Source organism: Anastrepha obliqua, chromosome 6 (assembly GCF_027943255.1).
Source record: "Anastrepha obliqua isolate idAnaObli1 chromosome 6, idAnaObli1_1.0, whole genome shotgun sequence".
Taxonomy (NCBI): Eukaryota; Metazoa; Arthropoda; class Insecta; order Diptera; family Tephritidae; genus Anastrepha; species Anastrepha obliqua.
In genome coordinates this window covers 26,110,417-26,182,505 of record NC_072897.1, presented here as the reverse complement: position 1 = coordinate 26,182,505, position 72,089 = coordinate 26,110,417, and the positions used below count along the sequence as shown (strand labels likewise).

The 72,089-nt window shown below is 38.4% G+C and overlaps 4 protein-coding genes across 4 annotated transcripts; 1 reads left to right on the top strand and 3 right to left on the bottom strand.

Moving 5' to 3' along the window:
• Positions 1-1,424: 1,424 nt before the first annotated feature.
• On the bottom strand, positions 1,425-2,651 carry LOC129250250 (uncharacterized). The gene has a single exon (XM_054889888.1). It carries the CDS (start codon positions 2,649-2,651, stop codon positions 1,425-1,427), a length of 1,227 nt encoding a protein of 408 aa, XP_054745863.1.
• Positions 2,652-29,386: 26,735 nt separating this feature from the next.
• Positions 29,387-44,720, bottom strand: LOC129250249 (uncharacterized). The gene is made up of 5 exons (XM_054889887.1): positions 43,663-44,720; positions 43,347-43,596; positions 42,364-43,169; positions 41,081-42,302; positions 29,387-29,554 (listed from the first exon to the last, which is right to left on the bottom strand). The coding sequence occupies exons 1-5, from the start codon at positions 44,718-44,720 to the stop codon at positions 29,387-29,389; spliced, it is 3,504 nt and encodes a 1,167-aa protein (XP_054745862.1).
• A 4,787-nt stretch (positions 44,721-49,507) lies between these two features.
• On the top strand, positions 49,508-50,356 carry LOC129250248 (uncharacterized). The gene is made up of 2 exons (XM_054889886.1): positions 49,508-49,697; positions 49,755-50,356. The coding sequence occupies exons 1-2, from the start codon at positions 49,508-49,510 to the stop codon at positions 50,354-50,356; spliced, it is 792 nt and encodes a 263-aa protein (XP_054745861.1).
• Positions 50,357-53,470: 3,114 nt separating this feature from the next.
• On the bottom strand, positions 53,471-58,663 carry LOC129250247 (uncharacterized). Its single transcript, XM_054889884.1, has 2 exons — positions 54,816-58,663; positions 53,471-54,770 (listed from the first exon to the last, which is right to left on the bottom strand). Exons 1-2 carry the CDS (start codon positions 58,661-58,663, stop codon positions 53,471-53,473), a joined length of 5,148 nt encoding a protein of 1,715 aa, XP_054745859.1.
• Positions 58,664-72,089: the final 13,426 nt, after the last annotated feature.

Here is a 72,089-nt window from a genome sequence, read left to right as displayed (position 1 = left end):
TTTAAACACGCTTTAAAAACCTCCTCTAGCCATGGTAGGGTACAGTCCAAGGTTTCCTGTAACATCTTTGGAATGATCCCATCTGGCCCCGGAGATTTAAAGGGTGAGAAAGATTTGATTACCCATGCAACTTTTTCTTTGGTAATAATTTCATTTGCAAGATGCTGTGGATTATATTGGCTCCGTCTAATGTTTCCCCTCTCACTTTCGTAAGCGCTGCATCCCGGAAAATGCGTGTTTAGCAGAAGCTCCAGCGATTCTTCTGCTGTAGCAGTCCAAGTTCCATCCGGTTTCTTGACCCAAGAAGCCATTGAGTGGTCTTTGGAAAGAACACGGCTGAGCCTAGCAGAATCCCTGGTGGATTCGATTGACGAACAAAATTCCCTCCAACTCTCTTTTTTGGCGGCCCTGATTGCCTTCTTGTACTGTCTCCGACTTTCTCTGTACAATTCCCAATTTCCCGTCGAGTAGCTGAGGTTAAACGTTGATCTGGATTTTTCCCTTAGTTTTAAGAGCTCACTGCTCCACCAAGGAGGGTGAGTTTTTTTGCTAAATTTTATGGGGCAGGACGTTTTGTAGGCCCTACTAAATGCCTTTTCCAGTGTTATGACCCTACTCTCAAGGTTTTCCGTGAGAGTGATTTGAGGGATAGGAATCTCTCCTATCCTCTTGTTAACTGCATTTTTGAACCTCTTCCAGTTGGTTCTTAAAGGATTTCGATACGGTAGGGGTGGATCAACCTTAAGATCTAAATCGTAGAGGATCCAGCTATGATCAGAAAAGGACCTTTTATTGGATACCCTCCAATTATCTACCCTTACTGAGCTATTTTCAGACAGTAGAGTAACATCAATCACTTCCTCCCATCCTCTGAAGTACTCCGTACTAGGAAAGGTGAAAGTGGGAGTGTTACCCCTGTTACATACCGATAAATTAGTATTAATAACAAAATTATATAAAGACTCACCTCGGTCGTTTGTCTCAGAGCTTCCCCACAACGCATGCCTCGCGTTGGCGTCGCATCCGAGTAGCAGGATTTTGTTCCTGGCTCCTTCAAGCACAAGCCCACAAGCCTCCTCGGGCGGTGCTGGCCGATCATGTGCCATATAGATGGATGCAAGTGTAATGCTGACACCGTCAGCAGCTTCAACCTCAACGGCCTTCACATCCTGTGAACTGTATGATGGGATTAAAAATATGTTTAAGTGTTTTTTGGCTACAATACATGATCTAGGATTACCTTGAGTACGCTTATAGTACAGATTGTAGTTTCTTCCCGGGAACCCCTTCACCTCGTTGCTCCGCACCCAGGGTTCCTGGATTAAGGCTATGTCAACGTTCTCCTCCCCTAGGAGAACGGTTAGGTTGTCCGTTGCAGTTTGTGAGTGCTGCAGGTTAATTTGGACAACCTTTAAAACCATTTTTTATTGGTTTGCTTCCGCAGGTTCGGCATCATTTAACTGCATGCCAATCAGCAGTTCGCTGGTGCCGTCGACCTCATCCTGCTCCTCCTCCGGATTCGCAGAACGGAATATCTTCAGCTGGGCCTTCCGTATGCCAAACCGAAGTTTATTTTCCACTTTTTGCAGTGGTTCAAGGCTCTCTTCTGTGATTTGAAGGAGGAATGACACGCTGTGCTTTTGCGGAGCCTCCGCTTTGATGATCGACCAATCGGCCATCGGCACTGAGCGGTTGTGAGCCTGGAGATAGGGAATTAACTGATTGGCTTCAAACTCCATGTTTGGTATCCAGATGCGAGCCCTCGGCCTTCGTGGTATCTCGCTAGCTGGAATGAGCTTGAGCCTCAAGCCATCCCAGCTGTTCTGAATTTCGCCAATCGCGTTTGTAAGGAAATGCAATGAGTATTGGTCATCACATTTGATTACCCGGCAACCGCGAACCACTTCCACCGAGTCGAAACCTGGGGATTGACCCTCCGGGTTCGCCATGACATGGTCGACGATTATGCGAGACAACCGTGCCTCAATCTCCGACCATTTGTCAAGCACAGGTTTGCCGCGGTTAGAAGTTTCGTCCACCAGTGCCATTTGAAGATGGTCCCGTGCCACCTCACTGAATTGTTTGGTAAGTTTGGGGACAACCACACCCTGATCTGAGATCTTGTGCTTCTTTGTTGCCCTCTTGTTTTCGTCTTGCGAACGGTTACGTTTTTTGGCCTCTGTCTTTCGGGCGGTTTGGAATGCCAGGTATTCGTCCACCACCTTTTGACACCTTGCCTTGTCAGCCTCATCTTTGGGATGAGCTTTACCTTCGGTCTCGTTCTTACGAATCCTGCCAAGGATAGCGAGAGACCTCTGGTAGAGCTTATACCTTGATGGGCCTGTATTAGTGCGCTTTTGCCCCATGGCTTTAGCGGATGTTGTTGGTTCATTTATGGTTGTTGGCGTACTGTGGCCCACAGCTTTGCCCTCAACTGTTTCTTGGCTGGAGGCCAAGAGCTCATCCTCTGAGGGTGACCCCGTCATCCTCAGTTCGTCCTTGCTTGTACGTCTTGTCCAATTGTCTGACTGTTTTTTAAGTGCGTCCGTCACTTCCTCCTGTCTGTCTGTTTGCTTGTCTTGTAGTTCTGTCCGCGTGTTTGGTTTTTTATCAGTCCGTGCTGTCGATGCGTCGGTATGTTTTCCCGTCATTTTGTCCGTTTGTTCCGTGTTTGTTTTCCCGTCATCCGAATTTTTAAGTTTTTGTGGTTTCATTTCATCTGGTTCGTACGGTCACCTGCCCCGCCAAGGGAGCTGCGCATGTCGCCATGCGCGGTGACCAAAGAGGATAAAGGGGAAATATCCGGTCGACCATGGCAGCGCCCCATACCATGGCAAGGCCACCGTTACAACCTGAGGCGGCCTGATATCAGGAGGGCTCCGTACGAAGACAGCCTTATTTAGTCCCCCGGCTGCCAAACCCACCCAATAGGCACGGGTCGCATCACACCTTGGGTTGAGGGAGTTTTTTTAACGAAGTTTACGTCTTCGACCTGTGTGGTTCGCGGGAGACCTGCTCTCCTACCTTCCATATCTGGGAGGCGTTCCCCTATCCACCACCTGGGGACGCGCCCTATAGGGATAACAGGTTCCCCCAAGGGATTGGCCCTTGTTCATTATAAATAAATGGTATGCTAGAACGACGCGAGCTGCCTATCAGAATTCTAATATCTGACCATACTTGTTTAGAGCTTGAAGAGGGATTTATATATGCTGCGAGTTTTTCCAAGGTTCGCCTTTTAGCTGATTTATAATTTATAATTAACGAGGTTGGTATCGTTCATGTGGTACTTGTATTTGGACCACCTTTTTTGTTTGCTATTTCTTAAGATGGTAAATAGGTTAGACCAGTATGGTAGTTTGGCGGAAAACTTTCTTGTGTTTGTTTGTGGTATTGAGAGGGGGGCTGCCGAACGAATTATTGTTTTAATATTAGCAGCTTCTGTGTTGATGTTTTTTGAAACGGCTTTATTGTTGGTTAGAGTTATGGATAAGGAATGAAATTTTTTCCAGTCAGCTTTTCCCGTTAAACATTTTGATATCGGCTTGACTTCGTACCAATCGTGGATGGAAAAGGATGTTATAAGCGGTAAATGGTCGCTGTTGTGGAGTTCGTCCAATATACGAGAAGAAAGGCTGAGAGCTATTGAACTGGATGCAAGGATAATATCAGGATGGGTGAAGGCTTGGTGTGTGGGTAGGCCATCGTTCAACACAATGAGATTATGGGTCAAAATTAAATCTTCAATAGTATTTCCTCTTCTATTGGAAGGCTCCAGGCATTGAAATCGCCTAGGACTATAATTGGGGTGGAAAATTTGTTAATTATATAGGTAAGCTCTTTGTAAGTAAAATTTTGGCTAGGAGGAATATAACAATTAATTAAAGTGATTTTTTTTCCAATATCAATCTCAATAGCTAGGCAGGATATATTAGATGAAATAGGAATTATTTTATGATTTAAGGATTTTTTTATAAAGAAAGCGATTCTTTGCTTACACAAGGTATTTTGAGGCAAATTGTGGAAATAGCTATTATATTTGTTAGGTGTGTATGCTGTTTTATTGGATGGAATATGTGTTTCTTGCAGTGCGGCAATTGCCGGGTTGAATTCATTGATTAGTGTATTTAAATCTATGTAGTTATTAAGTTGTCCATTAATATTCCATTGTATTATTTGTATCATCTATTCATCTTTTTGGGGTGGGCTTTCTGTAATAACAGGTGGAAAAGGGTGGGTGGGAAGTTGGGTAGAAGTAGAGAAAGGAAGGAGAAAATAGTGGGGCTTGTGGTGTAGTAATCGACTGAATTATTATAAGTGTAGTCAACAGTGACATTGATACTCGCGTTATATTCATTTGCGTTTATGTTTGCTGTGTTAGCATTGTTGCTAATAGAAAATATTTGCTTAGTTTGTGGGTTACTATTGTTATTATTGCTGGTGGAGGGTAGAAGAGTGTCAACAGTGGGAGTAGGTGATGCTGGCTTGATGTATTTGTTGTATTTTTGTGGTATTATTTGTTTTGATGATATTTAAATTGTTGGGGTTTCTGGAGGTTTATTCTGCTTGGTGATTAGTTATAACGGGTGATTTTTAGCTATTATCTTTTTAAACAGTTGGTTTAAACAGCTGACGCACGTTTCGTGTTTTTTTTTCACTCTCAAACATCTTCAGTTTGGTCTATAAATTAATCATCAATCGTTTTACAAACGAACAACACTTGCAAATCATTGAGTTTTATTATAAAAATGCGTGTTCTGTTAAGAAAGTTTATAGCGCGCTTCTTCCATTTTATGGTCAGTTTAATCGACCCACTTAAGCGGCTATTCGAGCTATTGTGTCTAAATTTAGAACCAAATTTACATTATTGGACATTAAACCACCAACACGCATACGTAGAGTGCGAACTGAAGAAAATATCACAGCTGTATCGGTCAGTGTTAAAGATGACCATCAATTATCGATTCATCGCCGTTCGCAGCAATTGGGCCTCTGTTACTCAACAACGTGGAAAATTTTGTGAAAGGATTTAGGTGTGAAGTCTTTCAAGAAACAGCTGGTGCAAGAATTGAAGCCGAACGACCTGCCGCAACGCAGAATTTTTGGTGAATGGGCTCCTGGAAAGTTGTCCGAAGATCCACTTTTTATCGAAAAATTGTGTTCAGCGACGAAGCTCATTTTTGGATCAATGGGTACGTAATTGAGCAGAATTGTCGATTTTGGGGTGAATATCAGCCAGAAGAATTGCAAGAGCTACCAATGTATCCAGAAACGGTCTCAGTTTGGTGCGGTTTATGGGCTGGAGGTATCATTGGACCGTATTTCTTCAAAGATACTGCGAATCGTAACGTAATTGTGAATGGTGAGCACTACCGTGAAATGATGTCCAACTTTTGTTTGCCCAAAATGCAAGAGCTTGACTTGCATGACATGTGCTTTCAGCAAGACGGTGCCACATGCCACACAGGACGCGTAATAATGGACTTGTTGAAAGGTGAGTTCGGTGAACATTTTATTTCTCGTACGGGACTTGTCAATTGGCCACCCAGATCGTGCGATATAACGCCTTTAGATTATTTTTTGTGGGGCTATGTTAAAGCTCATGTCTATTCAGACAAGCCTGCTTCAATAAACGCATTGGAAGACAATATTAAAGCATTTATATGTGAGATACCGGCCGAAACATTGAAAAGAGTATGCCAAAATTGGACTAAGCGGATGTACCATTTAAAGCGCAGTCGCGGTCAACATTTGCATGAAATAATCTTCAAACATTAAATTATATGGACTGTACTATCGATTTAAATAAACATTTCATGCATTTTTCTGAATTTTACGTGGTGGGGGGTATTTGCATTTTATGTATTCTAATAACCTCGCGCATGCTGCATTTCTTTTCTGTTTTTATTGTAATTATTTGCTTCATTTGAATGAATTTTGGGCATGATTTACTGGAGGCAGCATGATCGCCTGAGCAATTTGCGCAAAAAGTACGTGAGCATGGAGTTGGCGTGTGAGGTGGAAGTGCACATGAGTCGCATACTGGCGTTTTGTTGCAACCTTTAGATGTGCGTCCAAGGATTTGACAACTTTTACACCTCATCGGGTTCGGGAAGTAAGGTCTGACTTTGGTAGTGTACCATGAGACTTCTAGTTTTTCTAGAAGCTGATACAAGTCGAATGTGAGCAACACGACTCCACTAGCAACAGCTTGGCCATCATAACGTTTAAGGAATTTGTATGCTGAGACAACACCTTGATCACTTAAATTCTCCACTATTTCTGTTTCCGGTACATCATTTAGACAAGGCGCATAAATAGTGCCCTTAGATGGGTTAAGATTGTTGTGCATTTCGATTTTCACATCGCAAACTCCAATTATTGCGAGAAATTTTTTTGCAACTAAAAAAAACACTCACTTATATAACGGAAAAGAAAAAAGACCGATACCATTGCTGAGCACAACCGTACGCTTTAAGTGTCAGCCGATGACTGCTTAAAATTATTATTACTTAAAACTCGCTTAATTTTGTTCTTTTCTTTTTTTTCATTGTTTATTATTATATTATTGATCACTAAGTACTTACATGCACAAGTGGTTCATCATATTAATCGGCTGGTTGAAGCTGTTTTTTTTCACGTTGGTTTAAATTGTTTCTTCCACGTTGGTTGAAGTTGTTTCTTTCACGTTGGTTGAAATTTTTTCCTTCACGTTGGTTGAAGTTGTTTCATTCACCTTGATTGAACTTGTTTTAACGATGGTTGAAATTGTTTTTTCCACGTTGATTGAAGTTTCTTTCACCTTGGTTGAAGTTGTTTTAACGTTGGTTGAAATTGTTTCTTTCACATTGGTTGAAGTTGTTTTAACGTTGGTTGAGATTGTTTCTCTCACGATGGTTGAAGTTTCTTTCACGTTGGTTGATGTTTTTTTAACGTTGGGCGCCAGTTATTGCTTGTGGTTGTTGAGCACTATGTGCTCATTGAAAACACTACGTTATTTTTTCAAGCGCTATGCGCTGTTGCTTTATTAAAGAGCTAATTACAACTGAACTTAAAAATAATTTCACCTACTTATATCCCTATTCTTGGCACAATTCGGCGACGGTGTTGCTGTTGGTGCAGAGTTAAAGATTCTATATTTAAAAAAAAATATATGTCTTTATTTAGAACAACTTAACAACGACTTTACACGAACACCGTAAAAAGAATCAGAATAGAATAGAATTAAGACTGATGTTACATTATTACTTATAGCGTAATTGGGTCTATGTTGCATATTAGCACGGTGAATAATTCTTTGGAATTGTTTACCGTTTATTTGGCAAGTGCCGGAAATGCAAAAATATAAGTTGCATAATTGCATTTTGAATTAAACAATTCCAGACGGCACGTGGCGGAAATGGATAAGATTTAGATTATGTATGTACTAGTATGTAACCCCCGAAAATCGGGTGGGCTTTTTCCCCACGGAAAGTAAACAGCATATGTGACACTTTTTTATATTATATTAAAAGTTATGATGATTAGAAAAGTGTATATTTTTATTCATATGTAATATGTAAGAACTTATGTATATAACATTTTTTGTCTCTCTCTCCTCATTTTTTAAAACTATTTAAAATTTTGAGTTTTGCAAAAAGGATCAAACGCACACAAAATCTTTAAATACATACATACGTTTATATATTGTAGTTCAATTGTACCATATATGAACGAAAATAAAAGTGGATGCTTCTATCAATCATATCCAATACGTGACATTCAAACATTTATCACTTACTTACCTACTCTATTCCTCCACTTAAAGTAGGAACTCTTCTACGAACTCTCTTGGTCGTCCTCTAGGCATATTTTAAAATTAAATATGGATGTACTTTTTTCTTAAAATAAATTCTATTTTGCGTCTGTCCAAAACTCTTTCTAATTTGCACCGTAACCGTTGTTTTAAGTGAATTGACAAATTTCAAGTCAATTGTCAATTCATACCAATTATTGCCATCACAACAAAATTTTGAAAAAAATTCGCAGCACCCGTTGGGACTATGTTCATGAATACATATTTATTAGTAAAGAGAACAAAACAAAACAATTAAAGAGTTCTTTGCCCATACAATGCTGTGCTCATTAGAAAGAGAGCTAAACAAAGCAAACGTACTCATATAAATGCGTATATTTGTGTGTCATCCTGCTTTGCATAGACATCGCTGTTATCAATATGAAAATTTTGATAACTTTACACGCAAATATTTCTTGAACAAATTAACCAATTTTAATTTTTATAATTTTCCGGAAATAAGCTCATCAAAACCTTTCTTTTGATATACATTTCATATCTGTACGTGTTGTAGTTTAGTCAGAATAAGCGCCATGTTTTAAAATAATACTATAGATTAAGGGGTTTAACTATAACACCCCCATAATTAGTTTGAGGCTCCGACGAAATATGCAATATAGACATCGTTTTCTTTACCAAAAATATTATGCTTAAAGTAATTATTGCAATAATTATTATTACATCTATATTTATGTCGATAATGTTTGAGTTTTTGTTCTCATACAATATTGTTTTTATGGTTTCTTCATGTTTTGTTGGTTTAATATACAATGATTCTAATTTTAAATTTGCGTAGTATAAATTCATTATAAACATTAATTTTTACATTTAGAAATTTGTATTTTGTGCATTAAATTCACAGTTTTCAAATTTCAACAATTTCCAGTCATACTCATATTATATTTGTTACAATTGTGTGTAAATGTATTGAAAAAATTTTTGAATACAAGAACGCCAGGTGTGATTTCAGTTACAATTGTTTCTTAGAGTTTTTCCATTTTGTAAAATGCTTCTTTAAAGTTTAGTATTTTTGTTAAACAAGTATCGTTTAATTCAATTAAATTCTTCTTCATGTTATCCCTTACATTTATATTAAAGATTTTTTTTTGTGAATCCACAAGCACTTTTTTATTTCCTAATGCTACTGAGTTATTATCAATATTTGGAATTGGTTTGAATACGACTTTTGAAAGAATAATTTTCAAATATTGTGGTATAAGGCGAATAATAAGGATGTTAGAATCTTGCATTTGAAAGAAAATTGGTTAGTTCATCAATTGTTGTTAAGGTTGTCTCTGTCTTGATATTTTCGTTTGGGTTTGATGTGTTTCTTGTGTCTGGTCCGTTTAGTTTGCAAATGGTCATCATCTATCTTATCGGCGTTAACTTTCCCATATTGTCTGTGGTTTTTTCCACCTTTTATCTCCTTAATATAATTTGGTCCGCTTTCTAATTCAAAATCTTTCCGGTTTTCATTTATCTTCTGAATATATTTTTCTTTCTTTGCATTTATAAGGCCACGAATTTCTATATATCTACTCTCATGTACAATACTTTGCCATGTACAAAATCAATCAATATTGTTATAAAAACCTATTATTCTAATCATTTTATCTTCCATACTTTCGTCTTTGTTTTCTTTATCGTGTCTTAGCAAGCGTATGTGTTCATTGATTGTGTTATGTAATCTTTCAATATCGGCGTTGGACGTATGATTACTATTGGAGGTATAGAGAATATCTATGTTCTCTTTATTCAAAAATTCCTGCATCGGTATAGCCTTAAATCCTAATTCGTTGTCCACGATAATCTTATTTATTTTCCCATAGGTATTGATTATCAGCAATAGTTTTGTTTTTAATTCCGTCCAACTTCTACCGTTTATTTGAAATGCAAAAGCGAATTTTGAGAATTTGTTGATTACTGTCATAAAGAGTTTCTTATCTAAGATATGAAATACGTCTATGTGTAATATTTCGAGAGGTTGATATGGGGTTTCCGTAATTTTATAGGGGATCTTTGGAGGTTTTCTGTCATATTTTTCTAAGTTACAAATTTACCAATTATTTATGAACTGATTTATTCTTTGTTTCAATTTCGGATTGTAAATTCGTGTAATTAATGGTTTTTGTTAAGGATTTCGTTTTTCATAATTTCGGTTAACCGATTTTCATCTTCTATGCTTTCTGTCATGAGTGTACATCTAAGTACCTTAAAATTTGCGTTATTTGAAAATAGTTCTTCATAAATAGTTCTTGACAAAGCATCGGCATTACTATTCTTTGTTCCTTTTTTGTACCTAATCTCGTAATCGTATTCGGATAATCTTAATCTCCACATAACAAGTTTTGAATTGGGTTCCTTTATAGAAAAGAGCCTTGTTAGTGGCTTGTGATCCGTTTCTATTATAAATTTGCGACCAAAGAGGTAGGGCCTAGAATATTTTGTAGCCCATATTTTTTTTTTTTTTTTTTTGCCTCCTTTATTAATTACACCTGTCGTATGACACTAAGTAATTCTTTCTGCAGCTTGGATCTTATAACATTAATCATTATCAATATTACATTTGGGTTAAGTTTTTGTGTGAGTTTACAAGTGTAGGTATGTGCATAGCTTTAAATTATTCTAGTTATCAGCTGAGTTGGGGTTGGTCGTTTGAGCCGCCTAGAGTTTGCCCTTTCTGCTGTTGGGAGTTGTCGCATGTCATTATTGGAATGGTTCATTAAACGGACAATATGATTTGTGCTGCGTTTGTGGATGATTTTTGCTACTGTTTCGATGTTGAGATCGCGATGAATGCCTTCGTTTGGGATGTACCAAGGTGCATTGGTTATAGTTCTGAGTATTTTTGATTGTAGTCGTTGAATAATGTTAATGTTACTTTTGCTTGCAGTACCCCAGATTTCTATGCCGTATGCCCAGATTGGCACAATCACAGTTTTGTATATAAGTATTTTATTCAGCAATGACAGTTTCGAGCGCCTGCCAAGTAGCCAATATAGTTGTCGGAATCTGTTTTTTACCTCATTTCTTTTCATCGTAATATGTTCTTTCCAGAGAAGTTTGGAGTCAATAGTCATTCCAAGGTATCTTGCTTTGGTGTCTATTGGGATTTGTGAGTGGTTTATTGTCAGATTCTTGTGTCTTACTTTCTTGTTGGAATAAACTACATGAATTGTTTGCCACTATTGATTTGTATACCCCAAGCATTAAACCATGTTAGTGTTTTGTTCAAAATTTGTTGTAACTTGTTTGTTGCTGCTTCTAAGGCTTTATGAGTTGCCAATAGGACAGTGTCATCTGCAAAAGTTGCTATCATGTCGATACTTGCAGGCAGGGGAATATCAGCTGTGTACAGCACATATAGTACAGGCCCTAGTACACTACCCTGAGGTACACCGGCTTCCAAGAGTTGAATATTAGAGTATTTGTCTCTATATTTCACATAAAAGAATCTGTTTGCTAAATAGCTTTTCATTAACAAATAGTAGTCGAGTGGAAGATACTGTTTAAGTTTAAATATTAAACCCTTGTGCCACACGCTGTCGAAAGCTTTCGCTACATCAAGATACACAGCAACACATGTATTTCTTTTGTCAATTTCTGATAATATTTTATTTGTTACTCTATGTACCTGTTCTATTGTTGAGTGTTTTCTACGAAATCCAAATTGGTGTGAGGGAAATAAGTTTCGCGCCTGTAGTATGGGGTTAAGGCGGTCAAGTATAAGCTTCTCAAAAAGTTTAGATAATGATGGTAATAAACTAATTGGTCTGTATGAAGAAGCTTCAGAGGCATCTTTATTAGGTTTGGGTATTGCGATGATTTCAGCAACCTTCCAAGGCAGTGGAAAATACTTCATTCGTAATGCTGAGTTAAATACATTTCTTAAGTACAGAGTTGCTTTGTCAGGTAACTCCTTTAGAATCCTTCCTGTGATTCCGTCATATCCTGGGGATTTATTTACGTCAATTTTTGTCTCAATTGCTATACGAATTTCTTTTGAAGTTATTTTCTTGATTGGTATATTTATGTTATTTGTGAGGTGGGCATGAAATTCAGAATTGTCAATGTCTTGGTTGTTATGTTGATTTGTAAATGTTTTTTTTAAAATGATCAGCGAGTATTTTTGCTTTTTCTTTTGGTGTTTTCGTCCAAGAATTTGTACTTGTCCTTAGGAGGGGTTGGTGCATAACTGCGTTTTCGATTTTTTTGCAGGCCTTCCATAGTGTATAGTTTGTAGCTCTAGTAGCTCCCAGTGATGCGATATATTTTTCAAATTTTTCGTCCTTGTCCACTTTTAATATATCTTTAATTTCTTTTGCTGCTATATTCAGCCTTTTTTTGATATCTGGTGAGCGTGTAGATTACCATTGTTGCCTTAGTTTTCGTTTTTCTCTAATTTTTTCCAAGATTTTATGGGGTAATTTGTGTTTGTTGTTACTCATCTTGATTATAGGTGTGGAAGTTGTTGTTGCATACACTATACTGTCATTGAAGTATGCGATTGAGGAGTATATTTCTTTTTCGCGCTTTAGGGGGACTTTTATGTTAAGGCTTTGCTCCATAATTTCACGAAAATAGTTCCAGTTCGTATAATTATTGTAAAATTTATGTGTCTTGTAGTTTAGGATAGGACTGGTTTCATAGCTTAAGAATATTGGAGAATGGTCAGATGAGAGGTCAAAGCTTGGATTTATTTCCAGTTGCTCACTTTTAATATCTTTCGTAATATAAAAGTCAATTAAATCAGGTCGCTTCCGCATATCAGTTGGCCAGTAAGTTGGTTCTCCAGAGCTTAAAAAGTCACTTTTATTTTCTATTATTGCATCGTAAAGATTTTTTCCTTTCGTGTTTGTTATTCTGGATCCCCATAAGGTATTCTTTGCATTGAAATCTCCGCCTGCAATAAAACGGCCTTCAAGAGTTTTAAGAAAGTCAAAGTATAGTGTCTTAGAATTTTTATGTTTAGGGGGGCAGTATATGGCAGAAAGGGTTAAATGACCACTAAAGTCCTCAATTTGTATAGATGTCGCTTGCAAGTAGTCCTGTCTATAGTGGTTCACATCAATGCATTTAATGTCTTTGTTTATAATTACTGCCGTTCCACCATGTGCCTTGTCATCAGGGTGATTGGTGTGATAAATAGTATAGTTAGGAATGTTTAAATAATTTCTATCTGTGAAATGTGTTTCAGAGCTGCGTCTATGTTATTGTTTTTTAGGAATGTTTTTAGTTCCAGTGCATGTTGGCTTAGACCGCTAGCGTTCCAAAGGACAATTCTTAATTTATCTTGTTCGTTCATTAAATTTAGCGCAAAGTAACGTGATCATGTTTATCATTGCAGACATTTGTGAGATTAATTGTTTCATCATATCTTTCAATTCTGAAATTTCTTTGTTTTCCGTTATAGTTGCTGCAATAGATTGAGCATCATTTTTAGTGTTTATGGCTGTTACTTGAGCGTAAGATAAATTTGGTGTTGTAGTACTGTGTTGGGTTGTCACAATGTCTAGTGTAGTTTGTGATGCAACTTTTTCTTGTGTGTTTGTAATTGTGGTGGGATTTTTGTGTCTGAGACTTGGAAATTGCTGTATTTTTAATGATTTATAAATCATGCATCCCTTGTAATTAGCTGTGTGGTAGCCCATATGATAGCCAATAATACTTTCTCTATTGTACAATACTATAATTTATTTCATGTGTATTAAGGGTGCGACTTGCATAGCATATTGGGTGATTGTCAATGTAAATGTTTTAGAAAAGTCTGGATATACTAATATTGGATCATGTGTTAGTAGAATCTTAATGGTGTTAAAACTGTTTTCGTACTCTGGGTCATTTATGTTTATCTTTGAATCCTTCTTTAAGTACTTAGTCATTGGTTTAGCGATATATGAGTAGTCTTTTATGAACTTTCTGTAGTAGCCTGTGAGCCCTAAGAATTGCTTGATATGTTTTGTCGTTTTGGGTATTAAAAGGTTAACAACGAATTCTATCTTTTTAGGATTGGGCTTGACTCCTTCCGTTGTAATTATGTGCCCAAGGAACTCCGTTTCTTTTTTTAGAAATTCTGATTTAACCAGTTGGACTTTCAGGTTTGCCTCCTATAATCTTGCGAATTTAAGTTTGAGTGAGTTCATATGTTCTTGTAGGGATGTTGAATATATGATTACGTCGTCCAGGTATACCAAGCAGATCTTATTGATGATCTTGAAGGATATTGTTCATCAATCTCTGGAATCTCGTCTATGTTCGGGATGGGAACTTGTCATCGATCGTTACTTCGTTCAGTTTACGATAGTCGATTACAAGTCTCCACTTCGGCTTTCCACTGGCATCGGCCTTCTTCGGCACGATCCAAATTGGGGCTGAATAGGGAGAATTGCTATTCCTAATTACCTTATATTCCAACACCTCTTGGATTTGATCTGCAACTTCTTTTTTATGTACGTACGGGTATCTATATGACTTAGACAATATGGGTATACTGTTTGTAGTCCTAATTCTATGTTTTATTGCGGAAGTAAATGAAAGTCTGTCATTTTCTTGGTAAAAAATAGTATGATATCTATTTATTATTTGTAATAGTTGTGATCTTTCTTCAGGGCTTAAGTGTCCTATTGGTTTTAAATGTTCAATGGTTTAAATTCTTTATTTTCAATTATGCTAAAATTTTCGTGATCTACCTTTTGCGTAGTCACGCGATTAGTTTCAGATAGCAAGCTTGATGCGGGGAGAATCCTAAATATGTTGCGGGATTAAAAATATTGCGGGAAAAGTCCTGTATTCAATCCAATAAGGAAGTCTGCTGGATGCGGGGAGAATCCTAAATATGTTGCGGGCTTAAATGTATTGCGGGAAATGGCCTGTATCCAATTCAATAAGAAAGTCTGCTGGTTCAGTTTCGAAATTACAATTTTTCTCTACACAATTTATTACAAACTATTCCCTATATATACACAATTATTTCAAACAAAACCTACTTATTTTCACAGAAAATTATAACGAATAACAAGAGTTGAAAAACATTAAAGTTTTTTAAACTAATACTAAATTGGATTCAACATACCGCCGTCCTTGAACTATCTTAATAAGTTCAAAATAATATATATAAAAAAATGGAAAGCCTTGAAAAACATTTACGACAAGTTATTAGTTTCTGCATGAAATAAATCTCCTTTCGTTGGCAAAAGTCAAAGTTTGACTATAGGGCGAACCAATTCGCCATGCGGTGTTTTCAACGTAACTACTCTTACGCGTCCATCGGTACCATGATGGCATTTGATTACTCGTGCAAGCGTCCACTTCATCGAAGGATTAGGCTCGTTGAAAACAGCAACCAAATCCCCTTCTTCAATGTTGCGTGAAGAACGAAACCACTTGGTGTGACGTTGTAAGCTCACAAGGTAGCCGCCTCTCCAACGACGCCAGAAATGTTGTCTCATGGCAGAAATTGCTTGCCATCGCTGACGAAGATTTCCACGAAACCCTTGACCCTCAGGTTCCGGTATTGACTTAAGCGGTTCACCGACTATGAAATGTCCGGGAGTTAGAACTTCTAAGTCACCAGCAGTTTCAGAGTTATCACAGAGTGGGCGAGAGTTAACGCAAGCTTCTATTTCAGTCAAAAGTGTGTTGAACTCTTCGTATGATAGTGGAACTTCTCCTAGTACGCGTAACATCCCATATGGAGTGCAGCCGGTGGATTAAAACGTCATTCGATATTCGAATCCGCAAAGAGAGAGCGAAGTTTAATATCAGCCATGCACTGTTGAAATGCAATGCGCAACTCCTTCTCGGCTCCAACGAAATTTGTACCGTTATCTGATGTCATAACCTTACAAAAACCTTGGCGATTTGTGAACCTTTTAAACGCATTTAGGAATGCTGGTGTGGACAGGTCACTAACAAATTCGAGATGCATCGCACCAGAGCACCTACAAATGAACGAGCAGATGTAGCCTTTGGTAGCCTTAGCTCGACAGCAGTGTGCGTAAAACAACGGACGTAGGTTGTGCAAATGACAGGTAAATCACAAATGAATTGTGTGCTAAGATTGCTGTTCAAATAAGTGCATTTCACGCACTTATGGTATATATTACGGATCAAGCTACGAACGCTGATAACCCAATAACGACGTTGCAAGACAGTTTGCATAATGCGGGGCCCAGCTGGCAAAGTGACTTTGTGTACTTCGCAGATTATTAACTTAGCAAGCGGGCAATTCTTAGGCAAGATAATGGGATGCCTAACATCTGGAGCGACTTCATCATTTTTTATTCTTCCTCCAACACGTAGAACACAAGTCTCATCCAGAAAGGGCTGCAGACGCAAAAGACTACTGCGAAGTGGGATTGGTCTTTTAGCGCTGCAAAGAGAAATTTCATTAGAAAAATAAAACCGTTGCGTATACCTGGTTAGGCGACGTTCAGCTTCAAATAACTCTTGGCCACTCGGTGTACCAAAACGCTTTATAACATTAAGCCGCCTGCTAGCCCGAATGTTGGTTAAAAAACGTAAAACGTAGGAAATAACTCAACGCAGCTTAGAATACGATAAGTATTTTGTCATTACGGACCAATAATCTGTAGAATTAGTCACATGGGCACGAATACTATTTCGTATGCCCAGCTCTGTAGTGTGCTCTTTAGATATTTTCTGCTTCCACAATTGTTCAGTGCTTTTCAGGAAAATAGGACCAGCCAACCACAATTGATGACGTAATAATTCGGAGGGGGTTATACCAGAGAATGTTAATGCAATGAGAAGGAGCAAATGTTAAATGAGCTTTTTTCGAGTTCTAATTTATAGATTCATAATAAGGTCATTTCAAATTCAACTATCTTCACGAGTGGGGAATTGCAGATATTTACCACGCGAGTGACGCGAGTGGAGGGTTTCTATATTTACTTACCACGCTAGGACAAGAATTCAGATATTTTCTGCGTTTACCAAACTACTGAGGAAGTTCATAAGATTTTTCGGCACACCACTAAGGAAATCGAAGCGAATAAATTTGCGATTAAGAAGGCCGCGCGGCAGTTAGCTTGTGGTGCAGAAGCTAAAGTCGGCGGAATTATTCGTTATGTTTTTTGGCACGTATATAATTCAGGTTCAAGTCCTGAAGACATTTTTTTTTTCTTACACATTTTTTTTTTACAATTCAAACCAGGAAAGTTTGGTAAAATTTTTGAGTTTATTTTAATTAAAATTTCTTTAAAATACTGTTTTTTTTTTGTATTTTATAAATGGAAATTTCTTTTCGGTATAAAATAGTTCATACTGGATGTGACCTGACTTTTATATAAATCAATCAAAATAGAAAATATGTACATATATCTATAATCTATTTCATCAAATCCAAATTATATTGATGAGAAAATATCATTCTAATATCCGTCCAGAAAGCCAAACGCGCATACACACATGCATATTCATATAATTACGCATACAAACTTTCAACTAACGCAGAATATGTGTATATAAAACTGCGAATCGAATAAATGAGTGATTTAGAAAATATCATTAATAATTGTAGATTAGCGCAATCGTGAAAGACGTGTCAGGTATGCAGTACATCGTCTCATATTTGACTCAGGTTCAAGTCCTGTGCACAGTTTTTTGTTCGATATTTTTATTTCATTTTTTATATTTGGTTTAATTGAAATTGATTTAAAATAGTGTATTCAGGTTTTTCTAATATCTGTTTTTTATAAATTTATTTAGAAATTTATTTTCTATATAACATTATTAATTTGAATTGATTTATATGTAAAACAGCCATAAAGTCAATCATATGAATATGCATTCCTATATTTAATCTCTTCAGTCAAATCTGAACTACTTACATACACATATTGATGAGAAAATATTCTAATATCCATGGATGCATCCAGAAAGCCAAACGCGCATACACGCATATGTATTTAAATATATGCAAACCTTCAACGAACGCAAAATGTATGCATACAAAAAACAACAACTGCGACCGTCTTCTTGTCCGTCAGTGAAAAGATGGGATATGTATACCCTATGAGCAAAAAAAACCGGGAAGGTGATGTTTACTGTTTTCTTCGATTGCCAAGGCATAGTCCATGAGTACCTTCCATCGGGCCAGACAGTCAATAGAGAATATTATTTATCCGTTTTGAAACCTTAGAGAGATGCTGTGTGTTGCAAACCGCCGGAAATGTGAGCAAACAATTCTCAGATTTTGCATGATGATAACGCGCTCAAAGAGAATACAAATCGGCCCGCCGGGGGTGTTTGGAGGAGTGGGTTAAACGTTGGCACATGTGTGTTGATTCAGACGGGTCATATTTTGAAGGAGATAATATAAATTTGCCTTACATTTAACTCTGTTTTGTTTAATTTAAACATTCCCGGTACTTTCTGATCATAAGGTACATATATGCGGCTTTGCGGACAGCAATGTGTGATTCGCTGGAAGTCGCATTAACTCGCGACTGTCGCACAGTTAGAAGACATATTTACATACATATAAGGGTGCATACATACATACGGAGCCGCGGCCACTCGACATGACAAAAATTTAAGATTTATCAAATATTGGCAAATAATTCCACGCGAAATATTCCAATATTGACTATTTTCGAACGGTCGCGAAAATTGGCATATGGGCGGCTCGTTTTATGAATGAAATTGAAATATGAGCTCTAACTTATGAATGAACTTTTTGTTTTTGTACTAAATTGTCAGCGCCGTCGCTGATAGAATCATGGCCGCTGCGACTGCGTCTACGAATGTATTTTGTTTTTGTAGTCGCTAGGCTTAGATTTTAGCTTTGGGCGACATGCGCATGTGAGGTATGTGTTTTTGTTGTGTTCTAGAACATTTTAGAATGTGTGGTGGCAAAGCGGCCATCGCGTTGCGCTTGCTGTTGCTTTTGCGTCTATCAAAGTATTGTGTTTTTGTAAGTATAATATTAGGAATATCGACTGGTGAAAGACAAAAGTACACGGAAGCAAGAAAGGAGCGCTTTGCTCGCGCATATATGCATGAATGTCTGAACGTGCATGGATGTTGTAACATATGAATACAATTATTTTGTAGGAAGTTTAGAAGGCAAGTAGGTATACTCGTATATGTATGTATATATGCTAGGGCATAAAGTGGGTATAGATACATACATAGAGCAGAATTGTTTTTGCACTTGTTAGGAAGAAACTCGTTCACTAGTGCGTATGTGTATTTGATTTCTTGTAAGAATGTGATGCGCTGTGACATGTGTACATATGTACACAAGTCAAGGGCATACTTTGCATATGTGATATGATGTTCTTGCGCTTGTGCATTATTGTTTTTCATATACAAATGTACATACCTACATATGTATGTAAATGCTGTCGAATACATAAACTATAAATTGACATACAATATAAAATAAGTGTTGATTTATCTTAAACCGTTTTTTTTTTCTTAATGCAAATACCTCCTATTGACATGTACATACATATTATGTATGTATATTGTCATATACCATCATTTATGTACATATAGAGTATACGTTCATTTATGAATGTATGTAATGAAAAACTTCATGAATTACTTTCAGAACTTTATTAAAATTAATTCTCGTCGCGCGCATGCACAAAACCTTGGTTCACAACGCAGGCGCAGAAATAAACGCACTGCGTATTTATCCTCCCCATGTGACTCGGCATCAATTCTCGGCGCCAATTTTTTTTTTTTTTTTTTAAATGTGTTTTTTTTAATGTAATCATAAAAAATTTTTAATAAATTTTATGTATCCGCTTATCATTTCAAAAGTAACAAAATGGTAAAAAAATAAGCAGTCGAAGAAATAAATGCACCGCCTATTTTTCCTCGCCACATGTTAGACTCGATTTCAATTCCCAGTGCAAACCTTTTTTTATTAATTTTTTTTTTTTTAAATTCGTTTTTTTTTATGTAATTAAAAAAAATTATGTAATAAATTTTACGTATTCGCTTATTATTTCAAAAAAAATACGAAAATAGTAAAAATTTAATTAGTTTAATGTATTTATCCTCCCCACGTGACTCGCCATCAATTCTCGGTGCAAATTTTTTTTTCGTTTTTAAATTTTTTTTTTAATGTAATCGTAAAAAAATTTTTAATAAATTTTATGTATCCGCTTATCATTTCAAAAGTAACAAAATGGTAAAAAAATAAGCAGTCGAAGAAATAAATGCACCGCCTATTTTTCCTCGCCACATGTTAGACTCGATTTCAATTCCCAGTGCAAACCTTTTTTAATTAATTTTTTTTTCTTTTAAATTCGTTTTTTTTATGTAATTAAAAAAAATTATGTAATAAATTTTACGTATTCGCTTATTATTTCAAAAAATACGAAAATAGTAAAAATTTAATTAGTTTAATGTATTTATCCTCCCCACGTGACTCGCCATCAATTCTCGGTGCAAATTTTTTTTTTTTCGTTTTTAAATTTTTTTTTAATGTAATCGTAAAAAAATTTTTAATAAATTTTATGTATCCGCTTATCATTTCAAAAGTAACAAAATGGTAAAAAAGTAAACAGTCGAAGAAATAAACGCACCGCCTATTTTTCCTCGCCACATGTTAGACTCGAGTTCAATTCCCGGCGCAAACTTTTTATTATACATTTTTTTTTTTAAATCGTTTTCTTTTTAATGTAATTGAAAAAAAAATTATATAATAAATTTTACGTATTCGCTTATTATTTCAAAAATACGAAAATAGTAAAAATTTAATTGGTTTAATGTCGAGGTGAGAAATGTGTTGTGTGTTGAGGTGAAAGATGTGTGGTGTTTCTAATTTTTGTGTGGGCAAAAGTCAGTGAGGTGTCTATAAACTCGGTGTGCTAAATGACCTTATTACAAATCTTTCAAATCTCAATTGTACTAAAAAAAGCTCACAGTAACATTTGCACCTTCTCATTGCATTAACATTCTCTGGTTATACCTCGTGAAGCACAATCTGCAGGATTCTGTTCAGAACGATCGTGGTTCCAACATTCGAGAGGCAGAACTTCTTGAATATCAGCGACGCGGTTGGCTATAAATGTCACCCATCTGCTGGGGTGAGCTTGTAACCATGCCAATGTTATAGTAGAGTCAGTCCAAGCGAAAAGCGGATAGCGGAGATCAGACCAGCAGTGTAGCATGCTTCGCACTAGTTTAGCAGCAAGATGAGCGGCGCATAGTTCAAGACGTGGCAACGTTGTCGGCTTAAGCGGAGCTTCCTTGGTTTTCGACGAGATTAATGACACAGTAGTGCTACCGTCGCTTTGTGTTGTTCGTGCATACAAAACGGCAGCGTAAGGGCGCTCGGATGCGTCTGCGAATACGTGCAATTGCGTAAATGACCCTGCTAGTTCAGCACCAAGCCAACTGTTCACCTTCAATTGTGCCAATTGCTTGAGTTCTATGCTCCTTAACTGGCGGTTCCCTCAAAATTAATGGTAAACGTGAGGTGGTCTCCCTCTGTGTTCCAGATAAGACCTAAAGCGTGAACATCCTTATCATCGAAAATATAATGTGATACGTTCGTAGATGCATTGGAAATGCTTGCATTTAGTTCAGCGCAGTTCGATGCCCACTTACGAAGTTCAAACCCCCCTCCCTCAATATTTCGGAAATATTTTGCTGCAACAATCGAAGTTCTTCTTTACTAGATGCACCAGTAAGTAGATCATCCATGTAAAAATCCTTGAGAATAATACTAACAGCCCTAGCACAACCATTCGACGAATCTCTTGCCGCCTGTTGAAGTGATCGGACAGCTAGATGAGACGCAGCTGCCACTCCGTTCGTTACGCGTTATGCGTTGCAAATCGGCGTGTTTTAAGGATACGCAGATTTGACGATACATTTTGGCGACATCTGCCGTTACAGCATAGCGGTGTGTTCTAAAGCGAAGTAAGATCGTATACAAATCTTCTTGCAATTGAGGTCCTACAAATAATGCGTCATTCAGCGAATTTCCGGAAGTCGATTTTGAGGACGCGTTAAATACAACCCTCAATTTGGTCGTGATACTATATTACTTCCCTTTAAAACAGGATGATGAGGCATATAATACGTTGGATTCATAGTCTCTGACGTGACTTGCATATATTTCATGTCAATGAGTTCATTCATGAATTCATTGCTGCGTAAACGAAGATCGGAGTCACAAGCGAGTCTTCTTTGAAGTCGTAACAAATTCCGAATAGCAAAGTTTCGCGACTCTCCCAGAGGTACATCGGGCTTCAGCGGCAATTCGACGATAAACCGTCCGTTAGGTTCCCTTCGATGCGTTGTTTCAAAAAGATCTTCACAGTAACGCTCCTCATGCGTAAGATACGTTTTTTGCGGAGCTTCCTCTAATTCCCATAACTTGTTCAATGCTCGATCCAAATGAACATCGCAATATGTAAGCGTGGCATATCAGGCTCAGATCCATTCACGCTTCCAAACAGAGTCCACCCAAAAACCGTCAGTTGAGCCCTAGGAGCTCCAGATGAACCCTTATGAAGCTCTGTACAGATCAGTTGATCCATAACGTCCATACTAATCAATATATCGACCCGCCCAGGCTTCATAAAATGGAGATCGGCTAAAAGCAAACCTCGGATATGTGGCCACGATGAAGTAGCTATAGTCTGTGTTGGTAAGTCGCTCGTAATTTTAGACAAAATTAACGTTTTGACAGTAAGGCATTGATTTGTAGAGAAAGAAGAAAGAGAAAATGATACTTCACCTCTAGCTCGTCCTCCTTGCGCTGACCCAATTCCAGTAATGTTAACTTCAGATGTTGATCGCGACAGGCCTAGACGTTGCACACACGCCTCGAACACAAAGGAAGCATGTGATCCAGAATCGAAAAGTGCACGTTCGGGCTGCCAATTACCAGAACAGTCGCGTACCTTCACTAATGCGGTAGATAACAGTACAATTTTTTCTATGGGTGGACTGGAGCTCGAGTTCAAGCATGAAGAAACGGGTAGAACGTCGACTCTTGCTGGAAGAACAAAAGTTTTTGCGCTTACCTTTGATGTGGCGTCAGCAGCGCATAACGGATGTGTCACGTTGCCGATGTAATTGTTCACTGCGGTAACGGTCGTTGAATGCAAAGCACCATGCAATAGGGTGTGATGACGTTGTTTACACATGCGGCAAGTGGAAGCACTGTTACAACGGTATTTATAGTGACCTGAACTTAAGCAGTTGAAGCATATGCGACCTTGCTTCACGAACTGTGATTTTGTGGACATGTCCAGCTCACGAAATTTTTCACAACTGTAAATTTTATGAGGTCAACTATAATATGCACACACGTTATTTTGTTTTGATACCGCGTGGAACACATTTGTCGACTTGCTTGCTGATGCAGTTTTAACCTTAATTGGTACTGATGTTGTTGACGACGAAAACATCGATAACGATCGACATCTTATCTCTAAAAATGTTATTAGTTGCTCAAAAGATGGAGGATCATCACTAACGAGCGATAACTCCCACTGCTTACGCGTTTCGAATGCCAACTTACTGACGACCTCATGTACCAACTAATCATCCCAAAATTAAATCGGACGACCCAACGCTTGAAGCTCGCGAATATGCTGTTGGAACGCATCAATTACACCTTTGATTGCGTCAGCATTGTCATGCGTAGCCCTTTTAATATCAGCCACAATTACACGAATAACCTTATACCGCGATGTTAATAGACCCCAAGCTTCAACGTAATTTGCGTCACATATTTTAAAACCACTGATGATTTTCAACGCGTCACCTTTCAAGCAGCTTCGGAGATAGTGCAACTTTTGTCCATCCGATAAAGCAGAGTTACTATCGACTTACGAGGAAAACGGGTCGAAAAATCCAATCCATTCTGTAGAGTCACCGGAGGATGTGGGCAACTCACAGATAGGCATCTGTGTGGAGCTATCTTGCGATTAAGTACGACAATTTCTCACGCGGCTAAAGTTAGCTGAAGCTGTAGAGTACCAAGTTTCGGCTGGGATACGCATACGAACCCACTGTGCACTCAATAATTGAAACTAGCTCGCAATATTTTCTGCATCCATAGTGAATGCCTCATCAATACTTTTTGCCATATACCGTTTAATGGCATTGAGAGCGCAATCGCGCGTTTTAGTAGAATTCGACATTTTTTATGTAACAGAAAAGCAACGACGGGTTTTTAGTATTTTCGCGATGTTAAATGCAGGAACGGCTGAGAATCCTAAATTTGTTGCGGGTTTAAAAATATTGCAGGAAAAGTCCTGTATTCAATCCAATAAGGAAGTCTGCTGGATGCGGGGAGAATCTTAAATATGTTGCGGGCTTAAAAGTATTGCGGGAAAAGTCCTGTATCCAATTCAATAGGAAAGTCTGCTGGTTCAGTTTCGAAATTACAATTTTTCTCTACACAATTTATTACAAACTATTCCCTATATATACACAATTATTTCAAACAAAACCTACTTATTTTCACAGAAAATTATAACGAATAACAAGAGTTGAAAAATATTTAAGTATTTTAAACTAATACTAAATTGGACTCCACAAAGTTTATCTCTACTTCCCCGTTTTCTACATTTAAAATTCCTTCTCTTAAAATATTTCCGCCGTTTTCTTCCATATAATATACTAGGTCGGAGTTATCTGGAGCCATTATCTCTTTCTTATTTAAGTTTTCCCTTTCGAAGTGCACTGTGAGTTTCTTGTTACCGATGACTATTTCTTTCTTTCTATAATCGATACAGGCATTTAGTGATCTCAATGTATCGTTACCTATTAGACCATTGTAAAAATTATGAAATCTTATAATATAAAATTCTAGTGTTTTATTTGTTCCAATGTCGCTAAATTCTTCGAAAATAGGTATTATGGCTTTTTCGTTAACGTAAATTTGGTGTTGAAGAGTTTTAATTAAAAGTGGGTTGGTTAAATTAATTCTTTTGGGGTCACAGATCCCCAGATTTAAAATTGAGTTTGTTGCGCCTGTGTCTATTATAATTTTTATGAAACCTATCTTCGTTTTTATTTATATAAATGGTAATTTATTCTTGAGGCTGATTCCCGAAAATTTTCAGCCACTTCTAATTTGAGTTGTTGGGATGGTGGATCGTAAGCCCTAGGGATAGAATGGACTCTATCTATCAAATTTATGAAGGTTTGGAGATCCCGATAATCTCCATTGAATTCGGGAAGGTTATTTAGGTATTTAAAGTTAATAGGTACTGATAGTAACTGATAGTGGTGCTTGTGGTTCTACCATTTTCTATATGTAGGTATTCAACGATAAATTCGTAAATTATTCGTAATCGTATGTGTGTTCTACGTCTTCTTCTAACTAATTGAGGTCTATCAATTTGTCTGGTGTGTATGTATTCGTCAGTGCTGTATCTGTCGTTCGAGTTTAACCCTACATCAGGAAGATATATAACAGATTCTAATGTTTTAATTTCTGAATCACAAAAATAGTCTGATTCTGAGTCACTCATATATAATGACTTAAACTAGGCTTACTTGCTTAATTAAAAAGGAATTTGTATAAATATTTGCTTGTTGCTGCTTAATTTCGTAGCTTCCTCCTTAATAATTTTAACTTTTCTTTCTTTTTTTTCTATATTCTTTGTTTCAACTTTCATATAACACTATTTTCTTCTTTAAATACAATTTGGTTTTGTTTGTTTTTTATGTATCTTTCTCTTAAAACTATCTTTCACTTTGTAATTTGATGTTGTGGTGCATTAATAGAACTTATTTCTGTCTCTTCTGTTATTGTTTCTTGTCTCAGATGAACGATTTCTGGTTGCTGGGTGTTTCCTGTTTTTCTGTACCGCTTAATATGTTTTAGATGATGTCGTTGTCGCGGAAGTCCTCTCCTCTTATGAATCTTCTGCTGTTGTTTCTTGTTTTAGGTGAACGATTTCTAGATGTTGGGGGCTTTCGATGTCCTTCTGTTGGGCGTAATGAAGCTGTTCTTCGCCTTTTTCACTTTGGTTTTAATCTATAGTAGCAATCTTTTGCTTACTATATTTTCACACACAAAGAAAACATTTTTGAGTTCTTACTTCATAGTAGCAATCTTTTATTTACTATATTATTACACAAAAAAATATTTTAGTTATTATTTTATATTAGCAATCTTTTGCTTACTATATTTTCACACACAAGAAAAATTTTTGAGTTCTTATTTTATAGTAGCAATCTTTTGCTTACTATATCCTCACCGTTGTGGCAATCTTTAGCCAACAAGTTCGCGAGAGAAAAAAAATATATTTACTTATCTTCACTTTTATGAATGACTAGCAAACCCGGCCCGCTTCGCTGGGCAAATACGCGGTGGATCCACGTTTTGGCATATATTTCGAGACCCTAGTCATCAATATGTATGAAAATTACCCCATATTAAAGCACTTATCAACAGCTTTCATTTGATACCCATATTGTACATACACAACCAAAGGTTACCCGGGTCCACGTTTTGACCTATATCTCGAGACCCTAGTCACGGAACGGTATGAAAAATGGTCTATACTATAGAAATCATTAACAGCTTCCATTTGCTACCCATATTGTACATATACGTCCGAAGGTTACCCGGGTCCACGTTTTGACCTATATCTCGAGACCCTATCTACCAATAGGTATTCAAACTACACGGAAACCATCTTCAATACCTACTTAACAATGTGTGTAAGTTTGGTTTAATTCGGTTTAAAGACACGGCGGGTCCACGTTTTGGCATATATTTCGAGACCCTAGTCATCAATAGGTATGAAAATGACCCCGTATTAAAGTACTTATCAACAGCTTTCATTTGATACCCATATTGTACATACACAACCAAAGGTTACCCGGGTCCACGTTTTGACCATTTTCCCGGCAATTATTCGAATTTTTCTCACCTTTTAAACCTTCCCTAGACCTTCACGAATAATTCAAGACCAAGATAAGATAAATCCGTTCAGCCGTTCTCGAGTTTTAAGCGAATATAGGGACAGATTTTCACATTTATATATATATAGAATAGATAGAATAGATAGATATTGCGGTATCCTACCGACTGCGCCAGTTAAAGATTGAATATTTTAGTTACAAAAAAAAAAAATATATATATATATGTCTTTATTTAGAACAACTTAACAACTGACAACTTAAAAACTACTTTACACGAAGACTGTAAAAAGAATTAGAATAGAATAGAATTAAGACTCATGCTACATTATTATCTATGTTGCATATTAGCACGGTGAATAATTCTTTGGAATTGTTTACCGTTTATTTGGCAAATGCCGGAAATGCACATTCAGCAAAAAGATGAATTTACGTTCATTAAAAATATAAGTTGCATTAGTAATTTATGTTCAATAAAAATATAAATTGCAATATTGCATTTTGAATTAAACAATTCCTTGGAATTCTTTGGAATTGTTTAATTTCAGACGGCACGTGGCGGAAATGAATACGATTTAGATTATGTATGTATTAAGGGGTTTAACTACAGTTCAGCTCGCGCTGACATGTTGTTATAGACGTTCCCGCTGGCATTGTTGGTTCAGGTTGCACTGTCGTTGTTGCATTCGCGCTGGCATTCTTGGTTCAGGTTGCGCTGACGTTATTGTTGTAGCATTCGCTGGTAAGCTTGGATTCAGGTTGCGCTTACGTTGTTGTTGCAGCATTCGCTGGCAAGCTTGGATTTATGAGGCGTGCGAATACGCTGACGCGAGCAGTTCACGCGCTTGCATTTTGGCAGAATTCCTAAACTGCCATGAAAAAACTTCTTATAAAAATATATCTGCCGTTCGGAGTCGGCTTGAAACTGTAGGTCCCTCCATATGTGGAACAACATCAAGACGCACAAAGGGTGTACGTGCCAATTATATATATTAGGCCGGGTCGATTTGTGGGGAGGCAAAAAAATCGTCCATTGCTCTGTGAAAATCATATTCTAGGGATCAAAATAAGAAACTTTGCCGGAGGAACCATACCTCTTAAACGAATTCTGATGTCCCCCAATTTGGGTCGAACTTTTAGTGTCTTTTGTGGGGAGGCAAAAAAATCGCCCATTGACCTGTGAAAATCATATTCTATGAGAAAAGAAACTAAAAAGTTCGACCCAAATTGGGGGACATCAGAATTCGTTTTAGAGGTATGGTTTCTTCGGCAAAGTTTCTTATTTTGATCCCTAGAATACGATTTTCACAGAGCAATGAGCGCTTTTTAAATCGACCCGCCCTATATTATATATATATTTGTTTATTATTGTAAGGGCTTGCTGCATGCGATCCGAAATGGTTTCCTCGTGCCAGCCTAATAAATAAACTACTAGGTCATCAGCGTAGCCCTGAGTGTGAAAACCTAGGTTGTTCAGTTTGTGGAGAAGTTCATCTATGACTAAAGTCCACAAAAGAAGAGAGAGTACGCCTCCTTGAGGGCAACCTCTTCTGGCTTTGATAGATTTTATTGTTCCTCCTAGTTCGGTGCGGATCGTCCTAGATTTCAGCATGAATATTATCCATCTAGTAATGGGTTCAGGTACCTCCTTTAGATATAGGGCATTATAGATTGCCTCATAGGAAGTGTTATCAAAAGCCCCTGATATGTCAATAAATGCACATAGAGCTATCTGTTCGGACTCAATAGCCTTTTAATAACTGTTACCAGGCTGTGTATTGCAGTCTCAGTGAATTTTCCCTGTTGATAGGCAAATTGAAGTCGATGCAGTGGAAAGTTAGCTAGATTGTTTTCCCTAATATACTGATCAACTATCTTTTCCATTGTTTTAAGGAAAAATGAGCTAAGACTAATTGGTCTGCACAAGTGATCCAGGGAAGTGAGTGTCCAGCAGAAGTTGACTGGTTTCCTCTGGATTCCTTGTGTAGCTTCCATCTGGTTTTTGCAGGGTACTAATGCCGTTTGAGTGATATTTTAGTAGGGCATTTTGGATACGAATAGCATTCGGATGACTACAAATCTTTTCACAATGATTCCTCCAAGTAGCCCTTTTAGGTTTCCTCAATTATTTGTTGTAGTTGGTTAGGGCTGTTGAGTGGGAGGATCAGTCCCCCGTTGCTTTAGCTCTATTCCACAAAGTTCTTGGTTCTTTATGCAGGTAGGAAACTGTACTATTCCACCAAGGAACATTTATTTCTGGCTTTTTCACTTTTGCTGGACAACTTTCGTGAAACGCAGATGTTATGTTTGAGTATAGTTCGTTTGATTCGAACTCAACCTCAGATATAATCTGAATATGACGCCTAGAGCAGTTAACACTTTGTTCTAAACAAAAGTGAAAGTAGTCCCAATTAGTTTTTCTGGGGTTTCTGTAAATTGTCATTTGTGGTTTGGTCGCACCTATATCAAATCTAACATGTCTGTGATCCGACATAGATGTTTCCTCTGGCAAATGCCAATTTGAGACTTCGGGCAAAGCATTATGACTAGAGAGACTGATGTCAAGGACTTCTCTCGTGATTGCATTAATGAAAGTCGGTTCGTTGCCTCGATTTAGGATAGATATTATATTATACCTAAGTAGAAATTCAAGAAGGTACTCACCTCTTAGATTTATGTTTGTGCTCCCCCACGCTGTGTGGTGCGCATTTGTAATATAACCTCCCATGTTGGAGCAGTAACCTTATCTCCTGGAAGGTAAGCGGAGGCAAGTACTCCCTCATGCTCACCTTTGCTCGTTGGCACTTTTACCCAAATCGCCACCAGGTCTTCTGTACTAAGCTGTGAGATTAGGATAAAGGTTAGTTGATTATTTATTGGGACGATCTTTGTTAGCAGCATATATCAACTTACCGTTTACGCTCTGGAGTCCCAGAACGACTCCTTTACGTACCCATAGTTCTTTAATGAAAGCTACATCCAAGAGTTCTTGGTTAAATCTTCTCGTAAGCACGTCCGAGGCTGCTTTGGCGTGATGAAGATTTATTTGAAGCCATCCGAGTTGTCTTCTGTTGTCACGAGGTTTCTGTTTTGGCCAGGTCATCTAGTAATCCTTCGTTTGGCAATGGCTGCCTTTTTCTTACCACGGTTGCTCTTCAGCAGGACTGCTTCCTCAGCGGACATCTGATCCCCTCTTCGAGCCTTGTTATGGCTGTGCGCTTTTTTATCGGCCTGCAGCGGGGGTCGCATGCGAATGCCCTAGGCCACGTTATAGCGCCATGTGCTGGTTGTTGTTGCCTTTCCTGCCTCGTGTCAGGAGCAACTGGCTTTATCGCCCTGGGATATTGAAGCCGTTGGAGTCAAAGTTTCTGCTTGCTCCGAGCTTTGTTTCACCGAAGGTTCAGAGTCCTTTTCGGTAACCTTGGGCGGATCAATCGGGCCTTTAGATTTTGGCCGAAGATGGGTTTTACCGAACCCGTAGTTCAGCCAATTATTGAGGGTTTTTATGACCTCTGCGGAGATTGGGTGGATAGCAACACTCTGTTGAGCACCCGTCAGTCATTCGTGTTGAGGCCCTAGCATACGGACAGATACAAAGGATCCTATATGGACCAAACAATATACAAGTAATATAAATGACGTAGAACTCGTAAATAAGGAAATTGACAAATTATTGAAAGAGGGAATAATACAAAACAGCTGCAGCCCATACAATTCACCCATGTTAACCGTATATAAGAAAGGTATAGATGAGAGCGGAAAAACCAAAAGGCGTATGGTTATAGATTTTAGGAAATTAAACGAGCATACCATCACAGACAGATACGTAATACCAGACATATATATTACCCTGCAAAACTTAGGGAAAGCCAAATTTTTCACTACACTTGGTTTGCAGTCCGGCTTTCATCAAATTAAGATAAAGGAAGGGACAGAGATAAAACATCGTTTTGTGTAAATGGAGGTAAATATGAGTTCATTCGAATGCCTTTCGGATTGAAGAACGCCCCATCTATTTTCCAAAGATGTGTAGATGGCATCCTGCGCGACTTTATTGGTAAATTCGCATATGATTACATTAACGGTGTAATCATTTACTCTTCATCCTATGAAGACCATATGAAACAAGTGTCCAATGAAATGTCAAAATTTTTCATGGAAGAGGTAGAATATTTAGGTCATATTGTAAAGTACAATAGAATTTCTACTAATTCGAATAAAATAAGAACGATAGAAAATTACCCAATACCAGAAACCCCCAAAGACCTTAGAGGATTCTTAGGACTTACTGGATACTGGATAAAAAACTATGCAGCTCTAGCTAAACCCTTAACTTTACATCTTAAAGGAGATAACTCTCATATCGGAAAAAATAAAAGTAAGAACACAAAAATTAGTTTAGACCAAATGGCCATAGAAGCCATAAGTAAACTGAAAAACTGCTAAAGGAGCAGGTGGAATTATACCAGCCAAATTATGAGAAAGCTTTTGAACTCACTACAGACGCTTCCAATATAGCCATTGGAGCTGTATTGAATCAAATAAAAATCCAATTTATTTTTATCACACACACTAAGGACCACAAAACAAATTATAGTACCAACGAGAAAAAGTTACTCGCTATTATATGGTCGCTACAAAAATTACGAAATTACATATACGGCATAGCCGACTTAAGGGGTAACACCACTGTACACGCGTAAAATAAACACGATTTTTAAAGAATTTTTTTGTATAGAAGGGAAGGTAAAACAATCACTCTGATTTGGGAAGTTATTACTTATATACTAAAATACAAAATTACAAAGTTTGATCGAAAAATTTTACAAAATAGCGGCATTGGAGACATTTTTGTAATGTGGTTTCTCTTGAAGGAGCTCCGCGGCACGCAGCACAGAGGGTGCAAATTTTAATCTGGAACAAAGAAACATTTTTTTTCTTAATCTAGATAAGAATAGCTAGAGAAACACATAGGGGATTTAAAAAATATTTATTTTTGTGAAATTAACAAGCATTTGAAGGAAAACACTCTATTTTGGACTAAAAAAACGGCACTTAAATAATTATAACAATCGTTTAAATTACTCTATCGAAAATCCCCTACGCTCTTCTCTTAAGAAGGTTATTATACAGACGTAGTGAAAAACCTGATTAAAAATATTTAAAATTGTTTGAGTTATGCTGCGTGCCAATTTCAAAATACGAGTTTTGAGAAAAACGCGTTTAAAGTTTGGAAATTTGGAGAAGTCGTTAGGTAGCAGTCACTAACGCTTGGTTAAAAGCTTCAAATATTTTTGAAATAAACTTCGGTAACGTATAAAACTTTTTGTTCTGTATTTTAAAAGGTTCAAAGAATTTTTTAAGCTTATAAAAATAAAATCAATTCTTTGAAATTTCTACAGTGGTGTTACCCCTTAACCATATATACCGACCATCAATCGCTTACTTACACCATATCGGATAAAAATCCTAATCATAAACTAAAGAGATGGAAAAATATTATAGAAGATTATGAAGCAAAAGTCGTGTATAAACCAGCAACACGGAATGTTGTAGCTGACGTCTTGTCTCAACAAATAATTAACACATCTTCTATAGGTACTGTACACTCATCTGATAGTTCATACAACGACATAATCAAGGCAGTACGCCAACGGCTAAATGCCTATGGTATCCAAATAAAATACGTCACACAATAACTTATACTGACGAAAATTATCTGATATCCGATTTAAAAAGGTTTTTGCAGCCGAAAAAAATCGCAGCAAAACATACAACAGCTGAGGATTTATTTAGATACAGACAAATTATAAAAAACACGTTCACAGATATAAAATTCCTATATACACAAAATAAACTCGAAGACATAACACAACCAGATAGACAGTTAGAATTAGTTAAACAAACGCACGAGCGAGCACACAGAGGATACAAAAATAATGTAAAAGAACTACATACCTATTAAAACAATACTATTGGCCGAACATAAAACAACAATGTAAGGCATGCAACAAAAAGTGCACAGCTTGTCTTTACGGCAAATACGAACGGAATCCCACAAGAGAACTATTAAAAGAATCAGACGTACCAACACAACCAGGGGAATAATACAATATATACATTTAGATATTTATTTTAATGAACGCAAAACATATTTAATAGCAGTAGATAAATTCTCAAAATACATAACTATCAGACAATTAGACTCAAGAACAGAAATGGACAAAACAGTAGAAGAAATTCTTATCAACAATTTTCCGAACTGTCAACGACTCATGACAGATAACGAAAGTTGTCTGAATACACCAATGTTACAACAAAAGTGTATAAAATACAATATCAACAAAATACAGACACCAATATATAGATCAAAGGCAAACGGTCAGGTAGAACGAACGCACAATTCCGTATCAGAATTGACAATAATATTAAAAATAAAGAATTCAGCATCAGCAACCGAGGAGCTATTTGTAGTTATAAAGAAATTGAACTAGACACCGAACTTTCAAGCAAGGAGACCAGATATTGGTGTTAAGGACTAACATCAGAAGTAAAAGCGACAGTCGTTACAAAAAGTACGTAGTGCAGGAAGATCGTGAGGACACGATTTTGACTAAGGAGGAAAAAGTTATTCACAAAAACAACGTAAAAAATAACACAGTTACAGAACACGACAATAACCTACCTGATATTACTAGCCATGGTCATCATAATCGCAATTCAAGCAGAAGGAGACACCAAACTACAACTATATCTAACAGAAAATATATTCTAACTAGAACCGACGATGCAGACAGTCGTTTCCGCGACAGTCGGTTCTACGTTACCGAAACGACCCGGATTTATATCCGGCCAAGGACTGTTCCTCCAGCAGCATTCCCCGTATGTAAATATGGGGAATGTTTATGCTACTACAACAACAACATGCATATTTATTTGACGAACTCACATTTTTATTCTACGTAATTAATAGACAAAAAATTACCACATCATACGAACAAATACTTAATAAGAACTAAAAATCGTATAATTGCTATTTATAAATATCCTATCATAAATAATCATTGTAAACTATTTAAATTCACACTACTTAGAACTAAGCATGTAAAAATTTTCACCGATACGGAAATTGCCCCGCCGTCGTAACCGATTGGGTTGGTGCATGACTATCATTCGGAATTCACAGAGAGAACGTACGTTCGAATCTCGGTGAAACACCAAAATTAAATAAACATTTTTCTAATAGCGGTCGCCCCTCGGCAGGCAATGGCAAACCTCCGAATGTATTTCTGCCATGAAAACGCTCCTCATAAAAATATCTGCCGTTCGGAGTCGGCTTGAAACTGTAGGTCCCTATTTGTGGAACAACATCAAGACGCACACCACAAATAATAGGAGGAGCTTGGCCAAACACCCAAAAAGGAGGTACACGCCAATTCTATATATATGTATGTATATAAGGAAATTGCCCCTTGCAACAATATTTACACTAGAGTGAATAACTGTAAAACTTATTTAGGCAAGAACAAAGAACAAACATTAATTCGGTATAAATCGGGACGATTTAATTAAGGAAGGGGAAAGTTAAGGAATAATTTCATTCACAAATAATGAATAGAAATAGTTAAGTAAATTCTAAGTATGATCATACAGGGCTGGACAAATCCAAACATATTTTAAGAATAACAAAAGATAAACATATGCGTTTTAAGAATAACAAGAGATAAACATGTTTTTCCTAAACAGCAAACAAAGAAACTAATGTACAAGTCGTGTACCTAAAACAGTAAGATGAGGTATAAGTATAAATACGACTGTCGAATATGTTAGGAGTCAGTCCAGTATTAACATAGTGTTAAGAACTATCCTTAAATTAAATTCAAAATAAATTTTTTATTTTTCCAAAATCAAGCAAGTCCTTAACTATCTTCCAAGTCTTTAAGTAATGGCGCTGAAAAGTCTAAAATATTCTTTTAGACTAAGAAGAACAAATTCATTTATAAATTCTCTATTCATATTTCTATGAGCAAAATTCTTTCTTTCATTAAACGAAACGGATGCGCTTGATTCGCCCATATGCTAATTTTTCTCAACGAGACAAAAATTTTATATCCAAGATTGAAGAAATTACTGACGACCATTCGAAAATAGTCAATATCGGAATATTTCTTATAAAAATATTTGCCAATATTTCGTGAATCCAGAATTTTTGCCATGTCGAGGGGCCGCGGCTCCGTGCATTTATATACATCAATATATGTATGTAAATACATACATGTGTCTTCTAAATTCTCGAGAACCATAGCAAATCGTAATTTTTTTCTGTGGCAAGTGCCCGCAGCCTTATATGCTATAAGTTCAAATATATGTATGTCTATTGAAGTTTGTATACATGTATTTATGTACGTACGTATTTGCCTTTGGCACGTCCATATGAACGATTTTTCATATGCAGATATTCATTTGATTTAGCTGAACGAATATATTATTGGTATATGTTTATTTAAGTTCCGCGTACCAATTAAATATTATTATCCTTAAGGGAATTGAAATACTAGTTCTTTAATTTTTTTATAGATATTTTTATCAACAATTATGTTAACTACAATACTAATATATATATTGTACATATTGTTTATCTATATTGTACATATATATATTATAATACTATAAATAATATTTACATTTCCTGAAATGAAATAAAATATATAAAATTGTGAAAGCACGAATTTCGAAATTGTTCTCATATTATAACAATTTCTCACACGCCTTCGAAATTGACATCGATTAAGTCATTGCGATTTACCTGACTTTTAAACACTACTCTCAATCCATCATGATTAAGAGAATATTTTAGTGCTTTAAAAATCTAGGCTCGGGTGCTACCTGAAAGAGAAGAAAAAATAAAAAAAGCAAGAAGAAAAAATAGAAAAACCTTAAAGTTTAAAGACCTGTTAAATATATATATATAAAAAAACCTGAAATAGACAAAACGGGAAAACCCTGAAATAAAACATATACGAAAGGTAGCTAATAAGAATATTAATTACCTATGTGAACGGTGCATCTCTTTTCGTGGGACCCTGGCTTAGAACCTCCTACAGGGTTTTAAATTTATTTTGAATCTTTTGAGATCTGATACTATTTACCTTATTTCGCAAGAGCCCCTTTGTATTTTCAAACCGAAAAAAACATTTAAAATATCCTACAAACCATTCGAGAAATATTTTTTATGTTTCTTCTATTAAAACGGACAACATAAAACTTCTAAAACCTGCAATGTGGGCATATTTTGCGAAGAACTGACGGTAGCACACCATTTTTGAGTTGACACACTTCGAAAACCCTGTCTTCAGGATTGATAAGCCTTAAATCGCTGTCATCCGAGAAGTTTTTGGATCTAATCAGGGCTTCTTAATGTAACTTCAGCTTTCCTTTTGTTTTCGTCATGGCGTTGGTTCATTTTTCGCATTTGAGCTTATATACAGAACTTTTTGGTAAATACCATAACCAGTGAAATAATGCTGCAGCTGTACCTCATTTTCATCACTTTCTTCAGAAAAATTTAAGTCTTCCTCATTACTGTGTTCGAAAACGAGATCCTCATTTTGCTGGTCTCCTACTTCTGTCTCAAGACAACGATCCTCGGAGCCTACATTTCAATCTAAATTGATGTCGTCATAATCTGCACAGTTTGTACCTTTTTCTCAAATATCTGGCGTCAAATTTTCATGAAGACTAATCGCTCTACTATTTATTGCACTTCATGAGCTGTTGGATGGGTATTCATACCCAGACTAGGTCGTATGCCATATATATTCCTTGTGTCATCCCGTCTAATAGGACACTTGAAAGGATTTTTGGACTGGAAATTTGTTGCATCCAATTCGTCAAACAGATCATTAATTTAACAAACATCTATGTGGGCTTAGCGCATTTGATCATGTAGTTGTCACTACCTAATAAATTCTGGGTCAAGGCCAAGTCGATACCAGAGGCTACCAAATTGCTCAGGACTTGAGTTGGGCGAGAAACGCTCATTTTTTCCAAAAAACTCGGATAAATATGACCCTCCGTTAGTTTCGGACAAATTTTAAAAAGGGGATTCATTCGATCTATATCAAACAATTTTATTACCTTGAAGCTTGTCACTCCATTTGATGTTAAAATATCATATTTCATTAAAGTATTTCGGACGGACTTTATCAAGTGACAATAATCATACATGCAAAAAATATTTGTGTCTTCGTGCAGAAAAATGGGTATTTCTCAGAAATTCTTAAAGTGTTAAAGATACTAGTGTTGGAGGGTCCTTGATCGCAAACTACATCTTTTAAATTTAACCTCATTTTCTTTAGTTGTGCGATATTTTTTTTTTTTAAATGGACAATAATGTGTCCGTATGTATACCGCCATTCGAGGTATAATACGAAAACACATATTTCCATTTCAAACACAATCTCTTAACCATAAAAAATAAACATTTATTGCCAATTTTATTTTCGCGTTGACCTTTCCCAAGGCTTACGAACCCATCGATAACATCTATAGCTTTATTATAGCTCAAGTCCGATTCAATGATGATTTCATCGAAAAATAGAACGCTAATACTTTCGGTGTCGGACATAGTAGATACAATTGTTTCTAAATTTTTTAAGACATTGGACCCTGGAACAACTTACTTAATGAGAAGCCAACGCGAAAGAGATGACTTGTGGGGCAAAGAAAAACCTAGACCGTCACGCATAAACGTATATGCTTTGGAGGACAAATAATCAATGTTTTGAGCCAATACCGATTCCTTCTAACTATACCAATTTTTTTGGCCACTGACGATCATTCTTGCGAAAGTTATAGCATCACTGCTTGAAGTATCTTCCGTAACTACTGCTCGACTACACAAATATTTATACTTTTGCTGCAGCTTCTGATTTTCCGTTTCTAATTCCTCAATTCTTTTCTTTAGTTTAATCTCGTTGCTCCAATAGAAACGAGCAGCCTGAGTAGATCGTTCGCGACTGCTAGTGATTTCTAAGTTCTCACAGATGCTTTAGTTTTTGGAAACCTGCCTCGTTTCCTTAGCATGGAATATTTTTCGAATTCTTCTAATGTAAGATCGTCTCCTACACCTACTGTACGATTTATATACACTGGGCGAGCAAACCCAATCAGAATCAGTACTAGGTGAGCGACTTCTACTAACTGGTTCTAATCTTAAAGAAGGAACAGCCCCATATAAAACTTTAAATCAAGTTACTTGCCCTGGACTAAAGTCGCGCTTACAAACATATCTCTTGGTTGTACGTTGCAAGCCAGAGCTCAACTCTTTCGGGCCTCTCCGCCTTGAGGAAAGGCGTACAACGTATGACCCTTTTCCTCAGAGCAGCCTACCACGCAACAGCTTCGTTGCTTCTTTGGCATTGTACAGCTGTACGTAGGGTCATCGACATGCCATATTAAAAAAAATCATTTTATAACATAATGATTTATGAACATTTAATAATTTATAAACATTTAATAACTCATAAGCATATATTAGGTGCGCAGCTAAGTTCTAGCTGTTTTTTTGATGAAAATACAACTTTATTCAGAAAAAATGGTTACAAGTGAATCATTGAAAGTATTACCCATCGCTGGCTACCACTTTTTTCTATCTTTCTTGTAGATCTCGTAAACCGTCACGGTAAAACTGTTTATCTTTTGAGGTTATCAAGCCATTTTTTAATGTTTTCATATGAATGGAACTGCTGGTAAGCTAGATCAAGTGCCATCGATCGGAACAGGTGATAATCGGACGACGCAATATCTGGAGAATATATGGGGTTCAGTGTTTCCAGGTAGGTTTTAACGAGTTAGGTAACGTGAGGCCGAGCGTTGTTATGCTGTAAAATCACTTTTTCATGCCCCTCCGCGTATTGCGGCCGCTTTTCGAGCAGTTCTCGGCTCAATCGCATCAATTGACGTCGATACCGATCCCCAGTGATGGTTTCGCTTGGTTTTAACAGTTCATAATAAATAACATCAACTTGGTCCCACCAAATACATAGCATAACTTTAGCAGGGTGAATATTCGGCCGAGGCGATGACGTAGAAGCATGACCGGGCAGTCCCAATGACTTTCTTTTCTTTGGATTACTGTAATGAATCCATTTTTCATCACCCGTCACGATGCGATGAAGAAAACCCTTCATTATTTGCCGATGGAGCAATGCCTCCAATTCAGCGTCTTCGAAGGTTTTTGGCCTTCCTTCACGCGGACGGTCGTCAACATTAAAATCACCATCTTTGAAGCGACGAAACCAATCTCGGCACGTTGTTCCACTTCAAGCAGCATCTCGATAAACTTTTTGTAGCTCTCGATGCGCTTCAGCCGCCTTTTTTCGAATGAAAGAGGAAAATCAACACTTCCCGCAAATGACGATTATTCGGAATCAGACATTTTCACAAAACCAAAAGTGTATGATACCAAAAAAAATTACTAATGTGTCGAAGCAGTTTGTTTACCATATGCCTAAGCTTGGTTTATGACGTTTAGGTTATGTTAGAATCGATCGAGTATCGCGAATTTTGTGTTTTTTCAAATTTCTATTTTTAATATTTATTTTTTCCCCTTCAAAAGTAATCCCCATAAGATATTATACACTTGTGCCAACTTAAAAAATCATTTTTTTATCCTGTTCAGCTTCTCCTTCGATGACGTCTTTATCTCGTCAATCGTAGCGTAGCGTCGTCCTTTCATGGGCCCCTTCGGTTTCGGGAACAAGAAAAAATCACAGGGGGCCAGATCTGGGGAATACGGTGGCTGTGGCATCATTAGTGTGTTGCTTTTGACCTAAAAGTCACACACTAGTGTGTGAGCAGGGGCGTTATCGTGATGCAAGAGCCAATTTTGGTTCTTTCACAAATCCGGGTGTTTCTGGTGGATTTCTTCGCGCAAATTGCGCATAACTGGCAGGTAATATTCCTTTTTGACCGCTTTACCCTGTGGTAAGAACTCATGATGCACAACGTCCCTGCAATCGAAGAAAACGGAAAGCAAAACTTATACATTCGACCGAACTTGGCGCGTTTTTTTCGATTTTGGTTGGTGCGGCAGCTTCCATTGACATCATTGAGCTTTGGTTTTCACGTCATAACCATACACCCACGATTCGTCACCAGTTATGACCCTCTGGAGCAAGTTTGGGTCGTCGTGGACAGAGTCCAACATCTCATTAGCAATCTTCATGCGATGCTGTTTTTGGTCGAAATTCAGCGGCTTTGGTAAAAATTTTGCGGCGACCCGTCTCATGCCAAATCACTTCACTTCATCAATGTTTTGTTTGTTGTTGAAGTGCTCGGGCGTCCGGCACGCTTTTCGTCGTTCATATCTTCTTGGCCTTCTGAGAACATTTTGTACCACCGATAAAAGTTGCTTTGGTCCAAAGTAGCTTCTCCGTATGACACAGCCAACATTCGGAATGCATCCGTGCACTTAACTTGGTTTTTCACACAAAATTTGTTACAGGTTCTTTGATCCATCTTTTTGAAGAGGTAAAAATCGAATACAAGCCGAAACACGTGTGTACAGACAAACTCGTTTGTTTGTCCGGCGGCAATGCTGAGAAAAACGGTTTAAATACAATGAACTCCAAAAGTGTACTGTTTTATTTTGCATGTAGGCTTGCTTATATACATACACATATACTTAATTCTAAAGGTTCTAATTCTAATTTGGTCCCCTTTAATCACCTGATGTTCAAGGTTGCGGGAATGCAATGCAGGGGCGGATCAAGTGATGCGGTCAAAAGGGCGCTCATAATATGACCAATCATATGCAGGGGCGGATCAAAGGATGCGGTCAAAAAGGGCGCATATAATGTGACCAAACATCCCGGGCCCGTTGAAATGTATTTCAAGCAGGTAGTACAGCCATTTTATGACCCAGAATTGAAGACATAGTAATGCCACCAGTGCTTTAGCACCTGCATGGTAATGCGTGATGTGTAAATGTCGAATATAGAGCTCCACGAAGTGACATTTTCCTGGCAATATGATAGGGTGTTTCTGAAAATCTGCCAAATCTGCTAGCTCAAGACGCCCACCAACTAGTAGTAGACGAAAACCACCATGAATCTGCAGAAACGGGTTGAGAAATTTAAGTTGCCCAGATATTGTTTTGTTTTGGTTGATCAGCCGTATTTCGTCAGCGAAGTGCTGTTGTTGCACATTCCAAACAATGCACCACAGCGCTTGCTTCAAATCTTGAGGTGATAGAGTTCCTTTGTCTAGGTGAGTTTCAAGCGGCCTGCTTGTTAATTGATGAAAACGAAATAGCCAGGCTACAACTCGTAAGCAATGAATGTATGTACTGTTTCTCTCAAGCACCTTCAAAATGTAGTTTTCTTCGATGACTGCTTTAAAAGCTGACTTACGTTTTTCTCGAGAAACTTCTTCCGTATCGAGTTGGCCACATTGATTGCTGGGCCAGTTTTCGGGTTCAAGTTGTAAGAATGATGGTCCTGAAAACCAAATTGAATTGCTTAGTTCAAGTGCAGTACAGCCTCGTGACACGATATCAGCCGGGTTGCACTTTGTTGGGACATGCCGCCAACTTGCATCTGCTGTGAGATCTTGAATCTCTGACACTCGATTACCGACGAATGTTGATAGGGTAGCTGAGTGCAGTTCAAGCCAATGTAGCACAATTTGTGAATCAGTCCACAGAAACACAGTGGTGTTGGCGTTGAATAGAGGTTTTATTTTTGCTAGTAGACGTGCCAACAGCAAGGCGCCACACAACTCGAGTTTAGGTAGCGATTGCTTCTTAATTGGAGCTACACGCGACTTGGCAGTCAAAAGGGTGACAGTAGGTTTGCCTTCTGTTGATTTCAAGCGAAGATAAATAGCACAGCCATAGGCTCGAATGGACGAGTCACAAAACCCATGAATTTGTAAAGAGTTGTGATTTGTTGATCCAGAATACCTTGGAACTGAGAGCGTACTCAGATGAGCTATGTCCTTGAGAAATCGTTCCCAAGCCGTTTGTAGGTTCTGCGGCACCGACTCGTCCCAATTCAGCTTCAAAAGCCATATTTCTTGTAATATCATCTTTGCAGTAATAATAACCGGAGCGAGAAGTCCCAAAGGATCGAAAAGCGCTGATGCAATAGATAAGATTGATCTCTTAGTTCCACGTCCATTTACAGGTTGTTTCAACTGAAAAGAAAATAAGAAAATATCTCGTATTTGATCCCATTTTATACCTAAAGTGCTCGTTGTAAAACTTTCGTCGATATTTAAATCTTTCATGGTGTCATCTTCTCGAAATTTATGGTGGTTTGAATGCCACTTCGCCAAGGGGAAACAACCACGCCTCAGTATCTCAGTGACTTCGTATTTGATTCGCGATAGCTCTGCCAGGGTATCGGCACCGCATAAAAGATCATCAACGTAGAATGACGTTTTAATTGTGCTGGAACCGAGCGCATACTCCGATTCGTATGCATCAGCAATGTAGTTTAGGCTCTGTACAGCGAGATAAGGAGCGGACGCCGTACCATATGTTACCGTGTTTAACTGGTAAGTGCGTATTTCATCGTGGGGCGTACTTCTCCATAAGATGTATTGGAATTTGCGATCGTTTTTATCCACCAAAAATTTGTCTATACATCTTTACGATGTCAGCAGTAAGTGTGTAACGATATAATCGAAACCGTAGTAGCAAGATGTATAGATCGTTCTGCAGAGTAGGCCCCACAGCAAGAATATCGTTGAGCGATCTTTGGGTTGTACTCTTGCAGGAGGCGTCGAATACTACCCTGAGTTTAGTTGTTGTGCTAGTTGGCTTCAGGACGTAATGATGAGGCACATAGTAATGTGGATTATCGAAATCCACATTTTCAACGATGCTCATATGCCCAAGGCGGGAATACTCTTCCATAAATGCGATGTATCGTTGGTGAAGGTCAGGACAGCGCATTATACGCCGCTCCTGAGCAATAAATCTTCGAAGTGCAGTTGCGTACGACTGGCCAAGACAATGAGGGGCCTCTTTAAACGGTAGCTTGACAACAACTCTCCCCTCGACGTTTCTCTGCACGGTTTGCATGTAACTTTGTTCACAATTCCTTTGCTCAGTGGTCCACATGTCTGCCTTTGATGGTTCATCCAGCTTCCAGAGGCGTTGCAAATTGGCATCCACTGATTCCTCAACTGACAGTAGGCAAATTGATGATGAATTCTCTATAGGTCGTTGATATCGGCCAGAGACGACCCAACCTAATAAAGTCTTCTGTAGTGACGGTAACCCAGGTGCTAACTTTATTTGCCCAATAGACAGGATGTCGAAAAAGATTTCTGTGCCGATGAGTAGGTCTATACGTGTTGGCTTGAAGAAATTTTCGTCGGCGAGTTCAATGTTAGCAGGCAAGTTCCAAGATGTGATATTAAATTCAGCCTCTGGCTGATAAGCGATCTGCGAGGTAACATGGAACGATAATGGTGTCTCATAGTCACACATTCGAGATTTGACAGTGGCTGATGTCTTGTGTTTGATGTTTGTTACCGAGTCCCCAATGCTCTGGATTTCAGCGTGGTGCCTTTCCCCTGGGAGGCGTAATTTTCGGGAAAACTCCTCGGTAATAAAATTTACTTGGGGGCAGGAGTCGAGTAGCGCTCTACCCAATTGAAAACAGCCAGACGCATCTCGGATGAGTACCACTGCAGTTGCTAGTATGACTTGTTCTTGTGGCGATTTTTCTTGATGTGTGTGCGCAGCTGCAGTACTTACAGGTTGCGTTGGTTGCTCAAGTGATGATGTAGGAAGCGATACTGACTGCATTTTGTTTGAAGTAGGAGCACGATGAAGTAGGCTGTGATGAGAACGAGCACAATGTTTACATCTGAATGCGGACGAGCAATGTGCTAGTTGGTGTTTATTAGATAAACAATTTAGGCACAGACCTAACCTTTTAACCTCCTTGAAGCGGTCAGCAATCTCCATTTGCTTGAAGCGAGAGCAACTGCCAATCAAGTGGTCTGAATTAGAACATAATGCGCAAGAGCGACTTGTACATGAAAACGAATAGCCCCTACGTGGCGGCTTGTTCCTGTTTTCCTGTTTGTAGCTGGATTTTCCAGAATCACCAAACGAGAGGGAGCCCGATGCTGACTCTAAAAACTGACAGCGTCGTTCGAGAATCTTTGCGCACTGTTCCCAAGATGGTAGCGATGTGAAGTCTAACGACTCCTTCCACTTTCTTTGCGTTTCTTCATCAACCTTGTCCATTACAAGGTGAATGAGCAGTAAATGCGAAATGTTTTTATCAGAGCCGATTGACAACAGCGAACTATAAAGTGCAGACACGTTGTCGACCAAACTTTGTAACTGAGAAGCACCACCTTTTGCAGCAGAAGGCAGCTCGAATAACGACTTGATGGTTTCCATGAAGATGAGCGTGCTATTGTCGTAACGGGACTTTAATCTGTCTAATGCCTTTGAGTAGTTCTCGCTGGTGATTTGGAACGCCTTCACAGTCTCCAAGGCCTGCCCTTGTAAACAATTGAGGAGATGGTTGAACTTCTCAATATTAGACAGCGATGACTCATTTCCGATGACGTGCATGAATGATGCGATGAAATTTTTATATTCTGAGTACCTTCCACAGAATACGGGTAATTTTAATGCTGGTATTTTTGAATGCGAAACAGGAATTGCTGCTGTTGATTCACGAAACGTTGAGTTGTGTTCATCTTCACCGAGCTGCATCTGGATGTTTGAACGGATGGTGACGTAGAGGTCTTCCAGGTCACCCCGACCATTGTCTTCTGGATCGAGCTTCTCGATTTGCGTTTGATAGCCCAACCCCTGCTTAAAATAGGAATCTAAAATTCCGAGTCGACACTTGAGTTCGATGGGCGAAAGTATTTTTCCAGTTTTACTTTCGCTTGTCTCCACTATTGTCCTTATGCGGGACATGTTTTTCCGGGTTAGTAAGCGCTGCTGCTTGACTTCTTCCAGCGACATGATTCACCAAATAAATTTTGCGAAAAGGTATGGATGTGTGATTTGCGAAATAACAAAACGATGAAAATGCTGAGCCGAAAAAATATTTGATGGTTGGTGAATCACTGCAGTAAAACTTAAGTTTTATGCCAAACAGCAAAAGTTGACAATAATCCACGGTTGCGAAAAATGTAATTGCTGAACCGATATTTATTCCGTTATCAGCGATTGCCACTAAAAATTAAGACACACTATATGTATGCCCCACGTTGGGCGCCAGAAAATGTACAGACAAACTCGTTTGTTTGTCCGGCGGCAATGCTGAGAAAAACGGTTTAAATACAATGAACTCCAAAAGTGTACTGTTTTATTTTGCATGTAGGCTTGCTTATATACATACACATATACTTAATTCTAAAGGTTCTAATTCTAATTTGGTCCCCTTTGATCACCTGATGTTCAAGGTTGGTCTCCTTTAATCACCTGATGTTCAAGGTTGCGGGAATGCAATGCAGGGGCGGATCAAGTGATGCGGTCAAAAGGGCGCTCATAATATGACCAATCATATGCAGGGGCGGATCAAAGGATGCGGTCAAAAAGGGCGCATATAATGTGACCAAACAACGTGCAAGCAAAGCAGCTGTCAATAATTAACTGAACATTCAAAATGGCCGAACTGGTCGGCATGAGTGAGAGACATGAGTACCAACATATCGACACAAAAAAATTGAGATTCGAATATACGTAACCTGCGCAAATTCAAAATTCGCGATACTTTTTGAACACACTTCGTATTGATAAACAGCGGGAACTTAGGTGCGCACCAATAATTACCCAATTCAAAAATTATGTTCAAATTAATCTTAATACTCCACTTCTGCTAATTGAAAAAAAAATGTTTCGCGTTATATTTTCTGATATGTTATGGTATGTTTTGTACTCAATAGAAGCACACAATTTTTTATATGGCTTACTTTTATATACCGTCAAAGCACAATTATCGGCCATATAACACACGATATACTCGTACGTATAACAAAAAAATGGAAGTGGGAATATTATTGAATACATGAAATTACAAAAAGCCATAATATTATCAAAGAATATCAAATGAAGTTTAGAAGAAAATCTTGCGAACAATTGATACAACCAGTAATTTTGACCGTTAATACTTTTAGTTGCAATATCACACTTGGCAATTCCCATTTAAAAATATTTATATAAATACATTTCTGTATAGATACATGCACATACATGTATCAAATAAATTTGCACAATATATGCATATATGAAATATTATTTACATTCAAAAATTAATTTAAATTTATTAACTAACTCTACTTTCCTCCCCCAAAACTCTAGTGTCACAAGTTAGCAAACCTCACTCTGAATCAAACCTACAATTGACAGCTAATAATAAACAGTTGGAGGAAATCCGTAAACGACGTCTACTGAAGTTGCAAAAAAATATGATAGCGATACGCATGCGAAATTCGATATTACATTTTATAATATTGTTAAATATTTATTCTCATATATTTATTGTTATATGAATCTGTTAAAATAATAAAATAATCGAAAATTCAGTTACAAAGAAAACCGAAAGCTGCTTCACCAAACTCTTCCTCGATTGCTACTCCCTACTTCTATCCTCCAGCCTTGCCATTTGTCGTTGATACTAGGCTTGCCATTTGTCGGTGACAACTCGGCCTTTCTTGATGATTCTCTGCGATCGTTGTCATCGATGTGATTTCGGTTGATATCAGGACCTGACTTCTCATCATCGAAATCATCGTCTACTAAACCTTGAATACACCACGGTTTCATGTTTCCATTTGTAAATACACCTGCGTAAGGTTTTCTCCGAGTTGTAGTATCTGGCAGATCTTCTACTACGTAGCGGTCATTGGGTAAAACTTTAGTTACCATACACGCTCCTTTGAACGACGGATCAAGCTTGTGTGAGGTACCAGAGGGTTGGGGTACATAATCAGCCACTACCAAGTCTCCTTCGTTGTATTGTCTGGGTGTCTGATGTTTTGAATCAAACCGCTGCTTCCATTTGGCCCTTTCGGCATCGATTCGTTCGGCCACTGCTTTCATTCGGAAGTCTTCGCCTTGATATGTGTCCTCATCGCGTTCGTCTTGTACTGATTAAATTAACAGATTGGTGGTAACATCCCGAAGTTTGTAGGTAAAAACTATACTATTTGGACTTTGCTTTGTCGTCGTATTATTTTGGGAGTTTAGGCACTATTGAAGTTGATGTAGCGCTTCGTCCCAATCTTTGTCAGATTTCATACTGCATTTAAATGATGCCAAAATGGTCTTATTAATACGGTCTGCTTGACCGTTGGCACGAGGCGCGCGCACTGCTACTTTCGTGTGACGTATGTCGTATCGTTCGACGAAGTTCTGAAACTCTTTGGATGTAAAAGCTGTGCCTCTGTCCGAAACCATTTGCGTTGGACATCCGTATATCGTCATATAATCACGTAGTGCCGCTAACACCGGAGTTGTCTTCGTATTCCGCAGTGCTCGTATAACTACATATTTAGTAAAAGCACAGCCAATGACAAGAATATAGCAATTTTCCGTGTTTGCTTCGTACGAACGGCCCCAAATGATCTATGTGCACACAACGAAATGGTATTGGTACCACCTTGCTTACATGTAGCTGCGCTTCTTTCTTCCCTCCTGTTACTTTATTAATGAAGCATTCGGGACACGATGCAATATAAGATTTTACGTATTGTCGCATACGAGCGAACCAAAAGTCTTTAGATAACCCGAAGTGACCTGCTTCATCGTGGCACGCTCTTGTCAAACGCCACTTCACGCCTTTTGGGACTACTAGAAGCTTATTCCCGTTGACCTTGCGATATACCGTTGACCTTGCAAAGTGTAATCATCTTTCAGTTGACGTTCATTAAATGTTTTTTTCCCGTTGAGAACCTTGATGATCTCTTTAAGTGTCTCATCTTGTATCTGCATTGCCGATACCCAATCGTTGTCAATATTAACTACTCGATAGACTGACTCTGCGACCGTTATCGGTTCCGTTGGTGGAAATTTCGGACTTCTACTTAAGCCATCAGCCAATGTATTCTTTGTATCCGCACGATGGATTCATTTAAAATCAAACTCCTGTAGTTTGAGCCACCACCTAGCCACTCGCGGTAACAATGGTATCGTTGCTTTCGTTACTACAATAGCATTGCAGTCAGTGATTACGTTAAATTTTTGTCCGATTAAATACAACCTATATCGTTGCAATGTTTCAACTATTGCCAGAACCTCTAACTCATGGCTGGCATAGTTGCGTTCTGCTTCATTACATTGCCTACTAAAATAAAACACAGGCTTCCAATCAGTGTCGTTGTCGTTTTGCAATAGCACCCCGGACAATCCTATGGAACTTGGATCCGTGTGCACCTCATGGGTTTTCGTTGCGTCGTACATTACTAGTACTGGCTTTGTAATTATCATCGCTTTTAGCTTTTCAGAGGCATCGTTCTGTTCTTTGTTCCACACAAACTATACTTTTTTTCAGCAACATCGTTAACGGACGAGCCAGTATACAATATTCTTTAACAAATTTTCTGAAATAACCCGTTACTCCTAAAAATTGTCGTACCTCTCTGGTCGAAGTCGGTTTTGGATATTCTTCGATAACCTTCGTTTTATTTTTACCTGGACGTATTCCGTCGCTATTTATATCGTGACCCAAAAACTGAACCTGCTGAGCCATAAACGTACACTTGGATGGTCTAAGTGTTAAACCTGTAGCTTTGATAGCTTCCAGAAACTCTTTAAGGACCATGATGCCTTCGTCGACGGTTTTCGTGGCTTTGATAACCTCATCAACATAGCTTACCACCTTATCACGATGTTTCAATGACTTAATTAAGTTAACAACTATTTCCTGTAAAACCATTGGAGCGTTTACCAGACCGAAAGGCATAACATTATGCTCAAATAAACCCTCGTGAGTTAAAAATGCTGTATATTTTTTTGAATCTTCGTTCATCAGTACTTGGTGATAACCGGAGGGCATGTGCAATGTGGAAAAATATTTGTTCCCTGAAAGGCGCGAGATTTGTTCTTCCACTATTGGCATTACGTAGTTCTTCTTAATGCTGAAAACAGTGAAGCCCGCACGGAATTTCCTTACCGCATGCCCTTACCGTGCACAAAACTGAGCAAAACTATTTCCCGTAGATAACAGCTGTTTTAGTTGGTTACATACATACAAACAATATTTACAAAATACATCAGTGACAAAATGGATGAAGAAGACATCGAAATTTGCGAGTTATTTCTGAATTTATTTCAACTATATATTTTATATAAAAAATACAAGGACCAAAAAAAGTGCAGAAGGTATAAAGTTCGGCCATTAAATAGGAATTGGGGCACAAGTGGTTATCAAATCCAAGTGTTCCGCCGAATGAAAACATTGGAGCCTGATGAATTGTTTTCACACACAAGGATGTCCCCGCCTGTGTATGAGCTGCTTTTAAAATTAGTGAGCAGTTCCTTGAGGAAGCCAAAACAGCGGATTGGTCCTGAGGAAAGACTATCTTTAGTTTTGCTGTATGCATATTGAGAAAGCGAGGCTTCAAGTCGATTAATATTTATTTCTTATTGGTTGTTTAGATATTTGTCACAAGGTGTATCTGTGAAGAGCATTGCATGGAGTTATAAGTTAGGTGCAACGACTGTGCGCGAAATAATACAGGAAACTTGTGAAGTTATCTGGCGGCTACTTTCTCCAGTACAGGGATATTGCGAGGGATTTTTTTGATATGTGGAACATTCCAAATTGTGTTGGTGCAATCGATGGCAAGCATGTTGCAATCAAGTGTCCAGCCAAGTCAAGTTCGATGTATTACAACTACAAAAAATTCTTTAGCATCGTTCTGATGGCCGTTTGTGATGCCAAGTATACTTTCACTGCAGTAAGCATCGGGAGTTATGGTAGTCAGAGTGACGGAGGTAATAAAATTTAAATGTAATAAGTTATTTCACCTAATACATATGTATATTTTACAGGCATTTTTCAACTTTCATCGTTTGGACAGAACTTGATGCAAAATACTTTGCCACTACCGCCTCCCGCGCGTATATCTATGGAATCGCCCCAACCATTACCACATTTTTTCGTTGGTGATGCTGCATTCCCATTGAGAACAAACTTGATGCGTCCATATCCCGGTTTTAACTTACCAAGAACCAAGCGGATTTTTAATTATCGCCTTTCAAGAGCGCGTAGAGTAACAGACAACAGCTTTGGAATATTAACGGCGCGATGGAGAATTCTTCGCACCACGATTGAATGTGACCCTAAAAATTGCGAAAAAATAGTGCTGGCCTGCATTGTTTTACACAATTTTATAATTTTAAACGATCACAATCGTTGGTATTGCCCTGAAAATTATGTTGATCGACTAGAACCAGGCAACATCGTTCATCGTGGGGAATGGCGACGAGAAATTAATAGTGATTCGTCATTACCACGTATACGGACTACAATTCGGAGAGCCTCAACAAATGCATTTAATATCCGCGATAGGTTTGCTGATTATTTCATAAATGAAGGAGCTTTACCATACCAAGATGACATAGACCTTTCCATTGGCGGACCCTACATATAAAATTGAAAGACATGTGAAGTGAAACAAATATAAATATAATGAATTATTTTATTATTTATGTTTATTTATTTATGAATTTTATTTACGAACTTTTAGGTATGCAATTTATATATATAAATATACTTACAAATATAAAGTCCAACTGTAAATTTATGCAGTTAAAAATATTTGGAAATATTTTCATTCTTCAAGTAGTTTTTATTTTTTCAAAATTCAGGTACAAAGTTTATACATATATTTAAAAAATCACAGTATTCATATTTCACATTCAATTCCAAGATTCTTAAAAGTAAACTTAAAAAAATGAAATAAAAGATAAAAATAAAAAACATTCAACGAATTATAAAGCTTAATTAAAAAAAAAACAAACTAAGATAAAAATACAAAAAAAATTCAAACTAAAAAAAAAACCCTCATTCCGGCTCCTGCTGTATTTTAAATATAACGTCGAGGATTCCTTGCATGGCCCAGGCTTGCTTAGCTGCACTCATTTTGGCAACCATTGAGCCAATCATGCAACCGAAGGAGTCCGCCGAGTTGTTTGGTTTGTTTTCTTTCTCCAGGCATCTCTTTTTCAAGAGATCGATCGCTTCCAAGATGCCACTCTCGACCTCAGCACTTCTGTCCCGTTTTTTTCCGCTAGTTCGCTGTACCTGGAGTGGAGATGTCGCTGATGTTGATGGGAATGGTGGATCTACATCATCCAAAAACTCTTCTTCTGGCACTATTGGCAACGGTGGCAACGGTGAGAGCGTAGTAATAGCAGTTGAAGGCGCACACATTTTGTGAGCACCTAATTCTTTAAAAAACATTATTAATTATCGCTTTATAAAAATATTCCAACTATACTTACGGTCGAGGAATAACATGCGGCCTTAAAAACGACATGCTTTCAAGGAGATACCACGGCCTCTGGTAGTCTGCTCCACTGCCTGATGGTGCTTCCGATTTTCTGGCTTCTCTGCCATAGCGATCGCGAAGAGCTAACCACCTCCGTCTCCATACCTCACCTTTAAAATAACTTTGTTATGAAATTTTAAATACTAGTAAATATAGCTCCCACTCACCACTTGTGCCCAGCTCCTTTCCCATCTGTTCCCATATCATGGCTTTTCTTCCCTGCAACTTATACAGAGGGTTGCTCTTGTCGTAGAGCTCCTTTTTATCTTGCACTAGGATTACAAGTTGCTCATCATTCAGCGCCATTTCCGTGTGTTATGTGTTTGCACACAAATTTATAAATATATATGCATATGCATCTGCTTGTATCGACACAATGTTGCCATTGATATTTTTGCTCACACACTTTTTCACACATCCGCGTTATCAGTTAAAATTTCTCATTGTTTAATAAACCAAAGCCAAAAACCAACAAATGCAAATAGTTCATTTATCTATAATTAACATTATTGAACAGTATTTTTAAGCTATTTTAACAAAAATTATCATTTTTCTAAGTTTATTTTGTAAATTATTTCGAAATGTACTGCTTGGCAACACTGCGTGGTGAGAGAGCAATCAGCTGGGTCAAAACTACGGAATTTTTTTAATAATCGTGAAATAAAATCTACGGTACTACGATACGGAAGGGGTTCTCATTAGTTTGATTGAAACAGCTGGGTCGGAATTGCGTTTACGGGCTTCACTGTTTTCAGCATAACTGTGACCTCGTTAAGCGCGCGATAATCAATGCACATTCGATTTTCGCCATTAGATTTTTTTACCAAAAGTACTGAACCTGCGTGAGGTGAACTACTTGGACTTATAATATCGTTGTCCAACAGCTCCGCCAAAATTCTCCACAACTCAGGGCGTTGTGAAAAAGGGACTTGATATATTTTACTAAGTATAGGACCTGATTTGGTTACCTCTATAGTCATTTGTGCGCTTTTGCATCTGCCAATTCTGCTTATATCTTCGGCAAAACAATTTTGCTTATCAATTAAAAGGTTACGTACCTTGCTCTTATCTTCTTCCGATAAATCGCTGGATATATTAAAATTATTTATTTTTATTTCGTCTAAATGTAGTACGCCTTTGTCTACAACCATGTGATACCCATTATTTTGTAAAACGTCGCGACCCAATAAAATGTCGTAGGGCAGCAGGCTATCCGCGACAATGTACAATGTTATCTCTCGCTGAACGTTATCAACATTTGCAACAACATTGACTTGTCTCGTCACTTGCACTTTAGACCCGCCGAATCCTGTGAAACATTTATTTGTTCCCAGTATCTGATTTGTTAAATATTTATTCTCATATATTTATTGTTATATGAATCTGTTAAAATAATAAAATAATCGAAAACCAGTTACAAAGAAAACCGAAAGCTGCTTCACCAAACTCTTCCTCGATTGCTACTCCCTACTTCTATCCTTCAGCCTTGCCATTTGTCGTTGATACTAGGCTTGCCATTTGTCGTTGACAATATGTAATAAGAGGGTATACGTTTATGTTCACACGCTTTTTTTCTCTTACGTGAATGCATAGTTAATGTTGCGGGGAGAATCCTGTTCAAAAATGTTGCGGGGAGAATCCTGTGTGCGGCTACAATTCTGTTGCGGGAAGAACCAATAATGTTGCAGGAAGAAATTGATGCGGGAAGAACCAGTAACGTTGCAGGAAGAAATCGATGCGGGAAGGACCAATAACGTTGCAGGAAGAAACCGATGCGGGAAGGATCAATAACGTTGCAGGAAGAAAACGATGCGGGAAGGATCTTGTATGCGGCTAAACGATGCGGGAAGGATCTTGTATGCGGCTAAAAATCCACTGCGGGGAGAGTCCTCTATCCTTAATGCTGCGGGGAGAGTCCTGTATCCAACAATTGCCCAAAATAATGAAACTTGCTGCTTCAATTGACAAAGTTACAATTTTTACTCAATATATTTTACAAAAATGTTCCGTATTTATACACATTTCTTTACAAACAAAACCTACTTAACTCACAGAAAATTATAAACAATTTAACAAAAGTTGAAAAACAATAAAGTATTTTATCTAATATTAAATTGAACTCAACATACCGCCGCCCTTGAACTATCTGAATAAGTTCAAAACAAAATATTAAAAAGAAAATGAAAAGCCTTGAAAAACATTTACGATAAGTTATTAGTTTTCTTCATGAAATAAATCTCCTCTCGTTGGCAAAAGGCAAAGTTTGACTATAGGGCGAACCAATTCGCCATGCGGTGTTTTCAACGTAACTACTCTTACGCGTCCATCGGTGCCATGATGGCATTTGATCACTCGTGCAATCGTCCACTTCGTCGGAGGATTAGGCTCGTTGAATACAGCAACCACATCCCCTTCTTCAATGTTGCGTGAAGAACGAAACCATTTAGTGCGACGTTGTAAGCTCACGAGGTACTCGTCTCTCCAACGACGCCAGAAATGTTGTCTCATGGCAGAAATTGCTTGCCATCGCTGTCGAAGATTTCCACGAAACCCTTGACCCTCAGGTTCCGGTATTGACTTCAGCGGTTCACCGACTATGAAATGTCCGGGAGTTAAAACTTCTAAGTCACCAGCAGCTTCAGAGTTGTCACAGAGTGGACGAGAGTTTACGCAAGCTTCTATTTCAGTCAAAAGTGTGTTGAACTCTTCGTATGATAGTGGAACTTCTCCTAATACGCGTTTTAAATGATACTTAACACGTTTGACTCCGATCTCCCAGTAACCTCCCATATGGGGTGCAGCCGGTGGATTAAATCGCCATTCGATATTCGAGTCCGCAAAGAAAGAGCGAAGTTTAATATCAGCCATGCACTGTTGAAATGCAATACGCAACTCCTTCTCGGCTCCAACGAAATTTGTACCGTTATCTGATGCCATGACCTTACAAAATCCTCGACGATTGGTGAACCTTTTAAACGCATTTAGGAAAGCTGGTGTTGACAGGTCACCAACAAATTCGAGATGCATCGCACCAGTGCACATACAAATAAACGAACAAATGTAGCCTTTGGTAGCCTTAGCTCCTCTTCCTTGGGTGAATTTGTAGAGGTAAGGTCCAGCGAAGTCAACAGCAGTGTGAGTAAAACAACGGGCGTAGGTTGTACGAATGACAGGTAGATCACCCATGACTTGTGTGGTAAGATTGCGGTTCAAATAAGTGCATTTCACGCACTTATGGTATATATTACGGATCAAGCTACGAGCGCCGATAACCCAATAACGACGTTGTAAGACAGTTTGCATAATGCGGGGCCCAGCGTGCAAAGTGACCTTGTGTATTTCGCAGATTATTAACTTAGCAAGCGGACAATTCTTAGGCAAGATAATGGGATGCCTAACATCTGGAGCGATTTCATCGTTTTTTATTCTTCCTCCAACACGTAGAACACAAGTCCCATCCAGAAAGGGCTGCAGACGCAAAAGACTACTGCGAAGTGGGATTGGTCTTTTAGCGCTGCAAAGAGAAATTTCATTAGAAAAATAAAACTGTTGCGTATACCTTATTAGGCGAAGTTCAGCTTCAAATAACTCTTGGCAACTCGGTGTACCAAAACGCTTTATAACATTAAGCCGTCTGTTAGCCCGAATGTTAGTCAAAAAACGTAAAACATAGGAAATAACTCGACGCAGCTTAGAATACGATGAGTATTTTGTCATCACGGACCAATGATCTGTAGAATTAATCACATGGGCACGAATACTCTTTCGTATGCCCAGCTCTGTAGTGTGCTCTTTAGATTTTTTCTGCTTCCACAATTGTTCAGTGCTTTTCAGGAAAATAGGACCAGCCCACCACAATTGATGACGTAATAATTCGGAGGGAGTTATACCTCTTGAAGCACAATCTGCAGGATTCTGTTCAGAACGAACGTGGTTCCAACATTCGGGAGGCAAAACTTCTTGAATATCAGCGACGCGGTTGGCTATAAATGTCACCCATCTGCTGGGGTGAGCTTGTAACCATGCCAATGTTATAGTAGAGTCAGTCCAAGCGAAAAGCGGATAACGGAGATCAGACCAGCAGTGCAGCACGCTTCGCACTAGTTTAGCAGCAAGATGAGCGGCGCATAATTCAAGACGTGGCAACGTTGTCGGCTTAAGCGGAGCTACCTTGGTTTTCGACGAAATTAATGACACAATAATGCTACCGTCGCTTTGTGTTGTTCGTGCATACAAAACGGCGGCGTAAGCCCGCTCGGACGCGTCTGCGAATACGTGCAATTGCGTAAATGACCCAGTTACTTCAGTACCAAACCAACGTTTCACCTTCAAATGTGCCAGTTTCTTGAGTTCTATGCGATGCTCCAACCACTTCGTTGCGATAGACTCAGGAATGATATCATCCCAACCTACCTTAGTGCGCCATATGTCTTGAAACCAAATTTTTGAATTTATAGTAGCGGGAGCAAGCAGGCCCAGAGGATCGAAGAGCGTACTTGCATCTGATAGAAACATGCGCTTGGTCAACTTAACTGGCGGTTCCCTCAAGTTAATAGCAAACGTGAGATAGTCTCCTTCTGTGTTCCAGATAAGACCTAAAGCGTGAACATCCTTATCGTCGACAATATAATGTGATATGTTCATTGATGCATTAGAAATGCTTGCGATTAGCTCAGCGCAGTTCGATGCCCACTTACGAAGTTCAAACCCCCCTTCCCTCAATATTTCGGAAATATTTTGCTGCAACAATCGAAGTTCTTCTTTACTAGATGCACCAGTAAGTAGATCATCCATGTAAAAATCCTTGAGAATAACACTAACAGCCCTAGCACAATCATTCGACGAATCTCTTGCCGTCTGTTGAAGTGATCGGACAGCTAGATGAGATGCAGCTGCCACTCCGTACGTTACGCGAACCATGCGAAAATCTTGGATAGGCAGGGATGGGTGGCTACGCCATACGATGCGTTGCAAATCGGCGTGTTTTAAGGATACGCAGATTTGACGATACATTTTGGCGACATCTGCTGTTACAGCATAGCGGTGTGTTCTAAAGCGAAGTAAGATGGAGTATAAATCTTCCTGCAATTGGGGTCCTATAAATAATGCGTCATTCAGCGAATTTCCGGAAGTTGATTTTGCGGACGCGTTAAATACAACCCTCAATTTGGTCGTGGTACTACTTTCCTTTAAAACAGGATGATGAGGCATATAATACGTTGGATTCATAGTCTCTGACGTGACCTGCATATGTTTCATATCAATGAGTTCATTCATGAATTCATTGTAGCGTAAACGAAGATCGGAATCACAAGCGAGTCTTCTTTCAAGTCGTAACAAATTCCGGATAGCAAAGTTTCGCGACTCTCCCAGAGCTACATCGGGCTTCAGCGGCAATTCGACGACAAACCGTCCATTAGGTTCCCTTCGATGCGTTGTTTCAAAATGGTCTTCACAGTAACGCTCCTCATGCGTAAGATACGTTTTTTGCGGAGCTTCCTCTAACTCCCATAACTTGTTCAATGCTCGATCCAAATGAACATCGCAATGTAACGACTGTAAGCGTGGCATATCAGGCTCAGATCCATTCACGCTTCCAAACAGAGTCCACCCAAAGACCGTCAGTTGAGCCATAGGAGCCCCAGATGGACCCTTACGAAGTTCTGTACAGATCAGTTGATCCATAGCGTCCATTCCAATCAATATATCGACCCGTCCAGGCTTCATAAAATGGGGATCGGCTAAAAACAAACCTCGGATATGTGGCCACGATGAAGTAGCTATAGTCTGTGTTGGCAAGTCGCTTGTAATTTTAGACAGAATTAACGTTTTGACAGTAAAGCATTGATTTGTAGAGAAAGAAGAAAGAGAAAGTGATACTTCACCTCTAGCTCGTCCTCCTTGCGCTGACCCAATTCCAGTAATGTTTACTTCAGATGTTGATCGCGGCAGGCCTAAGCGTTGCACACACGCTTCGGTTACAAAGGAAGCATGTGATCCAGAATCGAAAAGTGCACGTGCGGGCTGCCAATTACCAGAACAGTCGCGTACCTTCACTAATGCGGTGGATAACAGCACAACTCTTTCTACAGCTATGGGTGGATTGGAGCTCGAGTTCAAGCATGAAGAAACGCGTGGAACGTCGACGCTTGCTGGAAATTCACAAGTTTTTGCGCTTACCTTTGATGTGGCGTCAGCAGCACATAACGAATGCGTCGCGTAATTGTTCACTGCGGTAACGGTCGTTGACTGCAAAGCACCGTGCAACAGAGTGTGATGACGTTGTTTACACATGCGGCAAGTGGAAGCACTGTTACAACGGTCTTTATAGTGACCTGAACTTAAGCAGTTGAAGCATATGTGTCCTTGCTTCACGAACTGTGATTTTGTAGACAAGTCCAATTCACGAAATTTTTCACAACTGTAAATTTTATGAGGTCCACTACAATATGCACACACGTTACTTTGTTTTGATACCGTGTGGAACACATTTGTCGACTTGCTTGATGATGCAGTTTTAACCTTAATTGGTACTGATGTTGTTGACGACGAAAACATCGATAACGATCGGCATCTTATCTCTAAAAATGTTATTAGTTGCTCAAAAGATGGAGGATCATCACTAACGAGCGATAACTCCCACTGCTTACGCGTTTCGAATGCCAACTTACTGACGACCTCATGTACCAACCAATCATCCCAAAACTCAATCGGACGACCCAACGCTTTAAGCTCGCGAATATGCTGTTGGAACGCATCAATTACACCTTTGATTGCGTCAGCATTGTCATGCGTAGCTCTTTTAATTTCAGCCAACGCGCGAAGATGAGATTCCACAATTACACGAATAACCTTATACCGCGATGTTAATAGACCCCAAGCTTCAACGTAATTTGCGTCACATATTTTAAAACCACTGATAATTTTCAACGCGTCACCTTTCAAGCAGCTTCGGAGATAGTGCAACTTTTGTCCATCTGTTAAAGCAGAGTTATTATCAACTAACGAAGAAAACGCGTCGAAAAAACCAATCCATTCTGTAGAGTCACCGGAGAATGTGGGCAACTCCATTTTCGGTAAACGTATAACCGTGGACACAGATGCCTTTGTGGATCTATCTTGCGAATTAGTACGACAATTTTTCACGCGGCTAAAGTTAGCTGAAGCTGTAGAGTACCAAGTTTCGGCTTGGATACGCACATTTTCTTCAATTTCAATAACATCGGCACCACACGTAATTTCTACAGCGTCTTGAGCAACGTTAAAACGAACCCACTGTTCACTCAATAACTGAAGATAGCTTGCAATATTTTCTGCATCCATAGTGAATGCCTCATCAATACTTTTTGCCATATACCGTTTAATGGCATTGAGAGCGGAATCGCGCGTTTTAGTGGAATTCGACATTTTTAATATGACAGAAAAGCAAACGACGGGTTTTTAGAATTTTCGCGATGTTAAATGCAGGAACGGCTGCACAAACGTACACACAATGCACAAAAATAATTTTCTTAATAATCGTTGCGCCTTTTGCTACGCGTATGTATGTACACAAGCGAATGCGTATATGCAAAAGGCAAGCGGAGTGACTATATCCGGCTCGAAGGACCAAAAATGTTGCGGGGAGAATCCTGTTCAAAAATGTTGCGGGGAGAATCCTGTGTGCGGCTACAATTCTGTTGCGGGAAGAACCAATAATGTTGCAGGAAGAAATTGATGCGGGAAGAACCAGTAACGTTGCAAGAAGAAATCGATGCGGGAAGGACCAATAACGTTGCAGGAAGAAACCGATGCGGGAAGGATCAATAACGTTGCAGGAAGAAAACGATGCGGGAAGGATCTTGTATGCGGCTAAACGATGCGGGAAGGATCTTGTATGCGGCTAAAAATCCACTGCGGGGAGAGTCCTCTATCCTTAATGCTGCGGGGAGAGTCCTGTATCCAACAATTGCCCAAAATAATGAAACTTGCTGCTTCAATTGACAAAGTTACAATTTTTACTCAATATATTTTACAAAAATGTTCCGTATTTATACACATTTCTTTACAAACAAAACCTACTTAACTCACAGAAAATTATAAACAATTTAACAAAAGTTGAAAAACAATAAAGTATTTTATCTAATATTAAATTGAACTCAACAGTTAATAATACCTAATAATCATTTTATTAGAATTATGTCTACAAACCTGTTTTCTTTGCCGGTATACATTTTATTTAGTTTTTACTTTGACGTTTTCCTTTACACACGTAAAAATAATGATCTATTACACAAAAAACACAGGTTTGTGTGTCAAACAGCGTAGTTATTATCTAGGATTATTTTATATTATAATTTCAGATTTTGGGAGAGACGTTTTGTATGGGAAATCTCGCTGTTTAATAACGGATTGGGAATTAAGCACGAAAAAGTAGATCATCTACTTATATGTGAACGTACTATTAGGTACTGTCCATTTACTGGCATGGTTCAACATATATCCATCCTATAAATTCGAATTTTTTAACGCAAATGTCTCAGAGTGTGCACCTCGCTATACAGAACACCACAAAGTGATTACACAAATTATTATTCTAATAGTAACCTCTATAAAATATCCAAAGTTCACAAAATAAGTAATTACATGATTAATCTCATAAGAAACCACAATTTATCACAAACAATCTCATAAATGGGTCACTACACTAACCAAGAGTTCATAAAAAAACTATCTGGAACTTGGATTTATCCTGCCAGAGTCCTTTATCTGTCTTGACAAAAACAAATTGATCCAAAATGATGAGACTCTGCCGATATTATGCCTCAGTGGTACAGCTAAATCAATCAAACCCTCTAAACCTCGATATGTATATACCTTTCAAAAATTTACAAGCTTTAGAAGACATTAAATGCCAAAAATTTTGGTAGAAAAAGGAGTAATACAATATAATACATAAAGTTTTTTAAATTTGTATCGTCTGTTTTTATCTTGTGCAAACTTTTTTAGTTATAACTATTTATTATCACAAAAGTATACAACACACGTTAGTCACAGATGCTGAGAGCTCAACCTGGGACATTGTGTCTTATATTCTTGCTAAATTTATTTATAATGTTTATTTAATATAGGTTAAGACAATTCATGTACGAAATCTGTACAAAAATACATAATTAAAAAACAAGTACACTAGTTGAAATTAAAATGGTCTGCTTAGTGGGAGTTGAGGTGGATTTATAGAATTTGGCCGTCGAATTGCGCTTTGTCGAGTGAAGGCATAACATTGCTGCTACGGGCAACTTAGTCCTCCAATTGAAGACACAAGTTCAGTGTCTGAGGGAGATCTTTGAGTTCTTTCATTCTTAGAAGCCTGAGAAGCTTAGTCACCCATAAGGCCCCGTATAAGTGTATCCAACTCTTTTAGACTGTAGGTCTGGGTAAGCAGTGCAAGAGATTCTTGGCTTGTTTCTAGACTGCTCAATTTATTAAGAATGAGTGATTGATTTTCTTGGACTAGAGATGTTAATTCACATTTGCATAGTTTGGCGCAAGGCATTTAGATGTCGCATTCCAATCTAAGGGAGTGTTATACGACACCAAGGCGATAATTTATTTCGGACTACGGACAGTATCCCAAAATATTTTGGGATACCTCTTAGGGACTTCTTCATCTTTAACACTCGTTTAACACTCCTTCTCGAAGAGCTAAATTTTCCTGGGTTCCCGTTAAATTCTCGGAGGCGGTAGACTAGGACCGGGATTTTGTCTAAGTCTGACGACTATCCCTTTTGTTCTGGTCTAATAGTCTTCTCTGTTGTATTTAACAAGTCGGCGTTGGGGTTGGGTGTGGCTTGAACTATTTCGTAGTATATTATTCTTCTTATTCCTATTGTTCCATTATCGTTCTTCTTTTAATTAGTATATTATTTTCGCCTTCTGTTATAATGTGGGTGAACTAAAGGAGCAAAGGGCGGGCTGTGGAAGAGAAGTATGATATTTAACACAGAAGGTCGGACGATGATACTCGGATTCGCAATTATTTCAATATATTTCTTTTATTTCTTTATTTACAAATATATACATTGACAGGCAAGCGGTGATAAAAGAATAAACTCATATGAATTTTCATCTAAAAATTTTCTAAAAAGCAGGGAAGCCATAAAAAGTCTAGCCCCAGACAGATGGCTGCACATCTATTGGGTGCCCAGACATAAGAGCATTGTAAGAAACGAAATTGTAGATGAGATTGGCAAGAGCGCTGTTTACACACCATTTCAACAAAAAAAACTACATACTAAAACCTTTAAATATGATATGCAATGACGTCGTTGCGGACATTAAAATACGGATAGATAGAAGGAGGAACAATCTAGCCAATTGCAAACCCGCGAAAATCATGTGTACATAGAAAGTAAATAAATACGTCCGATTCCTACTAGCTCTGTCTAGAAAAGAAAGCAGAACTATCGTAGGTATACTGACAGGTCACAATTTGCTAGCGGTGCACGCATATAAGATAGGAATTACAAACAACGATAACTGCAGATTTTGCAATGAATTGGAAAAGGGGAAAACGTTGGAACACCTTCTATGTTCTTGTCATGCGTTAGCAAGAACCAGATTAAAATGCTTGGGAGCTTTACAATATGAGAAGTTAAAATGCCTCTCGTGGTTAGAGCTTCAGATTTTACGTAGATTCGCAAAAGACGCAGACGTATTAAAAGATATCTACTACAAAGATACGTAAAGGTGTAGTCCCTTCTAGTAACACTAAGGTCCAATAGGTCTATGTGATGGGTCAGTCAGGTTAACCTAACTTAACCTAAACATTTATTGTTGCTTGGAAACGCTGGAACACCTTCTATGTTCTTACCCTGCGCACATAGGTAGATTTAAGCTATTTAGGCGGCCATAATTAGATTTCAGAAAGTTTTCACAACTACAAAAAAAGCACTCCCATAACTTGAAAATAGACCGAGGAACAATAATTCAACTTCCTACGGTCAATCCCATACTTTGCATTAGCTGTCAGTTAATCAAAACATAGCTATTTCTGAAACGCATGTTATCGTTTTTGTTTAACCGCTGTAAAATCGTATGTTTTAACGTGAATATTTAGGGATTTAAGTTACCGACCTGAGTAATCGTGATGGATTATGATATTTCAGGTGAATATTATCATTTGTCAATGGTGTTTGCGATTTTAATAGTTATAAATGGATAAGTCGTGCCTATTTCAATTAGGGTATCATTTATTTTTGTTTTTTTGTGTTTTTTGGTTGAAACCCCGGTTTGGTACATTTTCAAGTCCGTCCAAGTGAAAGTTAGTGTTGAACATGATACCTGGTGCAATTAGCTCGCCACGTGCATAAAAGTTAGCTGCAGATACTTGCAGATAGAGGGTCATATAAAGGGTTTGATACATGCTTGTCTAAAGTCAATATAAAAATTATTGCATTTGTTTTGATTTCTAAGCCAATTTTGTTTATCCTAGGTATTGCCAGCTCATCAGGCACTAGACAAGTAACTCGACAATATCTCTACAATTAAATGCAAGGGACGAATTTGACATCTTTGGAGGAAAAATTAGATTTCTTAGAAGATAACCTGCTGTCTTGTCATGCATATTCAGCTGAATATGTGCAAACATTTAAGAAAAGCTTTTCTTATTTTAAAGCACAGCTTAAGGAAAGGTGGACTAAAGCCAGAAGAAAGGAGAACGCTTTTCTAAAAGTTATCCAGTCTTGGTTAAATGGAACAATCGAAATTCCAAATAAGTCACAGTTTCGCCCTGACCGTCCATTGAAATCATTCGAAAAGTGTAGTGAGCGAAGTAAACGTAGGAAAACGGAAGAAGTCCGTTCCATGGTAGAAGATACAGTTATTATACATGCTGCGCAATCCACTCTAATAGCAAAATGGCAGAGGGACGCCTCGCGAATTCTGAAAGAAATCGCAGAATCACCATCACGCGAGTTATGTGGAATGGCCCCGCTCCCACACATAAAATTATCAAAAAGAAAAGAACCATATTTTAATTGTAAAATGAGTATTAGTGAAAAAGAAAACAATCATATTCCAATAGAAATTTATGATTGTAAAATGAACCTTAGGAATGCCACTCAGCACTTTAGAGTTAGAAATATAAATATACATATGTATGTATATGCTTAAGTATAATCCGTTCATTGCATATACGAATGACGTGAAGTCATACGTATATGCAGATAACAAACATACTGGTGTCAACACTCAAGTATGCAAAACATACTTGAGTGAAATAAGAGGACACAGTAAAACAATTGCTGCAAGTCTAAACAAAAAGTAGACTATTTGGATGGTGCTGAGTAGCATCACAAACACACATATTTACAATCTAAATATGTATATACTAAGGCTATATTTAAGACCTAAAGATCTAAGAAAAGCCAGTTGTGGCTGAACCGCGAAGGGCGACTGGCAAAAGTCGCAGAAACTCCGTAATCTAAAATTGTAATAAAAGTTTCCATAAACTTAATCAAAAGTATTGGTCATTAGAGGGAGGATATTAAAAGGGGTTATGGCCGCAACTCGAGGTTTCAAAAAATAGACGGAAACCATAACTGGGCAGTCTATAGAAACCATAACTGGCGCAGTCGGTAGCCAGCATAACTAGCCTCGGAGAAACCATAACTGGCGCAGTCGCGATACGGATGGCACCACCCCATTCGGCTACGGTGGTTGCTTATTAAGGGATCTTTAAAGAAGGAAAGCATTTACACATAAAAATTTAAAAACTGCACTATAAAATAGCAGTGAAAGAAGCAGCAGCAACAGATATCTCTGTCATCGAAGAGGTCGCTTGTTTCCTTGATCGCTATCAAACGCAAAGGCAACATCAGCAGCAAAACTACAGCAGCAACATCAGCAGCAAAACTACAGCAGCAACATCAGCAGCAAAACAACAGCAGCAACATCAGCAGCAAAACTACAGCAGCATCAGCAGCAAAACAACAGCAGCAACATCAGCAGCAAAACAACAGCAGCAACATCAACAGCAAAACAACAGCAGCAACATCAGCAGCAAAACAACAGCAGCAAAATAACAGCAGCAGAATAACCATTTCAACAAGTACCAGTGAGCACTCCGGAAACATCAACCAAACCACAGCAAATAAGTGAAGACCAAGCAGAGCAGAGATCCTGAAAATTTTGATCCATCCATTGACGAAAGGAGTCTATGTAAGTAGCTAGTGATACATATATTTTTTTTAACATTTTGCGAAAAGTTATGATACTTGAAAACGACAGTGAAGAAAAAAAAAACAAAAATTTTTTTTTTTTTGTTGTTTGTGAAAAATTGTTAATGTAAAGAGAAAATATGAAACATAGAAGAAATACGAAGTAAGAGGAAATGTTATAATTAATTAAAAAAAAAAAAAAAAATGACATACAGTAACTTACGCCAAGATAAGAGTTTGATTCAGTGGCCAACCCTCACGGAGGTAGATCCTAGTGCCACAAGATTCAGGAGGATGGTTAATCGATTTGCGGGCAATAATCTTCGCACTAATAGAAACAGGTTTAATATGTTTAATATTGTGGAAAGAGCCCCAGTGCAGGAAAAAAATAGAGCAAGCGTACTTAATGCTTGGGCACGTTAAATCAATTAAGAAATTTTCTCGAAGCAAGTAAGCAAAAACTAATAATCATACGTTATGAAGTTATTAGCCTAAGAGCTCAATTAAGAAATTTTCTCGAAGCAAGTAAGCAAAAACTAATAATCATACGTTATGAAGTTATTAGCCTAAGAGCTCAATTAAGAAATTTTCTCGAAGCAAGTAAGCAAAAACTAATAATCAGGCATGTGACGTATGCCAGCTCGGTAAAAGCAAATCAATAATAATAAAAAAAAAAATTGAATTATAAAATATATATTTTTTCTACTCCTTTGTTGATTCGAAAAGTAAATGGCCCAAAATATGGAGGCTTGTTTAGTAGCGATAACGCAACTATTGCAGCAAAATGCTATATATCAAAGAACCACCTTAAGACAAAAGGTGGAGAAAGACTTAAAATATCTACATCTATTTGAAGGCAACACAAAGAAGTTGCCCTATTCAAAGAATAAAATAATTCAGGCAGGTACGTTTGCTTGCACCATAAGAAACATAACTGGCTCAGACGTTACTGACCCAAACATAACTGGCTCAGAGGTTACTGACCCAAACATAACTGGCTCAGGCGTTACTGACCCAAAATAACTGGCTCAGACGTTCTTCTTCTTAATTGGCGCGATAACCGCTTACGCGATTTTGGCCGAGCTTAATAAAGCGCGCCAGTCGTTTCTTTCTCGTGCTAACCGGCGCCAATTGGACACACCAAGTGAAGCCAAGTCCTTCTCCACCTGATCTTTCCAACGCAGAGGAGGCCTTCCTCTTCCTCTGCTACCACCAGCTGGTACCGCATCGAATACTTTCAAAGCCGGAGTGTTTGTATTCATTCGGACGACATGACCCAGCCAACGTAGCCGCTGGATCTTTATTCGCTGCGCTATGTCTATGTCGTCGTAAAGCTCATCGTTCCATCGTCTGCGATATTCGCCGTTGCCAACGTGCAAAGGTCCAAAAATCTTACGCAGAATCTTTCTCTCGAACACTCCAAGCGTCGCTTCATCGGATGTTGTCATCGTCCAAGCTTCTGCGCCATAGGTTAGGGCATGATGAGAGTCTTGTAGAGTGTTAGTTTTGTTCGTCGAGAGAGGACTTTACTGCTCAGTTGCCTACTTAGTCCAAAGTAGCACTTGTTGGCAAGAGAGATTCTACGTTGGATTTCAAGGCTGACATTGTTATAGGTGTTAATGCTGGTTCCCAAATACACGAAGTCTTTTACAACCTCAAAATTATAACTGTCTACAGTGACGTGGGTGCCGATACGCGCGTGCGCCGACTGTTTGTTTGAAGACAGGAGGTACTTCGTTTTGTCCTCGTTCACCACCAGACCCATTCGCTTTGCCTCTTTATCCAGTTTGGAGAAGGCAGAACTAACAGCGCGGTTGTTAAGGCCGATGATATCGATATCATCGGCATACGCCAACAATTGTACGCTCTTATAAAATATTGTGCCTGAGCGATTAAGTTCTGCGGCTCGTACGATGCTCTCCAACATCAGGTTAAAGAAGTCACACGACAGTGAGTCACCCTGTCTGAAACCTCGTTTGGTATCAAACGGCTCGGAGAGGTCCTTCCCAATTCTGACGGCGCTGCTGGTGTTGAGCAACGTCATCTTACATAGCCGTATTAGTTTTGCGGGGATACCAAATTCAGACATAGCGGCATACAGGTAACTCCTTTCTGTACTGTCGAATGCAGCTTTGAAGTCGACGAAAAGATGGTGTGTGTCGATTCTCCTTTCGTGGGTCTTTTCCAAGATTTGGCGTATTGAGAATATTTGGTCGATGGTAGACTTTCCAGGTCTGAAGCCACACTGATAAGGTCCAATCAGTTGGTTGACGGTGGGCTTCAGCCTTTCACACAATACGCTCGCTAGAACCTTATAGGCGATATTTAGAAGACTAATCCCGCGGTAATTGGCACAAATTGCAGGATCGCCCTTCTTATGGATTGGGCAGAGCACACTTAAATTCCAATCGGCAGGCATGCTTTCATCCGACCATATTTTGCATAGGAGCTGATGCATGCACCTTACCAGCTCCTCGCCGCCATGTTTGAATAGCTCAGCCGGGAGTCCGTCGGCGCCCGCGGCTTTGTTGTTCTTTAGGCGCGTTATCGCTATTCTCACCTCGTCCTGATCGGGTAACGGAACTACAATTCCGTCGTCAACGATTGGGGTATCGGGATCTTCACATTCTCTATGACATGCGCAGCTGTCACTGTTTAACAGGTTCGAGAAGTGTTCCCTCCATAATTTAAGATTGCTCTGTACGTCAGTCACCAGATCGCCGTCTTTGTTCTTACAGGAAAACGCCCCGGTCTTAAAACCTTCTGTAAGCCGCCGAACTTTCTGATAGAATTTTCGGGCGTTGTTCCTATTGGCCAGCATCTCAAGCTCCTCGCACTCACGTATTTCGGCCTCTCGTTTTTTCTGTCGGATAATACGTCTCTCTTCCTTTTTAAGCTCTCTGTAGCGATCCCACATGGCTCGCGTTGCGCCCGATCGCAGCGTGGCTCTATAGGCGGCATCTTTTCTTTCTGCGGCAGCATGACACTCCTCGTCGTACCAATTGTTTTTTCGGGCTCGCCGGAATCCGATTTCTTCTTCGGCGGCGGTACGTAGGGAACGAGAAATGTTGCTCCATTGCTCGCGTATGCCGATTTGTTGGGCAGTGCTTTCGGAGAGCAGGAGTGAGAGTCGAGTGGCGAATCTTCTGGCTGTCTGTTGTGATTGCAGCTTTTCGATGTCGAACATTCTTTGCGTAGGTAGATGCACGTTTTTTGCTGCACAGAGGCGGGTGCGCAGTTTGGCTGCAACAAGGTAATGATCCAAGTCGATGTTGGGTCCTCGGATCGTACGTACATCTAATACACTAGAAGCGTGTCTTCCATCTATCACAACATGATCGATCTGGTTTCGCGTTTTTCGATCAGGAGACAGCCAGGTAGCTTGGTGTATTTTCTTATGCTGGAATCTGGTGCTGCAGACTACCATGTTTCGGGCCCCGGCGAAGTCGATCAGCCTCTGTCCGTTACCGGATGTTTCGTTGTGCAGGCTGAATTTTCCGACTGTGGGACCCAAAATTCCCTCCTTGCCCACCCTGGCGTTGAAGTCGCCAAGCACGATTTTTATGTCGTGGCGGGGGCAGCGCTCATAGGAACGTTCCAGGCGCTCATAGAAGGAATCTTTGGTCGCATCGTCCTTCTGTTCCGTCGAGGCGTGGGCGCAAATTAGCGATATGTTGAAAAATCTGGCTTTGATGCGGATTGTTGCGAGACGCTCGTCCACCGGAGTGAACGACAGTACTTGGCGACGAAGTCTCTCTCCCACAACAAATCCGACACCGAATTTGCGCTCCTTTACATGGCAGCTGTAGTAGACGTCGCAAGGCCCTATGGTTTTCTTTCCTTGCCCCGTCCATCGCATCTCTTGGATGGCAGTGATGTCAGCCTTTACTCTCACGAGGACATCAACCAGCCGGGCAGAGGCACCTTCCCCATTAAGGGACCGGACATTCCAGGTGCATGCCCTCAAATCATATTCCTTATTTCGTTTGCAGGGGTCGTCATCAGTAAAGGCACTTCTCATCCGAGGCTTTTTTAATCTTTTCATTGGGGGGGATTTTTAAGTGGCGGGTCCCAAACCCAGCGCACAACCAGCTATCCTGGAATGTTTCGCCTTCTCACGTTAGCTCACTCCCGAACGGGTGTTCGGAAGCTAACCAGAGGATACGTGGGCTAATCCCGGACGTTGTGAGCTGCTTGAACCATATGTAGAAGAATCGTCCTGGCCACTCCCAAGTGAATGGCGATCAGTAACTTTCCCCACTTGCGTGGACTTCTACACATGGAACCATCCTCCTAACATAACTGGCTCAGACGTTACTGACCCAAACATAACTGGCTCAGACGTTACTGACCCAAAATAACTGGCTCAGACGTTACTGACCCAAAATAACTGGATCAGACGTAATTGTCCCACACATAACTGGCAAATTAAAGAATTGGAAAAACAAGGTATAATAAAAAAAAAATATAAAAAAAAAATTTTAGAAAAAAAGGAAATTGAACTCCTTAATGGTGTAAAAATACCATTCCTCTCAAAGACGATCCAAGAGCAGGTTTATGCATTGGAGTCTGGGAAATTGCAAAATATTCAACTCGATCATCTAAAAATCAGATGATCGTAAAGGAGTTGAAAAATTGCTAAAAAAAAATATGAAAAATTAATTTTGTAGAAAAGGAGGAAATTGAACTCGTTAATGGTGTAAAAATACCATTCCTCTCAAAGACGATCCAAAGGCTTATGCATTGGAGTCTGGGAAATTGCAAAATATTCAACTTGATCATCTAAAATCAGATGAACGTAAAGGAGTTGAAAAATTGCTAAAAAAAAATATGAAAAAATAATTTTTTAAAGATGGGGACACACTGAGTAATACAAAATCAGTGGTCCATGAAATAATTCAAAAAGCAAGAGTAGGTATAGCTCTCCTATTATAACAGTGTTAAAAAAAAAGAAGATAAATCAAGAAATAAAAAGTTTCGTTTAGTGGTTGATTATCGTAGGCTTAATCAAATAACCATTGACGATAAGTATCCCTTGCCAAATATTCATGGAATCTTAGACAAGCTGGGCAAAGCACAGTACTTTAGCCCTATTGATCTTGCAAAAGGTTACCAAATTTTAATGGCATCTAAGGATATAAACGAAAATAATGATAAAAAAATCGAATTTCGAAATTTCCGATACGATACATTCCGCAGAGGAAGAGTTATTGGAAAATTTGGCTATAAAAGAAGAGATTGCCAATAAATATAAGACACAAATTATAATAACATATAGCCCTGAAGCTGAAAGTAAGATATTGCATGGTAGAAAAATAATCCTAAATTCAGGGAGCATATTCAGTTAATAATAAATAACTGTGAAAAATGCACACACATAAAATATGATAGAAAACCTATAAAACCTAAATTCAATTTGACGGAAACCCCTACGGATAAAAACGAAATTATCCATATTGATATATTGGACCTCAATATGTCCATTTAACAAAACCCAATAATCACACTGGTAACGCAGACATTGAGAGACTTCATTCAACCCTGTTGGAGAAATTAACAGGAATTGATGATACAAGTCTTTCAACGGAAATGAGGATGCAGATCGTTATAGCGAACTATAATGATCGATATCACTCAACCATCAAATGTTCTCCAAGGTTCGCCAAAGATAGCATTTGCCCATCCATATTACAAGATAGAATTAATTTGACAAAAAGAAAAATAATAGCAAAACATAATAGCAATAGAGAAGAGTATACAGAATACAGAGAATCAGGACCCATAAAAAATTACAAAAGAGTAAGACATAAGGACCAACCATATTTCCGAATTAATCCGTTGCAAAACGTCCATCCGTCTAACATAAAAAGACCACAAAAAATGTGCGAACATACCTAATTTGGACACAGAAAATAATTACGATGATGATAGGTTTAGTATCATAGTCCATAATGGAGATACTGGTTAATTTTTTTTTATTGCCTTGAAAGATCTAAAACGAAGTAGAAATTGTATATTTGAAAATGATTGTTCTTTTGAAATAAATAATAAAACTAAAATATTAAACATTGATGACGATACGATATTGATCGTCAATGCATACGAAACAATCTTAAAACAAAATTGTGACAATAGAAATATCGTATTAAAAAATAATTTCCTGATTACGTTTACAAATTGTAAAATCGAATTAAATAATGAAATGTTTGAAAATAATAAAGTGGAATTTGCAGAAAAATTCCACTACCCAGTAAAAATGTTAAACCAAAGTTACGAACAGGAATTAAAGTTTAAAATGATTGAAGAAAAAAATATGGAAAACATTAAAGAAATTAAAGAATTAAAATACCATAAAAATGTTTCATATGGTATGAATGTAACAGTAGCAATATGTTTATTGCTCTTATTGATTATAATAATTGTATATTGGAAAAGGAAGAATATAAAAGTAAAAGTTGTTAATAAAAAGAATTATAATGAAGGGGGAATTATGTTAATGGAAACCAACCCCAAACAAAATGTACTTATTAATGAAAGAACTCAGGAGAGTTCTAACTCTAACGGTGGGGGAGTTATGTGGAATGGCCCCGCTCCCACACATAAAATTATCAAAAAGAAAAGAACCATATTTTAATTGTAAAATGAGTATTAGTGAAAAAGAAAACAATCATATTCCAATAGAAATTTATGATTGTAAAATGAACCTTAGGAATGCCACTCAGCACTTTAGAGTTAGAAATATAAATATACATATGTATGTATATGCTTAAGTATAATCCGTTCATTGCATATACGAATGACGTGAAGTCATACGTATATGCAGATAACAAACATACTGGTGTCAACACTCAAGTATGCAAAACATACTTGAGTGAAATAAGAGGACACAGTAAAACAATTGCTGCAAGTCTAAACAAAAAGTAGACTATTTGGATGGTGCTGAGTAGCATCACAAACACACATATTTACAATCTAAATATGTATATACTAAGGCTATATTTAAGACCTAAAGATCTAAGAAAAGCCAGTTGTGGCTGAACCGCGAAGGGCGACTGGCAAAAGTCGCAGAAACTCCGTAATCTAAAATTGTAATAAAAGTTTCCATAAACTTAATCAAAAGTATTGATCATTAGAGGGAGGATATTAAAAGGGGTTATGGCCGCAACTCGAGGTTTCAAAAAATAGACGGAAACCATAACTGGGCAGTCTATAGAAACCATAACTGGCGCAGTCGGTAGCCAGCATAACTAGCCTCGGAGAAACCATAACTCGCGCAGCAAAATACAAAAGTGCATACAAAGAATCAACAAGCCCCGGGAGAGGTAATATATTGACACCACATGCAGCCTTTGCTATGTTTGTAGAAGCAAACTTAACAAGAGAGCAATATGAAATAATTCGTAATATATAAGGTTGTCAAAAAAGTCTTGCGGTATTTTTATTGAATTTTCAATTGTTCATAAAATTGGTTATAATAATGCGATTTAAGTCAAATATGCGCCGTTTTGTTCGATGACGAGTTTCCAACGAGATGCCAACTTCATAATGCCCCTCTTATAGAAGCTCGCTTCCCTATTGTCAAAAAACTCGGAGAGCCAATTTTCACAGAACTCTCTTGAGGACAACTTCCGACT

What these genes read in the sequence shown, in the direction of transcription:
- LOC129250247 (XM_054889884.1), bottom strand. Translation starts at nt 58,663, where the DNA reads ATGTCGAATTCCACTAAAACGCGCGATTCCGCTCTCAATGCCATTAAA. An exon ending in GCTGAACTTCGCCTAATAAG is followed by an intron (nt 54,771 to 54,815) that starts GTATACGCAACA and finishes TTCTCTTTGCAG; the next exon opens with CGCTAAAAGACCAATCCCAC.
- LOC129250250 (XM_054889888.1), bottom strand. Translation starts at nt 2,651, where the DNA reads ATGACGGGAAAACATACCGACGCATCGACAGCACGGACTGATAAAAAA.
- LOC129250248 (XM_054889886.1), top strand. Translation starts at nt 49,508, where the DNA reads ATGTGGAACATTCCAAATTGTGTTGGTGCAATCGATGGCAAGCATGTT. An exon ending in TGGTAGTCAGAGTGACGGAG is followed by an intron (nt 49,698 to 49,754) that starts GTAATAAAATTT and finishes TATATTTTACAG; the next exon opens with GCATTTTTCAACTTTCATCG.
- LOC129250249 (XM_054889887.1), bottom strand. Translation starts at nt 44,720, where the DNA reads ATGTCGCTGGAAGAAGTCAAGCAGCAGCGCTTACTAACCCGGAAAAAC. An exon ending in ACTGCTGACATCGTAAAGAT is followed by an intron (nt 42,303 to 42,363) that starts GTATAGACAAAT and finishes CTTATGGAGAAG; the next exon opens with TACGCCCCACGATGAAATAC. An exon ending in AAGAAAACTACATTTTGAAG is followed by an intron (nt 29,555 to 41,080) that starts GTGCTTGAGAGA and finishes CTAATCTCACAG; the next exon opens with CTTAGTACAGAAGACCTGGT.